The 71,135-nt window shown below is 45.1% G+C and overlaps 6 protein-coding genes and 1 pseudogene across 10 annotated transcripts; 3 read left to right on the top strand and 4 right to left on the bottom strand.

Annotated features, from left to right (window-relative positions):
• Positions 1–2,855: 2,855 nt before the first annotated feature.
• Positions 2,856–4,681, bottom strand: LOC123442574 (COBRA-like protein 5). The gene is made up of 2 exons (XM_045118657.1): positions 4,402–4,681; positions 2,856–4,300 (listed from the first exon to the last, which is right to left on the bottom strand). The coding sequence occupies exons 1-2, from the start codon at positions 4,460–4,462 to the stop codon at positions 3,012–3,014; spliced, it is 1,350 nt and encodes a 449-aa protein (XP_044974592.1). The 5' UTR covers positions 4,463–4,681; the 3' UTR covers positions 2,856–3,011.
• A 7,900-nt stretch (positions 4,682–12,581) lies between these two features.
• LOC123439271 (flavonoid O-methyltransferase-like protein Os11g0303600) lies at positions 12,582–14,168 on the top strand. Its single transcript, XM_045116006.1, has 2 exons — positions 12,582–13,410; positions 13,626–14,168. Exons 1-2 carry the CDS (start codon positions 12,613–12,615, stop codon positions 13,920–13,922), a joined length of 1,095 nt encoding a protein of 364 aa, XP_044971941.1. The 5' UTR covers positions 12,582–12,612; the 3' UTR covers positions 13,923–14,168.
• A 15,667-nt stretch (positions 14,169–29,835) lies between these two features.
• Positions 29,836–50,713, top strand: LOC123442571 (LEAF RUST 10 DISEASE-RESISTANCE LOCUS RECEPTOR-LIKE PROTEIN KINASE-like 1.2). 5 transcript variants are annotated; one of them, XM_045118652.1, is made up of 4 exons: positions 29,836–30,588; positions 49,094–49,126; positions 49,250–49,516; positions 49,649–50,713. In XM_045118652.1, the coding sequence occupies exons 1-4, from the start codon at positions 29,877–29,879 to the stop codon at positions 50,605–50,607; spliced, it is 1,971 nt and encodes a 656-aa protein (XP_044974587.1). In that variant the 5' UTR covers positions 29,836–29,876; the 3' UTR covers positions 50,608–50,713. The 5 variants fall into 5 exon arrangements, with proteins under 5 accessions (XP_044974587.1, XP_044974586.1, XP_044974589.1 ...); XM_045118651.1 differs by lacking the exon at positions 29,836–30,588 and adding an exon at positions 34,625–35,493; XM_045118654.1 differs by lacking the exon at positions 29,836–30,588 and adding an exon at positions 42,644–43,418.
• LOC123442573 lies at positions 37,676–40,068 on the top strand. Its single transcript, XM_045118656.1, has one exon. It carries the CDS (start codon positions 38,932–38,934, stop codon positions 39,835–39,837), a length of 906 nt encoding a protein of 301 aa, XP_044974591.1. The 5' UTR covers positions 37,676–38,931; the 3' UTR covers positions 39,838–40,068.
• Positions 50,714–56,718: 6,005 nt separating the features above from the next.
• On the bottom strand, positions 56,719–57,440 carry LOC123439270 (annotated as a pseudogene).
• Positions 57,441–59,473: 2,033 nt separating this feature from the next.
• On the bottom strand, positions 59,474–60,239 carry LOC123442570 (16.9 kDa class I heat shock protein 1-like). The gene has a single exon (XM_045118649.1). The coding sequence runs from the start codon at positions 60,139–60,141 to the stop codon at positions 59,689–59,691; it is 453 nt and encodes a 150-aa protein (XP_044974584.1). The 5' UTR covers positions 60,142–60,239; the 3' UTR covers positions 59,474–59,688.
• A 2,625-nt stretch (positions 60,240–62,864) lies between these two features.
• LOC123442568 (16.9 kDa class I heat shock protein 1-like) lies at positions 62,865–63,600 on the bottom strand. The gene has a single exon (XM_045118647.1). It carries the CDS (start codon positions 63,513–63,515, stop codon positions 63,060–63,062), a length of 456 nt encoding a protein of 151 aa, XP_044974582.1. The 5' UTR covers positions 63,516–63,600; the 3' UTR covers positions 62,865–63,059.
• Between the last annotated feature and the right edge of the window lie 7,535 nt (positions 63,601–71,135).

The following is a 71,135-nucleotide window of genomic DNA, read 5'->3' as shown; positions in this document are numbered from 1 at the left end:
TATGTATAGAAAATGTACAAAAATGTTCACATCATTGAAACATTTGGTTCGTACGATTCAAAAAAATATATCTGACATTTAAGAATATGTTCAAACAGTAAAAACATAGATAAGCCATTTTTTTCCAAACATTTGCACACCTGGAAAGCCTGGGCAAACTGATCCGAACAATTTGGATGTACAATAAACATCGAGAGCGAACTTGAGGTGGGATCTTCGGCCTGCCGACATGGGTCATTGTGCAAATGCATGGGAGATGTACGACTGATGTAGTGTTGTACTGATCACATCTGAAAGCACAATGATATTGTCACCGTCGATCGTCGCACCTGCTATGGGTGGATACACCCAATGTACACTGCTTTAGTTTCGATCTAAGAGAAACTCCAGCCGGCCGACCTAAAGTCCGTTTTTTGTCTGTTTGGATCGGTCCGATGAACACCAATGTCCATTTCGGTGTTTGGATCGACGGATGCGCTCAACGCTGGTCTGATCCATTTTTATCGATGCGTGATTTTTTAAAACATTTTTAAAAATAATAAACAAACATTAAAAGTCGGCCTTGGCGAGAGTCCATGTGTTCCCATTACAATCATTAAACATAAAAAACCTAAACTAGGAGGCAGCCCTAGGCGTCGTCATTGTCGACGTTGGTGCCGGTGAGGTCAACCAGCATTTGGGCAGGGCCCGCCCAGGTGTCGGTGAGGTCAACCAGCATCGGTCCGATGAACACAAATGTCTGCGCCTCCGTCGTCAGTCCATCCGGCGTGGGTTGTGCTGGTGAGGGTGGCAGCACACCATGGGCGCGCTCCTCCTCCTCTATCTTCCGTCATTCCTCCTCCACCTCCTTCCGCAGCGCCATCTGTCGACAGTCGTCGGCGCGCTCCTCCGCCACGTTCCGCGACCTCCAGTGCTGGAGGTAGGCTTCCTCCTGCTGCAGTGTCGCGTCCAACCAGATGGACGGCGCGCAGACCCACTCGCGGAGGCAGCCGGTCCACTGGCAGACCTCCCGCTGCGGCTCCGTGGACTCGGTCTTCGGCGGAGGTGGCACGACGCAATCGCCGGCGGAGGACAGCGCGATGGCCTCCGCGAGTTGCGCCTCGTATGCCGCGTCCTCCTCCTCGACCTTGCGCCACTCTTCCTCCTCGCTCTCGCGGAGTGCAGCTGTCAGCGCCGCCTGGTAGGCGGCCTCCGCTTCCTGGTCCTCGTCGCTAACGATGGGCGGGGGCGGCAGAGGCCCTCCTGGCTGCATGTCGCGCACGCCGCTCCGACGCTACTCCTCGTGCTCGTCCGCGAACCAGACCTTCTAGTTGGGAGAGTCGGCCGCGTACACAGGGTTGAGCCGCTGCTCGGCGTCATCTCATGCCGGCGGCGACTCACCTCCTCCGCATGCATCCGCGCTGACCGCGGCACGGCCGGCACCGGGATCCTCTCCGGATGAAGATGCCAGTGGTGCGGGAGGGTGACATCGGAGTACAAAAGCGGGACGCGGTGCTCCCAGTGCCACCGTGTGCTTGGTGCCCCGGGACGCTGACACGCTCGCTTGCCGGTGGGAAGACACCGGCGGGGAGATCGCGTGAGGGTAGACGAGGGCCTTGCCCTAGTTTTGGAAGGAGACGACCATGGCTGTTGTCTAGGGTTTGGTCGCCGACGAGGTGGCGAGATGGGGATGGGGTTCTGGAAGCGGGGCCGAACCCCAGCGGACGCTCGGATAAAAAAAGGTGACAAGTGTCGCTGTCGCGTTTGCCCGTGGAGGATGGTCGTCATAAATTAAGTTGACTGGTGGTGGTTGGAGCGAATACCAAGAGGGCGCGCGCATCCGCGCCGACGCATTTCAGTCCTAAATTTGGGTCAGAAATGGATCGACGCTGGCGCGAAGCAGACGCGTTTTGGCAATGGGTCGGGGCATTGGGCTATCACTTTTGTCAGCACAGATCCAAACGAACGGTGACTGACGAAATGGATCACCCGTTGGAGTTGCTCTAAGATATGAAAAAAGTACAGAGAAACTTACATCTAATTAAGGATTGGGGAACGCTACGCGTCCGTCGGATGATTTCTAAAAATTATCCGTCACCTAGCTAGCCGTCGGATGCCGATCTAACGCCCTGCATCCCCGCCGCATGGTCAGTAGTTATTTTCTAAAACGACGCTCGAGTTGCGGAAACTTTCGCTTTGTTGCAAGAAATAAACTTTGGATCTGTTAATTCCTGAAACAACGGTCGAGTTTCAGAAACAATTTGCTTGTTGTAGATTTTTTTTTCTTCGTCTTCCTGTAACATAGGTATTTTTACGGAAGAATTTTTTGCAACAACGGTTGAGTTTCAGGAATTTTTGCAACAAGCCTCCCTGCCTCCTCCTCGGAGCGAGCCTCGCGCGAGCCACGCCCTGAGCTGCATCCGCAGCCGCAGGAGCTCCGGCTCGTCGCTGGTTCCCTCCGGCCGTCGCCCCGCGCGTGTCGCCGGCAGGGCGCACTCCGGCGCCAGCTGCAGCCCCAGCCTGCAGGGAACCGCCGCACCGCCTGCCCCTTCGTCGCGCCGCCGCCGTCCGGCCTGGATCCGGCGAGGTCCGGCCGGATCCGCCGCCCCCATGCTCATCGGCTGCCCCGCCGCCTCTTTGGCGGCGGCACCCTGCTGCCTGGAGCACGCCGCCGCCCTGGCTCCCGATCCATCGGGATCGAGGGAGAGCCCCTCCTGCTTGCCAGCAGCGCGCTGCAGGAACAACGTCCTGAAACAATGGAATTGTTTCAGGAAAACGGCTTGTGATCCGTCGGCCACGGGAACCATTTTCAGCCGTTAGACGCGCCCACGTGGCAAACAAAGGAGGTGGTGGATGCGAGAGCAGGAGCAGCCGGCTGGAAGGTAACGTTTCCCTTAAGGATTACCATGAAATCACTTGAACATACCATCTTGGTGTACAAGGTAAAATACTCGCAAGACCAAAATGCCCCTACCTACAACAGTGCGTTGTCTTTTACAAAATGGGAAAATTGTGGCACCAGGATATATAGATCACGCCGCCAGGAGCAGGAGCAGCAACACCAGGCACGTTGAGGCAGCAGCGGTGATGATGGAAGAACGCGGCGGCGCGGAGTTGGGCAGGTACGGGTACGAGTCCGGCGGCGGCATCTTGCACTCATCGCCGTTGAAGTAGATCTTGCGCGGGAAAGCCCATCCCTGACCGAAGGTGAAGGTGGCGTCGTCCTTGCGCATGAGCACCTCCGACTGCACGTTGCCGAACGGGCCGGCCTCCATGAGCAGGTCGTTGTAGAGCTTGAGGCCGTAGAACATGCCGGTGTCGTTGATGTTGCCGTATGGCAGGAGCGGCTTGTACTGGAAGCTGAAGACCTCCGTGACGTTGTTGAGGTTCGGGTGCTGAGCGACGAGCGTCCACTGCGTGTAGTTCATGCGGTAGTTGAAGTTGGTGACGGCGATCTTGGCGCGCCAGTAGTCCTTGTAGTTGAGCTTGACGTGCCAGTGCACGCGGATGGGGCACATGTGGTTGGTGCACTGCAGCAGCTGCGCCCCGTCCTTCTTGGGCGTGTTCACCCCGGGGGTCAGCGCGCGCTTGGAGTCGCCGGCGATGCACCCGTCGCTGTGGCTCTTGCCGCCGCGCCCGCCCGTGCTCTTGTGCGCGCCGCAGCCGCACGCGCACCGGGCGCACGGCACGATCGTGCTGTTGTAGAAGGAGGAGAAGGAGACGCAGCACGTCGGGTACCTCGACGCCAGCTGCTGCGAGTAGGTGCAGGTCACCGTCCAGGTCATCAGCGCCTGCGTCTTGCGGCGGTGGTCGGCGCTCCAGTACACGGTGGAGGGGACGACGGTGGCGGGGCCGCAGGTGTAGCCGAGCCCGGGCCCCATGAGCGTGAAGTTTTTGGGCAGCTTCACCGTCTTGTTGGTGGTGCCGGCGAGCCCCACGGAGACCTGGAACGCCGAGAGCGCGCCGGCCGGGTCCTGGCCGTAGGCGGAGACGACGCCGCCGCGGCAGCAGTTGGCGATCTGCTGGTTGTAGGGCACGCCGGGGAGGAGGTCGACGACGGAGGGCGTGTGCTTGCAGCAGTGCGGGATGCCGCCCTTGAACTTGGAGCAGTCGCCCTGCTCCGTGGCCTGCGCGCCCACGATGGACCAGATCACCTCCTTCTTGGCCCACGACCACCCCAGCGTCCACCCCGGCGCCATGATCTGACGGTACTGCTGGTAGTTGTTCATCGCCACCATCGCCACGTACCCGTCCGGCGTCCATGACTGGATGTCCCACTTGATCGTAATGTTGCCCGTCGGGTCCAGCGGATCATACGCAGCTGCGCATGCCAAGAAACAACGACCGGATGATGAGCAACAAGCATGCATGATCACTAAGTTGATCGATTAAACAAGCATCGGAGGAATATAATTAACCTACCTGCGACGGAGCAGGTGATCGCGAGGAACAGAGCCAGGAGCATAGAGTTGGGGAGCTCCATCGATGGAGCTGATTAAAGGGCGAAAATTAGAATACCAGCTGGAAGAAGAAGTGAGGCAATTTATCAACGAGCAGGAGCGAGATGGCATGTCGTCGGTGGCTTGGGTAACTTAACAAAAACTCCATTGAATTAATCCGCGGGTGATGGCTCAGCCCCATCTCTCTGCTAACGATCGATCGATCGATGGATGTATACATCATACTTGTGCAGGCCGGCCTGTGCTAGCGTGCTGTGAGATCAGAATTAATTACTTTCCCGGTGGTGCTGCGTCACGTCGGCTGGCCTGGTTGGTAGCTCGACGCTCAACTGAAGCAACCGCGGTAGGCGAGATGGAAAGCGACCATGGATATATATCTCGGCCCAACAATGATGCAGCGGTATAATTAATCTCCAGGTCCAGGGAGATATGTTCATCAGTTTACTTATGTTGATTGATGCCCAGTTACTATATGAGCTATTGATGTAGCCAGTTTACCTTTTGGCAAGCTAGACAACTCTGGAAATAATAATTCTGTGCTCATCTCTGTTCTTCCCCTACTCGATTTACAAAAAATCTCTGTTCTCCCCTCCTCTGCAACCAGGTGGCAGACTTGGCAAGCCACAAAACTATGCAGTCAGTTCAGCTATCACAAACACTCTAGGCAGATACTATCGTCTCTCTGTTTTTCCCCCTCTCTAAATGCTGACAGAAAATACAACAGCTGCTACGGTGAATGATGCCCAACCCAAATACAAGCCTCTCACAGCCATCGATATGTATGTTTGCAGATTCTTCAGGTTGCAGAAACTGAAAAATGGAATTCACCAATAGTCTCTCCGTCTCACTGCAGCTAATTCATTGTCCTCTCAACTCAAAAGAGCTGACAGCCAATGACAAAATTACACTACTGGTTGGGGGCTATTAGTTGTCTTCATTTTTTTATTGGTCTAGCATTAACCGCCGGCATTTCCTCTTTGGCACCTTAAGCGCCTATCACTGTGCATTTTGCAAAACTGATGCACATTTTAAAGTTTGTGAACTTTTTTAAAATCTGTGTATATTTTTGAATTCACAAACTTTTTTTAAAACCTGTCGAGAGTGGGAAGGCACCCGCTGACTTTATATTAGAAACTTAGCCAAGTAAAAAGTTCACCTTACACACAGAAGATTACATGGTGGGAGGGAGAGCGCTGAAAAATTAGAATTGTTTACAAACCGTATAAAGGGTTTAGGGTATGATCATTTTCAAACCGTATAAAGGTAGTATGATCATTTCATCAAACCGTATAGACTTTTGCATATGTGAAAGTCCAAAAATAATGCAAGTGCCATGATTTGAAATCAAGACCTCTTAATCTAACAAGAACCACACTAACCAACTAGGACATACTAATTGTTTTGTCAACTTACTTCTTTTTCTTATTTGATGGTACCTCAGTTCGCGGCTTGGCCGGCCCATTATCGAACTGGTCCTTTTATCACTATTTTTTTTTTTTTGTAATCATTCTTTTCTTGTGATGATGATGCGAGCGTGTGAATTTCTTTCCACACCCTAGCATCACCATGCAAGCATCCATGTTAAATTGCCTTGATTTATGTCAGTTTATGCATTTTCTAGGGTTTTTTCTGGTAAAACAAATCCTACAACACTAGCCGAACCTGGCGCAATGTACGTTTGGTGTCCGAATTTTTTCAAATTTTGCATGGAGGTCTGCCATGAGCATGCCCACATGCTGGAAAAAATTGATGTCATTTCATGCACGTAAAGAAGCATATCATGTTCAAAGATGACGATTTTTTTTGAATATTTTGTGAACATTTTTCTAAATTGATTTTTTTTCAAATTCATTGAAATTTTCCTGAATAGGGGTAAGTTTTTTTTTGCATGTTTATGCACATTTTTAGGAAATCTGCGAAGTTTCTTTTTTTAATGAAAAATCATGTATGACCAGCTAAGAGATTTTAAAGCTTTAACGCTTCATTATGTCACTTGTGGCGGCATGCTCTAGTGGTTACTGAAAACATGAAACGTAGTGCATGATGTGGGCCGGCTCATTTTCTGCCGGATCGTAATATTTTAATTCTTGTCAGGCATTTTCTGCGGTGCCCTGTCGTGGTCCGGCCCATTTGGAGCTGTAGCGAGCGCCGCTTCTCCTAATTAGCCCGGAAGGCGCTGACTAGGAACTCCCCTCGCTTATAGCCAGACGTGGGGCGGCTTTGACTTAAGCGAGCGATGTACTAGGCTGGCCATAGCACTATGTTTTTGTTTTTTATTCATTTTTTTTTCATTTTTTTTTACTTTTTTATACTTGCAAATATTTTATATTTATAAATGTAAACAAAAATATAGATAAAGCATTTAATAAATGTTAATAAAAAAACTTGCAATCAATAAAAAAAAACAAAGAAAATTGGAGAAAGAAAAAGAAAAACCCTGATGAAATCCAGCAAAGAAAAAAAGGAAATGGCAAAGAAATCTCCGTGACCGAGGATTACTGGTAGTTAAATTATCGAGAGAGAAAGGCGGGATAATAGGGTTTTGGCCAACCCAGATCTATTTATAGGGCCAGATGTCATAGGTTTCACAGGTTTGTTGGGTTGCAGGAGCGCATAGTATTGGAGGTGGGACCAACAGGGATCATGCTCCCCGCGCCCCTTACAATAAAAATTATGCAAGGCCACCAGGGGCCCCGGTCCTCTTAAACCTACACACCCTGCTAATCTCCCAGCCTATCTATAATTATCCCGGCTTTTCGGCTCTCTTGATTTGATTCATACTCCTTCCGTCCAAAAATAAATGTATCAAACTTAATAACATTTCATATTAAAATTAATATGAAGTTAAGACAGTTATTTTAATATGGAGGAGTACTCTCACTACAAAGAAATGAATGAAAGTCTCATTGCACACGTCATATAAAAACATTGTATACAAAAAAGAAGGTGTGCATGACGCGGCACGCGCTCGTCGTTGTTTATTATGCGACCAATGCATGTGGTAGGTAGTAAAACAGCTGATAGGTGAGATGTTGTTGCAGTAATTCTGTCCTTCGTTGCTATTTTTGGGTCGTCAAGGCTGTTCAGCGCGACGTGTGATGCTTATTTGTCGTGTGATAACTAGCTACTTCCTCTGTTTCGATGTTTCGATTTATAAGACATGCACGTGGCTCATTGATTTGACTAATTACATATGTATTACATGTCATAAAAAATATATCATTAATATATTAAATGGACGAGGTTTTTAAACATATATTTTTCATTACATATGATGCATATTTAACTAGTTCAATCATTAACTTAAAATTACGCGCATGTCCTCTAAACCGAGACAAAGGGAGTACTACCTAGGTAGGCCGAGTCCCCTAAAAAACTATGTAGGTTTATTGGCCTTTACTCAAGGCTCAATAGACGGACAAACCAATCTGTGGTTGGATGGTTAGAGAGACCATTCCCATACCATCGGGGTTAAATTTTTGATGCTTGCACTATTTTTGGATTTTTTTAGGATTTTCGACGATGCGCATTCAGTGAAAGGAGATGTTTCTGTCGATGGTGAGACGCCTACGATGAATTCGTAAAGCTCAAAATAATATGTTGGTTCAGTCTTTTAAGGTATTCATACAGGTAAGATGTGTATGTGTGTGTTCATAGGGGTGAGTGTATGCGCATATATATGAACGCTTGCATATATAATGTGTTAAAAAAGGCTCAACAAACCAAAGGTAGTGCTGCTTAGATTCATAACAAAAGAATATGGTGTTGCGATATTTGAGAGCTAAAGCCATTTGTAACCATCCCTAAAAGGCCATAAAGGCAGTGAAATGCGGTTTTACTCCCGTAGGCGCACATAGTCGGTTCCCAATACGTCGTAAGGGAGTAAAAGTTATACTCCCGCATCAAACTTCTTCCTAAATATACTTTATTAAAATGGACCGGAGTAAAATTTCTGCTCTCTCTCTCTCTCTCTCGCCTTTCCCTGCTGCTCCTGCATGTTGCTGGCACCCGCCGCCGCTCCCCTGCCACTCACCGCCACCGTCGGCCCCGTTCCCCCGCACTCCGTCGTCGTTACCGTTCCCCTGCATGTCGCCGCTGCTGCTCCACTGTTGTCGTTCTTCACTGCCGCTACGCTGATGCTACACCGATGCCGCTACGCTGATGCTACCCCGCTGCCGCTGCTGCTGATCTGCTATCGTTTCCGATGTGGTCACCATCTCGCGGACACACATAGCAGGTGTTTGTCGAAGTGCATAAACCAAAATGTAGGTTTACTCCACTAAACTTAGGGGATAGGCTAGGTCCGGCCTAATCCTATCCTATATCCCCTATTTTGTAAATTTGAAGTAGTTGATCTATTTTAAAGCACATCCAAATTAATAGTCCACATCATCAAACATATACAATTCATTTACATTTCACTTTCTAGCACATGCAAAACCTCCACATCATCGAAGTATTCCACTAATTCTAGAAGGATGCGAGGCATTGTGGATGTAGACACCTTCTGTTTACTTTTGGGTGTGCTATTGTTCATACATGGTGAAAATGTGCATCGATAATTGGATATATTGCTACAAATTTCTGCAGCAACCCACAAGTATTATCTTCTCCTTCGTTCCTAAACATAAGCCTTTTTTCCTTTTTTAAATGTTTCAATACAGACAATATATAGATGTATTTTAAAATGTAGGTTCAACTCATTTGTCTTCGTATATAGTTCCTATTGAAATCTCTAAAAAAATATTATATTTAGAAACACAGAGAGAGTAATTAACTAATTAAGTGATCCTCATTAACATATTTCCCTCAACATGTAACCCAAGCCAACCAAGCGAGTTGGATCTCGAGTTTTCGACCCATAGACAGAGTACGCCAGGTGTACTTAGACTAGCCATAGTGAAGAGTAACGTACACATTATCCTAGTATATTAATTACTACCTTTTTTGCTAATGAATTTTGTATTACTCAAATGGTACGGCCACAATCCGTATTACAAAGATCAATAATCTCTGACAAGCTAGAGTTAAGCCAAACGACAGTTCTCTTGTGAGTCCTAGCAAACTTAGCCAAATAATCGCTAACAGAATTTTGGCAACGAAGAACATGAGTAAATTTTGTATCACGCAGCTTACTAACATGCTTGATTTCCTCTACCAGCGAAGAGAAGACCGAGCGATCAGTGGCTCCATCATTTATCATTCTCACAGCTTGCCATGAATTCAACTCCACGTGAATAGGTAGCTCCATTCTTGGAATTGAAAGTGACAATCCCAGATAGATCGGCCTCTAGGGCACTTGTGCAAGAAAACATCACCCTACAAGATGAGAAGATGATCTTACGCTCACAATCACGGAGGATCATACCAGCTCCCGCGCCACCAACAGAAGACCAAGCACCATCTGTGTTAAGTTTTGTCCAACCCTCCACCGGTGTCGACCATGGAACATTATTATCTGAGTTCTTTCTCACAACAATCTCGGTAACATGTTCATATGTTATCGATTGCTTCCCTTTAATCCATTCCTCCTCCGAGAGCTTCAGAGTTAAGAGAGAGTCAAGATAGCCCATCATGAATCTCTTAGACACTTCTAGTGGCTGTAGAGCATGGAGCAACCATTCAGTACCAGTGTTTTTCATATCCTCCAGCTTCGGCAACCACCAAACATTAGACATGCACCTCCACATTTTCACCGTCAGAGGGCATCTACACAAGGCATGGAAAGCATCCTCCCCCTCACGATCACAAATCGGACAACGCCCTGAGAGTTCAAGTGTCCGTTTGTGTTTATTCTTTCAAGTAGGGAGAGAGTTAATTGCCACCCGCCAGACAAAGCTCTTGACCGTGGGAGGTACTAGATTCTGCCAAATAATTTTCCAGCATGAACGACTGCCGTCTCGAGCAGTACTAGAGGATTCTTCAGAAGGCCGACACGATTCCTCAAAGGCCAAAGTGTAAGCTGATTTGACAGTGAAAACACCATTAGTTGTTGGACCCCAGGCAAGCACGTCCTCGCCTAATCTTGGTGAAGCTCTTATATTCAGAATTTTATTAACATCACAGGGAAGAAAAGCTTCTTGAAGTAGTTTCACATTCCATGAGCCGTTATCTCTGAGTAGTTGGGAGACCCGTCGATATCTACATGAACCTTGCAGCAAAGTTGGCCTATATGAGAAGGGCCTGGGGATCCATGCATCACGACATATATGGATGTTGCTCTCATTGCCTACTCTCCATATCAAGCCTTTTTTAAGCAGATCAAGTCCATGACTGATGGCAATCCAGGATGAGGAGGTATTACCCGAGAAACCCGTTTCTTCCAATCTGCCATTAGGATAATATTTACTCTTCAGCAGCCTTGCACATAGACTTTCAGGTTTTGTTAAGAGTTGCCAGGCTTGTCGAGCAAGAAGGGCCTGGTTAAATAATCGGTAATCATGGAAGCCTGTACCACCTTTGCTCTTTGGCTGATGAAGTTTTTGCCAAGATTTCCACTGGACCTTCCTATTCCCTTTCGAAGCTCCCCGATAATAATTTCTGACCAACTTTTTAAGATCATTAATTACTACCTTCATAGTGGATAGTAACATAAGTGTGATGTCATGTAAACCTTCATTTATTAGGTTATAGACTTGTATTGTATTGGGATATGTGATGTTACGATAACTAGCTAAGTTACTCAATTTGCCTATGTACTCATTAACTCAATACCATATAGACAATTTTGTTGAATGGGAGCTTATGTTACTCTTCAAGTTACTCCCACTATGGTCAGTCTTAGGGAGCACATGGCATTACAGTTGATAACTAATGAGCTTTCTGTGTAACTGATTACCTGGCAGTATGGCAGAAAGGAGTCTTGGTGCTATCATGTATTCAGGATGGCCATAGTGGTGGTATCTTAGGCTGGTCATAGTGGGAGTAACATAGATGCCACATAAGCAAAAATAACGATGTGGCAAGTAGTTAATGAGGAGAGAGGCAAATAGAGTAACATAATATGTTATCATAACATAACGTTTTCAATACAAAATGACTCTATTAAGTAATAAATGAAAGCATCTATGTTACTACATCTATGACATTTATTACTATGAAGATAGTAACTTAGACTAATATATGTCACTAGTATAAGTTACTCTCCATTGTGACTAGCCTTAGTCGGTATCATGCACTCGAAAATAACAAACAATGACAGAGAATTAACGAAGAGAAATAGGGTTCGAATAACGTAGGTAGATATCGATCATATCATATTAAATGATATGCTTCTACATGATTATAAGTAATATCATATATGATATTACTTTATGATACTATATATCATAAAAATAATATCATTACGATCATTCCGATTATGAGTAGGCTGATGTGTCCATAGTCCACCGATAAACAGACTCTCTCTGCTCCTTAGCAGTCTGGATAACAAGGCATGTGGAGGTAAAGTTCACCGTTTTGACCTTTTTTAAAAAGTTAAGCCGGATTTGACCCTTGCTGAGAATTTTTTTCGGATCTAGCCCTTTTGCTACCGCCAGATCCCTTAGCGATAGGGTATAACAACCTACCGTCGAGACCCCTGGCGGTAGGAAAATGGCCTACCGCCAGAGAGGCTGGCGGTAGCGCATGTGACCCTATCGCCAAGGGGTGCGACGGTAGGCACTCACGCGCACTGTGTCCGCAACTTATAAATATTTTTACGTTAGACGTGCAACCCTATCGTCTGGGGCCTCGGTGGTTGGTTGTTATACCGTACCGCCAAGGTATCTCGCGGTAGCAAAAGGGTCAGATCCGATTTTTTTTCCAACCAGGGCAGATGAGGCTTAACTTTTTGAAAAAGTCAAAACAGTGAATTTTACCGTATGTGGACGCGCATAGCTCCAAGCTGAGCTTTTGAGCAGTGTGTGTGGGTAAGAAATGAATGATAAACAGACTTGCTCTGCTCGTGAGCAGTCTGCGTAACAAGGCATGTGGACGCTCAGCTTTTCAGCAGTGTGTGGGTAAGAAATGTCGACGAGCACAGTCCACCTCGAGTTCCACGAGTGAATAATTAAATCAGTGTTCATTTTGGTAGCAGTAGCAGAAATGCATGCTATATAAACCGTCCTAGCTAGGTAAGTAAGTAATCAACACACATACAACACCAACCTCATAGCAAGAGAAAGAGAAAGCAATGGCAGCCGAGTCTTCACAAACCATGACAACCCCCACGGACGCCGAGCTGGTCCAGGCGCAGGCTGACCTTTGGCACCACTGCCTCAGCTACCTCACACCAATGGCGCTAAGGTGCGCCGTTCAGCTCGGCATCCCTACCGCCATCCACCGCCTCGGCGGCGCCGCATCGTTACCCGACCTGGTCACCGCGCTGTCCCTCCCGACATCCAAGGTGCCGTTCGTCGGCCGCCTCCTGCGGCTGCTAGCCGCGACGGGTATCCTGGCGTCCAACGAGGCTGGGATGTACAGCCTCGTCCCACTGTCCTACCTCCTCGTGGATGGTGTACGCATTGACGGCGATGCCAGTCAGACGGCTTTTGTGCTCACCGTGACCTCGCGCCATTTCATGGAGGCGGCCATCGGGCTGGCCGACTGGTTCAAGAATGATATCCCTCCGCCCGTGCCATCACCATTCGAGGATGTGCATGGAGCGGCACTCTTCGAGGAGAGTATGGCGGCCCTCGACCCCGAGTGTGACAAGCTGTTCAATGAATCTTTGGCTGCTCATGATCATATGGGAATCGGCACGATATTGCGGGAATGCCATGGCATATTCAATGGCTTGCAGTCGCTCACCGACTGTTGTGGCGGTGATGGAACGACAGCTAGGGCCATCGTTAAGGCTTACCCGCATATAAAGTGCAATGTGTTGGACCTTTCGAGGGTGATCGATAAAGCTCCGAGGGATGGTTTCGTTAACTATATCGCCGGCGACATGTTCCATTCCATCCCACCTGCTCAAGTTGTAATGCTCAAGGTATGAAATGTTTTTTCTCCACAATGCTATAATTTTTTAGCGCTCATGATTCTATATATACCACAGTAAAAATTAAGAGTTTGATCACTAGTATGCACATTCTTTTGAGGTACCCTTTATAATTAAATGAAAACTACCAACAGTCAGGTATAAATTTGATGTCTTTTGATTATACGCATACATTGCTTAACCACATAGATATTTTTCCGTGTCCGCTTGTTCTACACTTCTGGAGTGACGAGGATTGCATCAATATCCTAGCCCAATGCAAGAAGGCCATTCCTACCCGAGAAGCGGGAGGAAAAGTAATTATCATAGACATTGTGGTCGACTCTTCTTCAGGAAAGATGTTTGAAACCCAACTGTTGATGGATATGGCAATGATGGTATATACTAGGGGAAGACAGCGGGATGAGCAGGATTGGAATGCCATCTTTGTGAAAGCAGGGTTTAGCGACTACAAAATTGTCAAGAAACTGGGAGCTCGAGGTGTCATTGAGGTCTATCCATAAGGTTGTGCTTCAAATAATGTGATGGCAACCCTTCCGTATGTATAAATTAGTGGTGTGCTATAAGAACTAAATAAGGCGTCGGTGCCTTACTTTTATGTATGTCCGTGTGTGTGTGCGTGCGTATGTGTGTGGATTAGTTTCGAGAAGTGTTGAGGCACTCGGTGTGTGAGTGTCCATGTTTGTGTGCTCCAACAAGCTGAGACATTAAGCTTATTTTGCATTATGGTATATGCATATAATCTTGTATTTGAATGGTCTAATACATAGGTCTAGAATGTGGAGTAGGATGTGAAACATCTACAGATTCTTTCTGTCAAACATGGATGCATTGACGCTAACTGAATTAGTAATCATATCAAGCGTTATGCGTAATGGAGGCTCATATCAAGCGTTCTCTGTTTCTTTATTTGCCATAGCTGTTGGCAGTGGACACCTTAGGGGTGCTTTCGTATAGGGGGGTGATCTGCGCCGGCGTGCCGGCCCAGATTTTCGGCCGGCCGCGCGCGGGTCGCAGGATCCACCAACCCCGCGCCGTCCGCACCGTTGGATCCGCATGCAACATTTTTCTTCCTATGCAGCAAAATTTCGATGCCATGCAGCAAATTTTTCAACGGTTGCAACAGAAAACAAAAAGTGTAGCAAAAAAAATATCTACGTGATCGTAGCAAAAAAACGAAGCTGATGGTACGTGTTAGCAAAAGTCAAACGCCGGTTGTAACAAAAATGTCACTTATTAACATACGCAAGGAGAATTTCATAACAAACTAACACCGACAACTGTGTGGACATTTCTAAATAGTTACTCAGCATGAATATTCAAATCCATATATACATAGATAGACATAAGGAATGTATTCAGCCACTCCACATGCTTCTCAAACAAGGCAAAAGAACTATACTTAAGGTGACCATCCATAAATTGAATGATTTTGTGATTTAATTCCTTTTGTTCATATATAATGGAAATAGAAACACTATAAAGGCATGTCAGCGTGCTGTCTTGACATATAGTTTTTGTACCAACTCACTTTTTCATCAGTAAGACGTATCCATGACTGATTCATGGAAAAAAAATCCTTATGACTAAGTCTCGTGATGTTCAAATACTTTATGTTTGTATGGTAAGTCAGGTCTAAGGTAATATTTTGCAACTAGCCCGTGCGAATGCACGGCTTCACCACTACTACTAGTAGTGTGGAGTATAAACCCGACACTACTCCTATTGACCCACCAACACATGTGTACGTAAACATAGCATGCGGAGACCCAAACCCAAACCCACACTCACTCGATTCCCCTTCTCCCCTCCCCCCATGATGCCCTTCCTCACCCACCGCCAGCGCTGGCCTCACACCAAAATCCGGCGACTTCCTCTCCCACCGCACCCCTCGCCCTCCTTCATCCTCCTTCTCCGATGCTGGAAGGAGAGGGGGATCTAGCAGGACGTCGTCCATGGCGATAGACACATCTGCCATGCAACCACTTGCACTTCCTCACCGGGACAAGGCCTCGTGAGGACATGAGGTAGTAGTAGCGCGGGGTCCAGAACCATGCTACAGATAACTAGTAGTAATGCGGGTGGTACCCGCACTACTACTAACAGACGTAGTAGTAGCGCAGGGTGTCAACCACGCTACTAGTACCAGTTAGTTGTCCCTAGTACTAGCGCGGGCACCCGCGCTACTAGTAGTCCTTTACTCCTTTCTACTACTAGGATTTTTCCTAATAGTGAGGATCCATCCAAGCAAACCATAGCCAATGCAAGCGAAGGTCCCTTGCAAATTTGTTCATATCAAGGATTCGAAGACCTCCAAGAGAGGTTGGGCGACATACCGTTTTCCAATTTACCTTGCTTTTCCCCCCTGAAACGTGATCGGTTCCGACCCACAGAAAAGCCCTCTAAATCTTGGTTATACTCGCATTGATTCCTTGTGGAATGACAAGCACGGTGATGGAGTAGATCATGAGTGAAGGTAAGACCGACTTGACAAGGCAGGACCAGCCCGCTGAGTTAATGTTGTTTCCTTGCCAAGGAGGGAGCTTGGCCACCATCTTATCCACCAAAAATTGGCAGTCGACCATCTTCAGTTTGTGAGTGGATAGCGGCTGGCCAAGATACAAAAGAGGAAATCCCCCACGGGTGGTAGGAAAACTATGGAGGATATCATCAAGGTCAATGTTACTGCAACGGGTCGGAGCCACGATGCTTTTTATAGGTTTCGCTACAAGATCTGTAACCTCTCCAAAACTTTTCAAAATACCCGCCAGCTGCTCTATATCCTCTTTGATGGGGGTGACAAAGATGGTTGTGTCGTCGACATATAAGGAGGTGCGTAAGGTAGTGGCAAGGCCATGCAATCGATGCAGTAATCCTTGATCCGTTGCTTTGGCGAGTAGTTACTCGACAAGATCGATGGCAATGACAAAGAGCAAAAGAGGATAGTGTATCACCCCGACACAGCCCCTTACCGAGCTTATTGGGGTCTCCCAGAATGCCATTCAAAAGCACCCACGAAGATGATGATGCCCAAAGGACTGCCACCCAATTCCTGAATCTGGGAGGGAAACCTATGCATTGTAGCTTGTCCAGCAAATAGTCCAAGCGAATTGAATCAAATGCTTTCTTAATGTCAAGTTTGAAAAGCAAGGATGGCATGTTTGTCATGTGTAGTCGTTGAGTGAACCCTCGTACAAACATGAAGTTACCGTGAATACTTTTAGTCTGGATAAACGCGCTTTGCGCCCTAGAAACCAGACCGTTCATGAAAGGGGCTAGCTGAATACCCATGATCTTGACAATAATTTTGGCGAAGGAGTGAATAAGGTTGATTGGATGAAAATCTGCAATGTCCTCCGCCCCTTCCTTCTTAGGGAGTAAAACTATATTTGCTGAGTTTATCCAATACGGATTGGCGGTCTGCAGGTTGGAGAAGAAGTTAATAGCGTTCATCAAGTCCACCTTGATGACCTCCCAGCATGATTTGAAGAATACGTCAGTGAACGCATCTGGCCTCGGAACCTTGTCCCCGGACAATTTCGTTATGACCGCCAACACATCTATTTTTGTAAAATTTTCTTCCAAACTGGAAAGATCACAGTCGTCAAAATAAAGGGCATCCCAGTTAAAATCACGTGTCCGTTATGGGTCCTTGTGCGGTGGATGATTACTAATGAATGATTAATTACACCCGTTTTAGGGAAAAGAAGACAAACCACCGTAAAACTTGATCCCTAGCCGTGAATGGAAGTCCCCTTGCACAGGTCATATAAAAATACACTCGTGCATCACGCTGCACGCGCTCATCATTGTTTATGCGACCAATGCATGTGCTAGCTAGTAGAACAACTGATTGCAGTAATTCTGTCCTCTGTTGCTATTTCCGGGTCGTCGAGGATGTTCAGTTTATGACGCGCGACGTGTGATAACTAGCTGCTACCTGTGTAGGTTGATTGGCCTCCATTCAAGGCTCAACAGACGGAAGGTAGTGCTGCTTGGATTCATAACAAAAATATATTTCAGAGCTAATCATATCCTATATCCTCTACTTTGTAAGTTTAAGTAGTTGATCTATTTTAAAGCACATGCAAATTGATCGTCCATATCATCAAGCATATACTCCCTTCGTTTCTAAATAGAAGACCTTTTAAAGATTCTAATACAGACTACATACGATGATATGAAGTAAAATAAATGAAATCTCTTAATGGGCTTTTATTAAGTAACTTAGGGATTACAATTCATATACATTTCACTTTCTAGCTAGCACATGAAAAACCTCCACATCATAGAATTATTCCACTAATGCTAGAAGACAGCAAGGCATTGTAGCATGTACTTATGGGTGTGCTATTGTTCGTATATATGCATGGTGAAAATGTGCATCGATGATTCTATATATTGCTACAAATTTCAGCAGCAACGCTAGGGATATTATCTAGTTCGACAAAGTAAGTGATCCTCATCAACATATTTCGCTAAACATGTAGCCCAAGCCAACCTGGCGAGTTGGATCTCCACTCAGGCTGTCCGTAATGGGAATATCATAGGTAGTATCATGCATGCTAACTAAGCAATTTTGATGAGGTGGCATGGAATTAAATGAAGAAAGAGAGGATTGAGTATCATATTAATTATGATACCGTATCATATTAAATGATGTGCTGCTATGTGCCATGCATGGCAATAAATGAATTACCGTATGATACTATCATATGATATTATGCATTACAGATGTGGTATCATACACTAGTATCATATGCATGATACTAGTATATGATAATATCCATTACAACCAGCCTCATGGACAGAGTACGCCGGGTGTACTCAAAGAGCACATCGCATTACAGTTAGTAATCAATGAGCTGTCTGTGTATATAGACATACTTTAGAGTGTAGATTCACTCATTTTGTTTTGTATGTAGACTCCTAATGAAATATCTTAAAAGACTTATATTTAGGAACGGACGGAGTATGGCAGCATAGCGGAAAGGAATCAGAGCAAACAGACCCGCTCTTCTCCTGAGCGTGTCGACGCTCATAGCCCTGTCCAGCAACAAACAGTTCCACGCTCAGATTTTGAGCAGTGTCGGTAAGAAAATGTCGACCTCGAGTTCCACGAGTGAATGATTAAACCTTTGTTAATTTCTGTAGCAGCAGCAAAAATGCACCCTATATAAACCGCCCTAGCTAGGTAAGTAATCAACACACACACGGAACACCAGCCTCATAGCAAGAGAAAGAGAAAGCAATGGCAGCGGAGTCTTCACAAACCATGACAATCCCCACGGACGCCGAGCTAGTCCAGGCGCAGGCAGACCTTTGGCGCCACAGCCTCAGCTACCTCACACCAATGGCGCTAAGGTGCGCCATCCAGCTAGGCATCCCTACCGCCATCCACCGCCTCGGCGGTGCCGCGTCGTTGGCCGACCTGGCCACCATGCTGTCCCTCCCGCCATCCAAGCAGTCGTTCCTCGGCCGCCTCCTGCGGCTGCTGGCAGCGACGGGTGTCCTGGCGTGCAACGAGGCTGTTCACAAAACTATGATAATGAAAAGTGTTTGAATTGAATAAATAATGCAAAACTATTTTCTATTTTCAAAAGTAATTATTTTGACTATCCAAACTATTAACTATTTTGTTATTTTCAATTAAAAACTATGTTTATTAAAAATTCTTTTTGCATATTTGAGAATTTGACAAAACTATGATAATGAAAAGTGTTTGAAATTGAATAAATAATGCAAAACTATTTTCTATTTTCAAAAGTAATTATTTTGACTATCCAAACTATTAACTATTTTGTTATTTTCAATTAAAAACTATGTTTATTAAAAATTCTTTTTGCATATTTGAGAATTTGACAAAACTATGATAATGAAAAGTGTTTGAAATTGAATAAATAATGCAAAACTATTTTCTATTTTCAAAAGTAATTATTTTGACTATCCAAACTATTAACTATTTTGTTATTTTTAATTAAAAACTATGTTTATTAAAAATTCTTTTTGCATATTTGAGAATTTGACAAAACTATGATAATGAAAAGTGTTTGAAATTGAATAAATAATGCAAAACTATTTTCTATTTTCAAAAGTAATTATTTTGACTATCCAAACTATTAACTATTTTGTTATTTTCAATTAAAAACTATGTTTATTAAAAATTCTTTTTGCATATTTGAGAATTTGACAAAACTATGATAATGAAAAGTGTTTGAAATTGAATAAATAATGCAAAACTATTTTCTATTTTCAAAAGTAATTATTTTGACTATCCAAACTATTAACTATTTTGTTATTTTTAATTAAAAACTATGTTTATTAAAAATTCTTTTTGCATATTTGAGAATTTGACAAAACTATGATAATGAAAAGTGTTTGAAATTGAATAAATAATGCAAAACTATTTTCTATTTTCAAAAGTAATTATTTTGACTATCCAAACTATTAACTATTTTGTTATTTTCAATTAAAAACTATGTTTATTAAAAATTCTTTTTGCATATTTGAGAATTTGACAAAACTATGATAATGAAAAGTGTTTGAAATTGAATAAATAATGCAAAACTATTTTCTATTTTCAAAAGTAATTATTTTGACTATCCAAACTATTAACTATTTTGTTATTTTTAATTAAAAACTATGTTTATTAAAAATTCTTTTTGCATATTTGAGAATTTGACAAAACTATGATAATGAAAAGTGTTTGAAATTGAATAAATAATGCAAAACTATTTTCTATTTTCAAAAGTAATTATTTTGACTATCCAAACTATTAACTATTTTGTTATTTTCAATTAAAAACTATGTTTATTAAAAATTCTTTTTGCATATTTGAGAATTTGACAAAACTATGATAATGAAAAGTGTTTGGAATTGAATGAATAATGCAAAACTATTTTATATTTTGAAAAGTAATTACTTTGACTAACCAAACTATTAACTATTTTGTTATTTTCAATTAAAAACTATGTTTATTAAAAATTCTTTTTGCATGTTTGATAATTTGACAAAACTATGATAATGAAAAGTGTTTGAAATTGAATAAATAATGCAAAACTATTTTCTATTTTCAAAAGTAATTATTTTGACTATCCAAACTATTAACTATTTTGTTATTTTTAATTAAAAACTATGTTTATTAAAAATTCTTTTTGCATATTTGAGAATTTGACAAAACTATGATAATGAAAAGTGTTTGAAATTGAATAAATAATGCAAAACTATTTTCTATTTTCAAAAGTAATTATTTTGACTATCCAAATTTTTAACTATTTTGTCATTTTTAATTATAAACTATGTTTATTAAAAATTCTTTTTGCATATTTGAGAATTTGACAAAACTATGATAATGAAAAGTGCTTGAAATTGAATAAATAATGCAAAACTATTTTCTATTTTCAAAAGTAATTATTTTGACTATCCAAACTATTAACTTATTTTTTTTTGAGCTAGTTGACCCTGAAATTGAAAAGCACTACAAATGAACTCTGAAAATGTTGAAAGTTGGCATGCTTTCATCATTTCACCCACATAACATGTGTTGAAAAGTTGAGAGGTCTACGACAAAAACTGGATGCACATCGTGTACAAAACGGACAATCTCTCTCGAAGTATCAGCGTTTCGAACGAGAACTCATCTCTTACAAAGGGATTTCATTTTTTTGAACTTATTTGAAATCCATACTTTTTGTGTGTTTAAAATGCACCATTCAAAGGCACATCTCAAATTTTCAGCAATTTCTGACTTCATATTGTGAAAGTTACTTATGACAGAGTGAAAAGTAGTCTAACATGACTTTTATGTTGTTTCCCTCAGAAAGCAAGTTGCCTACATCGCTAGAAAGTTGCCTATAAGTGATCCTGAGTTGCCTCAAATACTATGGAAGTTGGCCATCAAGGGAACTAAGTTGCCTACAATATCGGAAAGTTTTTGTGGGATCTAAGTTGTCTATCATGATTCCAAATTTGGAAACCATGTGGGGATGAATGGTATGTCAGATTTGTGCTTTCCTTTTAGTTGGAAATATGCCCTAGAGGCAATAGTAAAGTGGTAATTTTTCTATTTCCTTGTTCATGATAATTGTTTATTATTTATTCTATAATTGTATTGATTGGAAACTAAAATACATGTGTGGGTACATAGACAACAAAGTGTCCTTTGTATGCCTCTACTGAACTAGCTCGTTGATAAAAGATGGCTAAGGTTTCGTAGCCATAGACATGAGTTGTCATTTGATAACAGGATCACATTATTAGGAGAATGATGTGATGGACAAGACCCAAACCTTAATCATAGCATTTGATAATATTCAGTGTACTGCTAAATCTTTCTGCATGTCTATGTTTCTGTTCCTATGACCATGAGATCATGCAACCCACTGACACCGGAGAAATTCCTTGTGTGTATCAAACGTCACAACGTAATTGGGTGATTATAAAGGTGTTATGCAGGTATCTCCAAGGGTGTCTACTGAGTTGGCATGGATCAAGACTGCGATTTGTCATTTCGTGTGACGGTGAGGTATCTTGGGACCCACTCGGCAATACATCATCACACTAAGCTTGCAAGCAATGTGTCTAAGTAGTTAGTCACGGAATCTTATATTATAAACGAGTAAAGAGACTTTCCAGTAACAAGATTGAACTTGGTGTGGAGATACCGACGATCGAATCTCGGACAAGTAACATACCGATGGACAAAGGGAACTCCATACGGGACTAACTAAATCCTTGACATCGTGGTTCAACCGATAAAGATATTCATAGAATATGTGGGACCCAATATGGACATCCAGGTCCTGCTATTGGTTATTGACCGTAGAGGTGTCTCGGTCATGTATGCATATTTCTCGAACCCGCGGGGTCTGCGCACTTAATGTTTGATGGCGATATAGATATATTAAACACACACTTAGTTGTGTTGGTGACCGAAATTTGTTCGGACTCCCACACGTCATGAGGAGCTCCGGAATGGTCCACACGTAAAGATTTATATATAGGAAAGTAGTATTTGGGTTCCGGAAAAGTTTTGGATTTTTCCGGCAAATCAAAATTCAAATTATAAAAACGGAGAAAGTTCACGCACTACATGGTGTGTGTTTAATATGAGAAAAATGAATAAAAAGGCAATGTTCAAATTCTGTGTTGCTATAAGTTCAAGTCCTCGGTCGAAGAAAATTAAAAAACTATACTCCCTCCGTTCCAAAATATAAGACCTTTTAGGTATTTCATTAGAAGACTACATACAGAACAAAATAAGTGAATCTATACTCTAAAATATGTCTATATACATTCGTATGTAGTTTATAGTACAATCTCTAAAAGGTCTTATATTTAGGAACGGAGGGAGTATCATGAGTGAAGTTTGTACAAAAGGAATATCATTTGTGTAACGCCTGCCTTTTTGAAACGCGTGCCTTTTTGTAACGCCTGCCTTTTCTTGTAGTCTCCTGGAATTTTTTTTGAAACGCCTGCCTTTTTCAATGATGGTGGAACCAGATCCAACACTTTTGGGATATCTCCCCGTGCTGCGCTCAAAAGATAACACTGCAAAATAAATTAATGTGTACTCTAAATTTGAACTGGGGAATTCTTGTCCCCTACAAAAAGACAAATCTGCACCCAAATTCTAAAATGCGCAACCCCAATAACCGATCAATGTACGCAGATGAAACTATTTTTTATCGAATAGTGTTGCTACTTGCCAAGTGCGAATTTTTTGTTCAAAGATTGGAATATACTAGATAGTAGCGGACAAGAGCATGGAGTAGCCGGTACAAGAACCAGACTAAAGCATCATGTTTGCTGTCACATCACGGGCAGTTGATGGCTTACCCGTCAATGGGGTTAGAAATTCAAAAGCAATGCCTTACCAGTCCAGAGGTGATCGGGACGATGATAGCTTTGCCCTGATTTTCCAGTCAAATGTTCCGACCATAGTACTCCACTCGCTCGCCGTCCGCATATATCATTCTTCGACCACGGCAATCCTCTCATACGTCTCCCCCACACCTAGCCACGGCCAAATCTTTCTGTTCCGATGGCTATCGCTAGCTGCTGGTTCTTGGTAATGTTCGTCTGGGTATTATGGTGGCTGCCACTGATGCTCGCAGTCGCCGGGCCTGAGGAGGAGCAGCAACGAGAAGGCTGCTCTAGCTCGGGTACGAGGTGCGGCAACCTCACCTTCTTGGACCCATTTTGGCTCACCAACTGGCAAACGGGGAAATCTTGTGGACCCTTGGACTTCGAGGTCGCTTGCTTCTTCAACAAAACCACTCCAGTTCTCAAGACCTCTGGATTAGTTGGCTTTGCAATTCTCAACATCTCCTACGAGAATCACAGCCTGCGTGTCGTCGATCTATACAAAGAGAAAGACCTCAACGTCTCCTCCAAGAGCTGCAACTTCCCGAGATGGAACACCTCGGGCGAACTGGCACCCCCGTTTAAGGTCGATCCTGCCAATAATCAGAACCTCATCTTATACGACTGCACGAAGACGACGCCGCAGCGAGACACGGCGCTGGTGGAGATGAGATGCGGGAACGCGAGTAACGCGTTTGTTCGCGCCGGAGGGCGTTCCAATGAGACGGGCGACTACGCCTTGGATGGCTGCAATGCCACCGTCGTGCCGGTGATGAGCTTGTCGTCGTCGGGCAAGGCGAACGCGAGCGACTACGAGCGGCTCATTAGCGGTGGCTTCCTCTTGACATGGGATCTGCCGCCACCTCTTCGTGCAAGTAAGTTCACCCACCAAATCATCTTTTTAATCAAGTTTGTAGCTAAGCTAGGACGTTCAGTGCCTATTTCGTAGATGTACGTATATATGAGACGTGCCAGAAACTTCGGTTGTGGCAAGCATGTAAACGAGTGCCCTCAGTAGATACGTAGCTGTGCGCATCATAAGAAGTTCGTTAACAAGTTGAACTAGGGTGTGGTACAAAACAACAAGTGGCTTCTAGGGCGAAAATAGATTCTGCTTTGAACTCTGAACTTCTCAGCTCTGCCTAGCCTGAGCTCTGAACTCCTTTCGACCGAGTCTGTACTCTGTACTACGGCAAAAATTGGCATGGCGCCATAGGCTTGTTCACTGCTCCACTGACGGTCTAGTAGCAAATGCACTTTCCGAAACTCAGCCGAATGGCCCTATATTTTTTTCCTGCCGGCAATTTTTTTACCCAAAGATGGACGTGAGTCTGGCCATTGAGTGATTGGCCACCGTTTCAAGGATTATAATGACATGTACAATGGTGCTATCCTAGGAGTGCCACATAGGATAAATGATGAGGTGAAGGAGAGAGAATTCAAAAAAAAGATTGGCCATCTTATCAACCATTGTACATGCCCTAATAAAATTATTTTCCTGCGCGTGAAATTGTTCATGTCATACCTTAGGACCGTTTTTCAACTTCAATACATGCGATCTATTGAGCAAAGCATAGCTGGGAACTCGTGAGCTTTGTTCATCTCCAAAATCCTTGCGACGTCTTAATCATTGAAAGCTCTCAAATACTTCAATTTATCCCTTCGGATCGCCAAGCCGTGCGGCGACTTGCCCATAACCTCCTAAAATCCTATTTTTATAAAAAGAATCTACAAATTGTTTACATACTAGTAGTACTGTATTTGGATTGGCAACTACTCCATTGATTTCAGCTAACCGATATTAGATTGAACTAGTACGTAAACATTTCATAAAGTTCATACATGTGAATAGCATTGCTCCATATCTGACGTGGCGTGACATGTTAGTTTTTAAGAAACGCAGCATGCCCTTGTCTTAAAGAGTAAACAACTTATCGGAAATCACTTTAATGAAAGAATACTTTAGAAATCATTGTTAAAAGTTTAATGGATTGGGGGACCTAACAGCTACTCCTTGCAAAATTCATTTAACTAAAAAAGTTTAATAGATTCTAAAAATGATGCAGCTTCAGCGATGTCCTTGTTTTCCTTTTTTTTATTTATCTATATGCAATAAATATATACAGGAGTGCTGATTTTGTCTACAGTTTTCCTAAACAAGTGGGCAGCTTTTTTAGTTAAATGAATTTTGCAAAAAATTGCATAGGATCAGTGTGTTTGCCAAGTATTATGACAGTGTTATGTTGTTTACTCTTTTAGGTCCCCCAAGGGTGACTGTTATGACAGTGTTAGAATCTAGCTGGATAGGTCCCCCAAATCAAAATATAGCTACATAGGCAACAGGGGCATGAAGTAGCCGGAACCGAAAGGACCAGCCTAAAGCTTACCGGTCACACCACGGAGGTCATGGTCATGGTTAACTGTGTTGCCCGGAAATATTAGAAGTCATAGCTTTCATAGCTTACCAGTCCAAGCGTCACTGGGTGGGAATTTTTGGACGGTGATCTTGGCCTGATTTTCCAGTCAAATGTTCCCACCAATAGTACTCCGCTTGCTCACTCGCTGCCTTCTATATATGGTTCGTGATTCCACCATGGTTTTCTTGCTTACATATGTAGGTTCACATCGCCAATCACAAACCACATATCCAGTCGGCCCTTTGTTGCCCACTGCAATCCATCCAAGTCTTCTGCTGCCATGTCTCCAAGTAGTCGGTTCTTTTGGGTGCTATGGCTAGCACTGAAGCTCGACGTCGCGGCGCCTGAGGAGCCACGGGAAGGCTGCTCGGGCTCGCCCAAGACATGCGGCAACCTGAGCATCTCCTACCCATTCTGGCTCACCGACTGGGAGACAGGAAGATCATGCGCTTCCCCGGACTACGAGGTCACTTGCTACAACAACACTCCTTATCTTCGGACCTCCACGCCCTTCGGCTTAGGCTTTCCAATCATCAACATCTCTTACGAGGAAGACAGTTTGCGTGTTGTTGATCACGGCATGCTCAAGTTTTTGCTCGGCTCCAACAGCTGCCATGTGCCGATCTGGAACACCTCCGTCAAACTGCCCCCTGTGCTTAGGATCGACCCCGTGAACCTGAACCTCGTCGTGTACAATTGCACGGAGGTGGCCGCATCGGCGGTTGCGGCACGTCGGGACAGAGGACTAGTGCAGACGAGCCTGAGGTGTGGGAACGGGAGCAACATGTTTGTTCACGCGGGAGTGAGTTATGACGCGACCGGGAATTACTCCGGTTATGCTCTGAAGGGCTGCGACGCTGTCTTCGTGCCGGTGATGACCACGTCGGGTGTGGCGAATGCGACCGACTATGAGCAGCTCATCGCCGATGGCTTCCACCTGACATGGGATCCGCCGCCACCTCTTCCTCCACCTGCACGTAAGTTCACCCGCCAAATCATCTTTTAAGCATGTTTATTGTAGCCTATTGTCTTTCAAAGTATGCTTTCACCCATCGTCGGATGGTTCCCATGGACGTCATGATCTGCACCGTTGGACGAGTGTGAGTGTTGGGTGTAAGACGTCGCATATATAACAGCATTAGAATCTACCAGTAGCCGGCTAGCCTACACGAGAGGATGGAGTAGCCGATGTTACAAGCCCGCCGACTACAAGGATGTTACTCTCACGGGATGATGGTCCCTAACTTTTTGGCGCCGGGGTGACCCAAAGCCTAGCTTTGATCTTGATGTTGTTGAGCAAGATTTTTAATATGTTCTATGGACGGGGAGGTTTTCTTGCAGGTTAGAAGTTTAAGTCCTATGATTTGTTCCGTTGTTAAATTCTACGGTACTAACATTCGAAAAAAATGTACCAATAATGCAGAATGAAATTGCGAACTCCAGGTTTTACCAAACTTATCTCATGAAAATAAAGAAAAACTGCACGTAACTTAAAAATGCTTCCATGTGCAATCAGGGTATAGACAATCAGGGTATAGACGATCTTCGGACCTCCACGCCCTTCGGCTTAGGCTTTCCAATCATCAACATCTCTTACGAGGAAGACAGTTTGCGTGTTGTTGATCACGGCATGCTCAAGTTTTTGCTCGGCTCCAACAGCTGCCATGTGCCGATCTGGAACACCTCCGTCAAACTGCCCCCTGTGCTTAGGATCGACCCCGTGAACCTGAACCTCGTCGTGTACAATTGCACGGAGGTGGCCGCATCGGCGGTTGCGGCACGTCGGGACAGAGGACTAGTGCAGACAAGCCTGAGGTGTGGGAACGGGAGCAACATGTTTGTTCACGCGGGAGTGAGTTATGACGCGACCGGGAATTACTCCGGTTATGCTCTGAAGGGCTGCGACGCTGTCTTCGTGCCGGTGATGACCACGTCGGGTGTGGCGAATGCGACCGACTATGAGCAGCTCATCGCCGATGGCTTCCACCTGACATGGGATCCGCCGCCACCTCTTCCTCCACCTGCACGTAAGTTCACCCGCCAAATCATCTTTTAAGCATGTTTATTGTAGCCTATTGTCTTTCAAAGTATGCTTTCACCCATCGTCGGATGGTTCCCATGGACGTCATGATCTGCACCGTTGGACGAGTGTGAGTGTTGGGTGTAAGACGTCGCATATATAACAGCATTAGAATCTACCAGTAGCCGGCTAGCCTACACGAGAGGATGGAGTAGCCGATGTTACAAGCCCGCCGACTACAAGGATGTTACTCTCACGGGATGATGGTCCCTAACTTTTTGGCGCCGGGGTGACCCAAAGCCTAGCTTTGATCTTGATGTTGTTGAGCAAGATTTTTAATATGTTCTATGGACGGGGAGGTTTTCTTGCAGGTTAGAAGTTTAAGTCCTATGATTTGTTCCGTTGTTAAATTCTACGGTACTAACATTCGAAAAAAATATCTACGGTACCAATAATGCAGAATGAAATTGCGAACTCCAGGTTTTACCAAACTTATCTCATGAAAATAAAGAAAAACTGCACGTAACTTAAAAATGCTTCCATGTGCAATCAGGGTATAGACAATCAGGGTATAGACGATCTTCGGACCTCCACGCCCTTCGGCTTAGGCTTTCCAATCATCAACATCTCTTACGAGGAAGACAGTTTGCGTGTTGTTGATCACGGCATGCTCAAGTTTTTGCTCGGCTCCAACAGCTGCCATGTGCCGATCTGGAACACCTCCGTCAAACTGCCCCCTGTGCTTAGGATCGACCCCGTGAACCTGAACCTCGTCGTGTACAATTGCACGGAGGTGGCCGCATCGGCGGTTGCGGCACGTCGGGACAGAGGACTAGTGCAGACAAGCCTGAGGTGTGGGAACGGGAGCAACATGTTTGTTCACGCGGGAGTGAGTTATGACGCGACCGGGAATTACTCCGGTTATGCTCTGAAGGGCTGCGACGCTGTCTTCGTGCCGGTGATGACCACGTCGGGTGTGGCGAATGCGACCGACTATGAGCAGCTCATCGCCGATGGCTTCCACCTGACATGGGATCCGCCGCCACCTCTTCCTCCACCTGCACGTAAGTTCACCCGCCAAATCATCTTTTAAGCATGTTTATTGTAGCCTATTGTCTTTCAAAGTATGCTTTCACCCATCGTCGGATGGTTCCCATGGACGTCATGATCTGCACCATTGGACGAGTGTGAGTGTTGGGTGTAAGACGTCGCATATATAACAACATTAGAATCTACCAGTAGCCGGCTAGCCTACACGAGAGGATGGAGTAGCCGATGTTACAAGCCCGCCGACTACAAGAATGTTACTCTCACGGGATGATGGTCCCTAACTTTTTGGCGCCGGGGTGACCCAAAGCCTAGCTTTGATCTTGATGTTGTTGAGCAAGATTTTTAATATGTTCTATGGACGGGGAGGTTTTCTTGCAGGTTAGAAGTTTAAGTCCTATGATTTGTTCCGTTGTTAAATTCTACGGTACTAACATTCGAAAAAAATATCTACGGTACCAATAATGCAGAATGAAATTGCGAACTTCAGGTTTTACCAAACTTATCTCATGAAAATAAAGAAAAACTGCACGTAACTTAAAAATGCTTCCATGTGCAATCAGGGTATAGACGATCTTGCTTTTGTATTTGTCGGATGTTGTTACCTATAAAGTTTGAATGTTGGACAAATATTAGAATTCAGAATTACTATGGGTCCGATGTCTTTCAACGTATGCTTTCACCCATCGTCGGATGTTTCCGAGAGATGTCATGATCTGCACCGTTGGACGAGTGTGAGTGTCGGCCGTAAGACGCCGCATGTATAACGACATTAGAGTCTACTAGTAGCCGGCTAGCCTACACGAGAGGATGGACTAGCCGATAGAGTCTAATTAAGCATCTTGGTTCCTGTCACATCAGGGGTACAAAAAGGTGACGTTGATGACTAACCCGTCACTGGGGTTAGAAATTCAGAGGCCAGGGTTCACACGTCCAAGGGGTGGTTCAGGCCTTCAGGGAATTCGTGGACGCACACCCGATTTTCCAGTCAAATGTTGCGACCGTATGTATTCCACTCGCTCGCGCCGTCCACATATATATCATTCTTCCACTACGGTATCCTCTCATACGCACATCTCCACCTTTCCACGGCCAAATCTTCTGTTCCTATGGCTACTACAAGCTGCTGGTTCTTGGTGTTCGTCTGGGTAGTATGGTGGCTGCCACTGATGCTCGCCGGGCCTGAGGAGCAGCTAGGGGATGGCTGCTCTGACAAGAAGTGCGGCAACATCAACATCTCACAGCCATTCTGGATCCCTGACTGGAAGACGGGAAGATCGTGTGGTTCCTTTGATTTCGTGGTCAACTGCAATAAAACTGAAAATATCCCAATTCTACGGAGCTCTGGATCAACCGGCTTTGCAATCCTCAGCATCTCCTACGAGAATCGCAGTCTCCATGTGGTCGATGTATACAAAGAGGAAGACATCAACGACTCCAACCGCTGCCATTTTCCGGGATGGAACACCTCCGGCAAACTGGCACCCCCGTTTAAGGTGAGCAACTCCAACCTGAACCTCATCTTGTACAACTGCACCAAAACGTTGGCGCATCGAGACAGGGCGGCGCTGGTGGAGATGAGATGCGGGAACGCGAGCGACATGTTTGTTCGCGCCGGAGGGCGTTTCAATGAGACGGGGAACTACGGCGGCTACGCCTTGCATGGCTGCAATGCCACCGTCGTGCCGGTGATGAACTCGTCGTCGTCGGGCAAGGCGAGCGCGAGCCACTACAAGCAGCTCATCAACGGCGGCTTCCTCCTGACATGGGATTTGCCACCTCTCCCTGCACCTGTACCTCTGCCTACGCCTGTACTAACACGTAAGTTCACCTGCCGACTCATCTTTTAATTAAGTTTGTAGCTAAGCTAAGACGTTCAGTGCCTGTTGTGTGCTACGTCCAAAATCTTTGTCTGTGACAAACATCAGTAGGTCTGTGACAAATACTGTGGTGTGCATCTTTAGAAGTTCGTTAACAAGTTGAGCTGGGGTGTGGTACAGAACAGCAAGTGGCTTGCCTTCTAGGGCGAAAATCGATTCCGGTCTGAATTCTGAACTTCTCAGCTCTGCCTAATCTGAACTCTCAACTTCTTTCTGCCTAGTCAGAAAACTGAACTCCTCAAGTCTGCACTACGGTCGAAATTGGCATCCTGCGCTTGTTCTCTGGTCCACTGAAAGCCCAGTGACAAATAGGGCCTTTTTGAAATTTGGCCTAATGTGCATGTGTTGATTTTTCTGGGGCAATCTTGGACCCACTCACCGTGTTCTAGGCCGTGGTTAACGGTCCAGCTACTCGCGCAGCCCAATAATACATGGATACTTTTTATTTTCTCAAAAATATTGTCCGAATTTCAATTCAAAAAATATATATTGTCCAAATTCTTTTGAATTATATGGTACTCCCTTGTCCCAAAATAACTGTCTCAACTTTGTACTAGAGCTAGTAGAAAGTTATACTAAGCTTAAGACACTTATTTTGAGACGGAGGGAGTATATCCAAAACCATTTTAATATTTCATGAAAAACGATTGAATATTTGGGTACGAGTATATTTATATTATAAGTAAATATTTTTAGTTGCTCATGTATGTCGATAGAGATGTTTATGTATTTTACAAAAAATATTAATGTAATTTAAAACAAACTTCCATATGTTTGAAAAAGAAGTGTGCACGTACATTAGAAAATGATCATTTGTTTGCCCCAAAACTAAAGTAAAATAGATAACTAGAGTGTGGAAAATAAGGTGGTTATGCTTTACTAAGAAAATGGAAATAAATATAAAAATAAATAAAAACGAAAGAACTAAAATTAGGTAGCAAAATATCTAAAGGAATAGAAACAGAAAAGGGGAGAACGTAATAATAAAACAAACACACCAAAGAATAAAATATGGTAAAACAATCCAATGATTGGGTGCCTGAGTGCATCCGGTATTTTGGTGGGGCATCCCGTCACTCCCATTGGGAGGGAAATTAGCGTTTTTTCCATGTATTTCAGCCATATATGGGGGCAATGGTCCGACATGGATTTCTTGATTGTAGCAAAGAGAATCCATCATAAGGCGTAGTTCGTAAAAAAGATTGAGATCTAACTTTTTCCTACTGCCAAGTTTTTTGATGATGGGGTATAACAGCCTACCGCCAAGCGACCTGACGGTAGGTCAGGTTGGACACGTTCCGTGCCGGTCCGGTCTCGGTCCGAGCCGTCGTTTGGACCGGCTGGCAGCGGTCCGGTCCGGACCGGACCGCCTGAAGCTCGGTGCGGACCGCGGTCCTCATGGTCCTGGCGACGTCGAGTCACTGCCATGTGGGTTCAGGATGTGGGAGAGGTTGTCGGGGCAGCAGCACGGTGGCTGAAGTCGAAGAAGACATATCTGAGAAGCGGCGGCGCGGCGACGCGAGGTAGAGGTAGGGGAGAGCGAGGGAGTGGCACGACTGCAGGTGAGAGGGCGAGCAGCCACGCGAGGGGGTGGCGGCGCGATGGAGAGCGGGTACGCTTGGCAGAAACTTCACTTGTAGCAAGCATGCAAATTGCAAACCAAAAAACTTTCCTTGAATTTCAGGATGGGCCCCTGTGCAATCCAATCAAGCAAGCCCACACCATCATCTACGTAAAATTTCATAGCAAAGCACCATGTAAACTGGTGCTCTCATAGCATCTTCAGGCGCGACACGCAAAAAAAACACTTTACATCGCAGGAATAGCATTTTTTTCGAGCGTTGGCTGCAGCGGCCGCTAAAAAAAATACGCGTGCACCGCTCCAGCATAAGGGTTAAAATTTAAAACGCGCGATGCACTTCTAAAAAAACAAGATGATGGGTATAGATAGTATAGATGGATCATAGATAGAAACTTAATTCATCGGTAGTTTATAGATAGAAACTACTCCTCATCGTCTTTCTCCGATGCGCTGGTGTCCGACTGCTCCATCGTGATGAAGGCGTGAGCCCACCGTTCATTGTCGGAGGACCAAGTCGACGCTCCCTTCAGCTCCACGTTGAAGAGTGCGCTTGCTTCCGCATACGCCTGTCGTCACGATAGGCGGCTCGCTCCGTCCTCCTCTCCGCCCTCCTTTGCATGAAGAATGCGCGTTCGTCAAGGAAGTCCTGCGGGAACTATTGGCACCACACCGTCATGACATGTTCGTCCATTTCGACGATGCCGAGGCGGCGCTCCCGCCTCTAGTTCTGGCGACGGTCCTCTTCGGCGACACATCATCTAAGCAACAAGTGGCTTATATTGCGAAGATCAATTCTGGACTGATCTCTGAACTTCTCAGCTCTGCCTAGTCTGAGCTTTAAACTTCTTTCTCTGATCAGAACTTACCATGGCCAAAATTGCCATCATGGCCTTGTTCACTCGTCCACCAACAACCCAGTAGCAAATGGACTCTAAACCAGAACAGTAATGTTAAAGAAAAGGAAAGAAAAAAGTATGAAAAAAAAACAAGAACGATCACAAAAATAAAACAGAATAGGCGCAAGGTAAAAAAAATGAAAACATACAAAACTAATAAAATGAGATAAAAGCATCTCTTCCCTCCCACTCAAAGCATTGCCCACGCCGCCAAGCTTTATGTTTCAGGCATTCTTAAAACGTATCCACTATTCCACATAACTATTGAATATCTTGGCATATTGTTTACTAGCACGAAAGCACTTGAAAAAATGATTAAAATTTGTTTAGTTAACATCATACATATTTAGGGTTATCTATTAAGATGAATCAATCGATACAAAGCAAGGAGATGGTTTAACCTCCTTCCCAGTGAAACGATGAAAATGAAGAAGTCGACTCATGGAATCTACTCTTTAAATCCAAGCATGTTCCGTAGGAAGAATTTAAAGATTAAAATCCTACAAAATCTGTTGTAATTCACTTGAATAAGAAAACCTATTAATTCTACGGGGTTTGCTATTTTCTAATTTGATTGAGTAGTTTTATTTATTCGAATTCAAATGCTATGATTACAGAAAATATATTCTAATGCCTAGATTTTTTTTGCAACTCTTCTAATGCCTAGATGTAGAAATGTGCAACCGAAGGTATGATGGCTTCTTGTATTGGATACTCCCTCCATCACAGTTTATAAGGCATGCACGTGTAACTAGGTCGTTAATTTGACTTATATAAATTATATTGTTTAATATAAAAATTATATCATTAGAAAATAGAACATCTAAAGTTTTTAATGATATATTTTTTGTAATATATGCCTCTTATTAAGTTGGTCAAATTGACGACCTAGATACACGTGCCGGACTTATAAACTGAAACGAAGGGAGTATTTTTTTTGTGGGAGAAAACTTTTAATCTATTTATTTTTAATCATGATAGTACAACAACAAACATAAAAAATAATTAATGTTACATCTACATCAGTAGACCTGAATAATTAATGCTATTCAAGGAGCCGTTTTCGTCTTGTCCTTTTTAACATGACACAAACCCTAACAAGATAAAAACAAAACGTATAAAAATGAATCCCTCCCGCCGGCAAGTGCCAGGATACTGTATGGGATATTCTTACCTACCAGGTGTGAATGTCGCACAAATATCAGAACCTACTCAGTAAACAAGATCACAAAATAGCCCCAACTTCGATGATCAGGCTAAGCATTATTGTTCCAAGTCACATCACTAGTCCACGGAGTCGCTGTCATGTCTTACTCCGTCAAAGTCGTTACACACAAATTTCAGAAGCCATACCTTACTTACTAGTCCATGGCGTGATTACTGTGAAACTTCCTGGACGTTGATCGCTTGGCCCCCATTTCCCGTCAACGGTGCCGGCCACCGGTACTCGATCCGCTCGTTCGCCTTCCCCATGCCATGCATATATGCGGTTCTCTTTCCACCACGGCATCATTTCTTCCGTGTTGTCTCCCTCCCTTCCATAGCCCATGACCACTGAATCCCTAGCTACCACACCCACCGTGTCTTCTTCACCACAACCTCTTCAAATATCTGCAAATCCTTTTCTAAAACAATCTCTCCAAATCTTGTGCTCCGATGTCTCCCTGCTGCTGCTGGTTCTTGGTCTTGGCCGGTGTGTGGTGGTTGCCGCCGACGATGCTGGTGGACGTGGTGGCCGAGGAGCAGCAGCCGGGGGGAGGTTGCTCGGCCAAGAAGTGCGGCAACGTCAACATCTCCGATCCTTTCTGGCTCACCGACAAAGATACGGGAAGATCATGCGGTCATCCTCCCTACCAAGACTTCGACGTGGCTTGTGTCAACAACAGTATTCCAAAGCTACGGAGCTCTATCCCCTTCAACAACGGCTTCGAAATCCTCAACATCTCCTACGAGCAACGCAGCTTCTACGCGGTTGATCTGGGCAAGCTGGACGTGCTGAACGCCGGCAACAGCTGCGTTTTGCCGTTCTACAACACCTCAGTCAAGCTGAACCGGCCGTTTAGGATCGACTCCGTCAACCTGAACCTCATCCTCTACAACTGCACGGAGCAGGACGGAGCGGCGGCCGCGGCACGTCGGAACAGAGAGCTGGCGCAGACCAACGTGAGCTGCGGGAACCAGTGGGTGGTGTTTGCCCGCGCGGGAGTGCCCCACGACCCGTCCGGGACCTATGCCGGCTACGCTTTGAAGGGCTGCGCCGCCGTCGTGGTGCCGGTGCCGGGCTCGTCGGCGCGGGTGAACGCTAGCCACTACGAGCAGCTCTTCAAGGATGGCTTCCTCTTGACATGGAATCCCCCGCATCAACGACGTGAGTTCACTCGTCAAATCATCTTTTAATCAAGTTCGTGGGTAATTTAGGATGTGCAGTGCCGAATTAGCTTAGAACTCCCGTATCAAACCATCAATCATCATGCTATTAGTCACCAAAACGAGGATAAGGTTGAGTTGGTCGTGGCGGGCGTCCTGCTTGCTGCCTTGCCTGCCCAAGGCGGGGGGCGACTTGCCTATACCAGTCAAATTTGTGGCATGCTTCTTTTAGTTAGATATATATTTTCCGGATCACTTATACTATCATATCTTGGCAGTATGGTGGCATGCAAACCCTGTGCTAGTTACACCTGTCCAGTAAGTGTGTGCCCAGCGGTCGTCTCCTTTCTCCTTCCCAAGCCAGAGTATTCAGAGTTCGGATCGAGTGGCTTCTGCATAGTTAGTCTGAATTCTGAAGTCTATGGCCAGTATAATTCAGTGAGAGCCCAGTCAGAAGTAGACTGTGCAGACATATATAGTTGCGGGCTTATATTTGTTTTTCAAGACTATCGGCCTAACTCCACCGCCTCGGCACACGATCGATAGTCCGTACAAAGCGCTCTGGGCTCGGCCCGTGTAATGCTTCATATATACATATAGCCGCTACCATTGCGAAAAACTTGATCTTTAGTCTGGGATCACCGGATCAGTTAGAGTTGCTCTTAGTCTGAACTCTGAACTTGTCAAGTGTATGGCGAGAATTGGCTCCGTTCATTTGTTCAGGAGTATAATCCAGTGAGAGAGAGCCTAGTCGGAATAGACTTTCAGACATATGGACTTGTGGGGTAATGTTTATTTCGGAAATTTCGATCGAATTATACCGCATTGGACCACAATGGTGGGCAGGCAGTGGCGAATCTAGTACGCAAATGGAGGTAGTGCAATATGATGCAATAAGATGGCTGGAAGTTGCTATTTTCTGGGCTAGGCCTGACTTGTGCGCTTGATAGTAAATTTTATGGTAATCTTTCAGGACAAGCTTGAGCCTATTTAAGCCTGTTGAGTATAATCACCATTGTGGATAGGGGCGTAGACAAGTCCAAGGCACCCAGGGCTATAGACTGGGGTGTATTACTCGCGTTTTCATCGTTGCATTACTCACGTTGAGATCTTTAAACTTAGATCCCATATTGATAGGTTTCGACGAATTTTTACTTTCACGAAAAACCTGTGAGCATGTTTTTTCCCTTTCCGAGGGGCTACCTCCTGAAAACAAATTCATGCCTCTACGAGAAATAACTTTTGTGTCTCTCGCGGTAGGAAAAAATGTTTTTTTCTCTCGCGAGAACAAATTCGTGCCTCCACGAGAATTAAATATGTACCTCTCGTGAAAAAGAAAAGAAAATAATATATGTTTTTTCTCTTTTCAAGAGGCATGGCCGTGCTTCTCGTGAAAGCAACTCCGTGCCACTCGTGATAGAAAAATAATATGTTTTCTCCTTTTTTCAAAACCGTGCCTATCGCGGAAGCAAATACGTGCCTTCATGAGAAGTAAATTTGTGCATCTCGCAGAAGAAGAAAAACACACAAACTGCGACACTTGATGCGCTTCCAGTCCTATATCTATAGGTATGGCTTTATGCAATGGATAGTCCGCGTAACGCGCTCTGCGCTTGACCCATGTAGGGCCTCTTTGATTCCTAGGAATTTGAAAACACAGAAATAAAAAAAATAAAGGGTTGAAATGGCATGTTCATTTAAACCCTATAGGACTATCGAAGAGTGTTTGATACCACAGGCAAAAGAAAAAAAATTATAAAAAATGATTGGAATTATTGTTAGATTTTCTATGAAATGTAGTATAAAAGATTAAATAGAATTTTTTTCAATAGGATCCAATTCTATGAATCAAAGTACCAATGTAGAGATTTTTTTTAAGGATTTCAATCCTTCAAAAACCTTATAAAATTCCTTTGAATCTAAGGAGTCCGTAGAGTTCTTGTGTGAGGGCATGCCCCATCAGAGAAAAACCAGCACGCTTATAGCTACTTCTTCCTCTGTAGACAACTGGTTATTGAGTAGCCTTTGAATTTTAAATTCAATTTTTCATTTATTATTTCTAAATATGATCCCAAAATATATAACCTATTTTATAAATGTTAAAATACTCACAAATTTTAAAATATGTTCTTCAATTTACAAACTCTCGTGATGTTTTGTAAACAGATTTTGGATTACAGGATTGCTCATGTTTTGTAAAATCAAGGATTTTAAAAAATGTTTATAATATTTTAAACATCCATGAATTCAAGGATGTTCATGTCCTAAGAACACTATAAAATGAAAAGCCACAAACACAAATAAAAATGAAAACAAAAGATGATACAGAACCCGATCATAATCATTAGAAAAATCAGTGACCTGAAAATACCACCAAGAACCATAACACTCCTCCCATGCGATCAAGGGACAATCTGTTGGGACGAGTTGTGAATACAAACTTCTCGCTATGGTATAGTCCGTCTTCTAATGCCTTTGCATATCTTTTTGTTTTTTAGGCTGTGAAAAGGAGTTTATTTCAAAATTATAGGCTTACAATCATGAGACAAACTGCACCTAGATGTGCTATCCTGTTTTGCTCTCTATCAATTTTACAAGGAACAAACTTTCTAACAACCATGTGAGCTTTAGTTCCACCATCTAAATAAAATATATGAACTACAAGTTCAAACTTGAATTTTCCCTTCTAAAGAAAAACATTTACGTAATTTCTTAAAGAGAGTGGATTTTCAGCTTCCGCATGCCTAGGCACCCTCTATAAACAGTAAAATCAAAAGAAATAGATTTTTTTTTAAACTTTGCAGTATAAAAAATGATCAAAATTTTTAGATGTTTGCATGTTTCATGCCAAAAAACTTTTAGCACTGAAATCTAAGACTCGTTTATACACCTTTCTTTACATGATATTTTGGTATGAAAACTTGCAAAGACCTACAAAATTTGGTCATCTTTGATGTTACAAAGTTTCAGATTTTTTGATTTTATTTGATTTTACCGTTCGTAGAGGGTGCCTAAACATCCGGGAGGTATCACACCTTTTCTTTCTTAAAAGACGCAACCTAGTGGCAAGGATGATAGAGAACCTTCTTTTCTACTCTATCCGTCACACGGAAGGAGTACTCGTTCCGTCCGTAATTACTTGTTTTCATAAATGATAAAAAAAAACATGTATCTAGCACTAAAATACATCTAGCTACATCCATTCTGGTGACAAGTATTTGCGAACGAAGGGAGTGTGTTATACAGTAACCAGTAACCTGCCAAGTGTGGAACTTGTACCTAGATTAGAATCTAGCTAGATCAAAGACAAGAGCAGAAAGATGCCGGAGAACCGAAACGATCAGGCTAAGCATCTAGGTTTAGTCATGTGATCATGTCACGGGGCCATGGAGGTCGTGGTCATGGCTTACCTCGTCAAAGAGGAACCCTGAAATCTTAAATGCCATTGCGTCCCAGTTCAAGGGTTTCACTTGAGAAATATGTGGACGATGATCGTTTGCCTGCCACACACTCTGCCCTCCGTCCCCATATATCGTTCGTGCTCAGACCACCATATCCTCTCATACCTGTAGCCAATTCCCCTTTGATGTTTCATTGCAATCTGTTCAAGTCTTCTGCTCATATGGCGCCGAGCTGCTGGTTCTTCTGTGCCCTTTGGCTACCACTGATGCTCGCGGTCACCGCGGCCGATGAACAATCGGAAGCCTGCGCGGCCAAGAAGTGCGGCAACCTCACCATCTCCTACCCATTCTGGCTCGCCGACAAGGAGTGGTCGGCAAGATCATGTGGCTCCCTGGACTTCGAGGTCTCTTGCGTCAACGGCAGTTCAGTCCTACGGAGCTCCATGCCCTCCAGCGACGGCTTCGCGATCGTCGACATCTCCTACGAGGAGCAAAGCTTGCACGTCGTCGACGGCGCCAAGCTGTACGCCTCCACCCGCTGCGGAGTGCCGATCTGGAACACGTCTGCCAAGCTCAGCGTCCGGTTCAGGATCGACCCCGGCAACCTGAACCTCGTCTTGTACAACTGCACGGAGAAGGGCGCGGCGGCGGCGGCGGCGGCGGCCGTGGCTCGTCGGGACAGGTACCTTGTGGAGACGGGAGTGAGGTGCGGGAACGAGAGCAGGGCGTTTGCCCGCGTGGGAGTGCGGTATGACGCCACCGGGAACTACGCTGGCTACGCTTTGGAGGGCTGCGACGCCATCGTCGTGCCGGTGCTGGGCTCGTCGTCGTCGGGCGAGACGATCGCCGGCGACTACGAGCAGCTCATCAGGGATGGCTTCCTCTTGACGTGGGTGCGCCCCCCTACCTTTGCACGTAAGTTCGCCCGCAAATCGTCTACTTGAACGAAGTTTAAAATATTATGAACATTTGTGCAATCTAAACTGCGTATCTCCCTGAATAAAATTAGTTCCCGGAAAAGATCCGAATAAAATACGTTGAGCTCTAATTTTGAACTTGAAGTCTCCTTTTAAAGAAAAATATTTTGGCAATTTCTAAAAAAACGCAAACCCGATAACCGGCTATGACTCTTCTTTCCTATGTTATAGAGTAACCAGTAATCTGCAAGTGTGAAGGTTGTACCAAGATTAGAATCTTATTAGAGCATCTCCAACCCCCCCCCCCCCCCCCCCCCCCGCCCCCAAACAGGCCCCCCGCGACGGCTTCTTTATCGCTGGCGTCGAAGAAAGATTTCAGCCACGTCTTAGATCCTTGTTTTTCGTCGGTTTGGACCAAAATTACAACCGGCGAACCCAAGTGGAACCCAACGCACCGGGGGTCATGTGGAGGCACCGGTTGAAGCGAAAAGGTGCGTGGGCCCGCGCTGTCAGTGGCAACGGACGATTTTCCTGTCATTTTCCCCCTTTCCCTCCATTTTCCCATTACCAACCCCCCTTCTCCCGGCACTCATCCATTCTCCCCAGATCCGCCCGCCATGCCGCCGAAGAAGTATATATGCACCCCCTCGCCTAGCCACCGATTCCGTCCAGCCAAAGTAGAGGAAGCCGAGGGCAAGGCCCCTAGGCTTGATGAACGCCCAGTGGAAGGCCGACGTTGATCACCGGGTGGCGGTCACCATCTATCGGCGAAACAGGCTCGACATGAAGAGGGCCAGGGGCACGGCGGCGGAGTGGGAGGAGACGTCTCGTGCGGGGATGGTGAACCTTCCGCCTCATCAAGAGGCCTACCAGTGCCCACATGGCACGTGGGGGAGCTAGCAAAGCGCAGCGTCGCTGGCTAACTTCACGCCTCCACTATGGCGGTACGCGCCCTCGCCTGAGTACGTCGACGGCGACGGTTTTGTCGGCTTCAACGCCAACATCACCTTCGGCATGGCTTGGCGCGACCCCTCCCCCCTCTTCATCCCCGACCTGTGCACGCCCTCCCCCGCGTTCACCATCGGACTTAGCACCCAGTACAACTACTCGCCGTTGATGTACTCAGTCTCGCCTGCGCCCACTCTACGCAGTTGGCCCCTACCCTTCATGCATGGCTACGTGTGCCACAGTTCAGTTGTATCCACGCCGACATGAACGAGATCATCACGAACGGCTCAATCGTTGTCGCTTCGTGCCCCGGGTTCCGCATGCAAAACGAAACAATGGACACCGTCGTGGACATGGAGGACGACGAGCACGACGATGCCAAGGAGGAGGTGGAGGAGGAAGAACCGATGGAGGTGGAGCCATCGACCAAAGGGAGAAAGAAAAAGAAGCGGACATCCAACGCCGAAGCATGGAAGACTATCAGCATCGACCCAATCACCAGCGCGAATCAGAACGCCAACACCTACTGGAGCAGGATCAAGACGGGATTCGACGAGCGCAAGTTGGTCGACCCCGACTTCGCCATCATCTACATGGATCGTGGCGAGAAGGCCATGGCGAACCATTGGGCGACCATCCAGATGCAACAAGTGGCATGGGATTCAAGAGAAGATTATGGCTCGCCTGGAAAGCGACGTCAACTTCAAGCGCCGCGTATGTCCATCGCTTGCCGGCCCAGCTTTTCGTCATGTACTTCGTTGACACTTGTTCTTCAACTGTGTACATGGTTCAGATGTTCGACATGTTTTGCCAGGACAATAACGATCATGAGTTCAAGTTCATTCATGTGTTCACCAGGATTGAGTCGTGCGAGAAATGAACAGAGTATCGGCTGGCCAAGAGCGGTGTCTACAACCTGGACGTGCCTGCCTCGGCAGTGGCAAAAGGGCGTCTTGGTGGCACCAAAAGGGCCATGACGGCGAGGGACGCGACACCCGCTGTCGAATGGCTGCAATCGTCGATAGAACATTGCATCGCGGACGCCAAGAGCAACGCTGCCAAGAGGGAGGAGAAATCCGAGGCGAGGTCGTCGACAATGATGATAAAGCAGGACGTCAAGCTCAACCTTCTCAGAACCAACATCGCCCCAAAAAGAGAGGAACACCGACTTGGCATTCCTGATGGGAGCAGACAGGTCGACGATGGACGAGCAGGTGAAGGCGTGGTACCTGACGGAACACGGCCTCATCTTGAACCTATGGCGAGCACTGAAGTTGTGTCCACGACGCCGAGCACTGAACCTATGCCCACAACGCCGAGCACTGAAGTTGTGCCCATAACGCCGATGATGACGCTGACCTCTCCCAACCCTAAGGCAGAGGAGCCTGCCATTTGAGTTCCATGTCTATGGTTCCTACTCTTTTGATCGCCGGACTTTGGATATGTTTGAACGTCGATCTTGTGGCATGATAATCGATGACTTGTGACATGATGATCGCCAAGCTGGTCTGGTGGTTTTTTGATAGCGGAAAAGACAATTGTATATTTTTTGTGTTGGATACCGAAACCTAAGGACCCGGTTGAAAACTTGATTCCCCCGTAAAAAAAAAAAACGTCGATGCAAATGCCCGACGCACAAATGGCTGGAGATGCTGTTAGATAGTAGAGGGCAAAGATGCCGAAACTGAAATGATTAGGCCAAGCATCTTGGTTCCAGTCACATCACGGGGCCATGGAGGTCACGGTCATGGCTTACCCCGTCAAAGCGAACTCTGAAATTTTAAATACCAGTCAAAGAGCACGATGATCGTTTGCCCCAGTTCTCGAGTCAAATTTGAAGCACTCCCTCTACCGTCCGTCCCCATATACTACCGTAGTTCGTGCTCAGACCACCGTTGTCTCTCTCACACACATACATACCTGTAGGCTGTAGCCATCCCCCTTTTGCTGTTTCACCGCAATCTTTCCAAGTCTTGTGCTCGATCGCATGGCCCCGGGCCACTGGCTCGCCCTAGCTCTATGGCTACCACTGATGCTCACAGCCGCCACGGCCGAGGAACGACGGCCCTGCTCGCCCAACAAGTGCGGCAACCACACCATCTCTCACCCCTTCTGGCTCCCCGACCGGGCGACGGGGAGATCATGCGGCTCCCCGGACTTCGAGGTGACTTGCAAGGACAAGATCACTCCGGTCATCCTGACCTCTGCGGCCATCAGCTTGGGCTTCGCGATCCTCCGCGTCTCCTACGAGGACCGCAGCCTGCACGTCGTCGACCTGGGCAAGCGGTACCTGCTGCAGCAAGCCCCCAACAGCTGCCTTGTGCCCATCTGGAACACCTCCGCCAAGCTGAGCGCCCCCTTCACCATCAGCCCCGGCAGCCTGGGCCTCGTCCTGTACAGTTGCCCGGAGGCGGCCGGCGCGGCGGCCCTGGCGCTCGGCGGCGGGGAGCTGGTGCGGACCGGGATGAGGTGCGGGAACGAGAGCCAGGTGCTCGTCCGCGCTGGAGGGCGGTACAACGGGACGGGCGGCTATGGAAGGTACGAGGGGTGCGACTCTGCCGTCATGCCGGTGCTGGGCGCGAACGGCGAGGCGAATGCGAGTGACTACGTGCGGCTCATCGACGATGGGTTCTTCTTGACATGGGAGCTCCCGCCTCCACGTAAGTCCGCCCGTCAAATTTATCATGTCCTTTGCTTGGATTTCCCTTATCTGACCAAGGCAGTAGTGTCAATTCAATCATGGCACTCACTTGCTGAGGATAAGGCCGTAGACCTGAAGTCGTGTCCTGTCCAGTCGTCGTCGGCGATCAACGTCGGCCGCGGCCGGCCCGGCCGGCCAGCGAGGCACCTCCACCTTGCTGCTCGCCAAGGACGTATAGTGCGCCCACTTGACCATAGTGTGGGTAGCATGTGCTTTTATTTTTTAATCTCCATCTAACATTGGTTCGTTGGTTGTCATGCAATTGGCCTTGCGCTGGTCTATAGTGCCATCCCTTCCATCTTCCGTAGGCCCCCTACGAATTTTGGCATATCTGTTATCTGATTATCTCCTCATCTGAGGCTGATGTCTCAGCGGCTAGATGCATGCATGGTTGTGTTGGGGTTACGGCCGGTGGCACTGGGCAGCGAGTGGATTATTATGGTGCTGACCTCGACCAGTTTAGAGCATGGTTAATAGTATAGTCAACTGCTGGCTATAAGTCATCTTATAGTTTATCTTATAGCTAGCTTGTACAATAATTAACTATACAAGATTATATTTTTATCATTTATATGGTTCATCTTTCATTCTCACAAAGCACTTAGGAGCACGTGCTAGAGCTGACTCTTCACGAAGAACCCGTATTCCTTCTCTATCATCTTCTCTCTCATCCAATTTAATAAAAATATAGTATTTTAATCCTTACAACCTGCTGACTGTACCTTATTGTACTTGCTCTCATGAGTTAAGTGGTAGTGCCTGTCTATCTCTCTATCCCTTTTGAACCTGGCCATGGCAAGTGGATGTTAGCTAATGTGACGCGTGGTTTCCACTAAGAAAAACTCTGGCTGGCTTTTTACCTGTGCGATCTTTGCCGTATCCGTGAGTCCGCCCATGAAACTAATCAGATATACGTTGGACCCTGGTAAGTGCCATAAATGTGGCATGAACATATGGCAACTCCAAACATTTTTTTATGAGTGATGCGAGAATGGCAACTTTCTTTCCGGATGCAAGTTTTAGTTTTTTCTTGAAATTTTTTTTCGGATGGTAACTTTAACTGTAAAAAACGACAGAACCAGAGTGAATTGTAGTTCGTATCATATGTGTGACACTGAGAACCCGGATTCTTTATGCTCTTTTGGGTGAACAAAGCTGTCTCTCGTCGGCAATTAGCACTATGCTAGTAGTCTAGTACCACCGCAGTACGATTAGCACGAAGCTTGGGCGGTTTGATGTGGGCATGTAAACCAAACTACTCCAAGTGGGTACTACCAGTTTATGGTTGCACATATGAATATCACGATTTGTGATCGCTAACCGGGCCTACCAGTTTAGATTAGTAGATGATCATGGACACAAGTGGAAATGAAGGTAATACTGTACTACAACTTGACCACGGTACGGCCGACGACTCGATCAGCCTAGTTTGAATGAACTCTGCACCAGTGAAGCCTGCAGCACTAAACAACGACTAACGAACACGCGCTTGGCACCCCTGATGAACAACGTCTGGATATGTCTGAATATGGGATCAGAGTCAGACACAGTATATTAGTCCCTCCGATCCAAAATAAGTCTCGCGTTATCTTTGTTCAAAGCTTCGTTATTTCTACCAACGGATTGTGCCGTCTTTTTTTTCTTCTCTCTCCCACGTCATCTAATTTCCTGCGTTGGCTGTGTTGCAGACGGGTGGCTAGACGTTGTCGTATATTGCCCTCACGGCATATACAAATGGTCTAGACAAGTCCTGTCGATAATACCGTACCATGTCAAATGCAGACTGCAATATAGATACCATGTGCAATGGTCTGCCAATTTAGTCGTTTATATAAGCCCTAAAATTTGTTGAAACGACCCTGTAGGCTGATTATCGGCCGCGGCGAGGGGGTTAAATAGATTTGATTTCTAGAAGCGAAAACTGTCAGTCCTAGACATCGTCGGTAAGGAAAGATTATTACCGTATTCGACCGTCTTTAATTTTGCAGACGGACTGCTCTTTCTCGTTGTTCTCTTTCCTCCACGAAGACTAAAATTCGAACTGGCAAGTGGCATGAGTTACAGACGGCTGACTAATAACCGTTGTGCATGCCCTCATAGCTGCACATACATACACGCACTTACCAGCATAACGGTTTACTGGTCTACGTGTGTATTGTGTGTAGTGTACGACTAGTGTTATCAGTCAAATACCCAACTACTCTCTTCATTCTAAAATATAAGTTTTTCTATAAATTTTACCAACGATCTACATACAAAACAAAATAAGTGAATTTATATTTTTATATACATTAATATGTAGTTCATTAATCAACCTTTGAAAAGACTTATATTCAGTAACCGAGGAGGAAGTAGGTCCATATATCCATGGCCGACAAGAGCGTGCACTACCCGGCACGACGCTCCCGGAGTCGATCGCATCGCATCCTGGCCGGTCCGGTCGCATCACTGCTCGACCACGACCGGCGATGGTGGAGTTCTCGTGTGTGGACGCCTTGTAGTCAAACTTTCCGGCACACCACTCACGGTTTGCCAGAAAAAAAGGACACTCGTCACGCACCGACTCCCCCGACTCCTCATATGACATACCCCCTCGCTCGTACCATGAATATCGTACACCCTTCGTTGCCCACTGTCGTCCTCGGCCGGAGTCATCATCCTTCCATCCTCCCTTACCTATGGTCCTCCCATGGCTGGGGTCTTGCCTCCACCTCCTCCTCTTGGCCGCCACCGCCTCTGCGATGCTTGCCGCGGCGGCGGACGTCGGCGGCTGCACCCCCGGGAAATGCGGCGACCTGACCGTCTCCATCCCGTTCGGCCTCGTCTCGGGCTCCGAGGAGAACCAGTGCGCCCAGCTCGGGTTCCAGGTCCACTGTATCGATCACGTCCCCTACCTCGGGTACTACGAGCGCGACGTTGGGCTGCGGATCCTCGACATCTTCGTCCACAACGGCTCCCTGCTCGTCTCCGACGTCCACAAGCTCGGCGACTTCGACCTCTCCGGCGACGGAAGCCGTTGCCATGTCCCCACGGCCAACACGGCCACCAAAGTTGCGCATCCGTTCTCCATCAGCCCCCTCAACCAGAACCTCGTCTTCTACAACTGCACCAAGCCGCTGGCGCCGAGGACGGCGCGCCGAGCTGGGCTGGTGGACACGGCGTGCCGGAACAACACGTTTGTCCGCGCGGGAGGGTGGTATAACGAGTCCGGCGGGATCGGCGGCGGCTACGATTTGGAGGGCTGCAGCGCCATGGCCGTGACGGTGCTTGGCGCGACGACCGGGGAGGTGAATGCCAGCGACTACCAGCAGCTCATCAGCGGTGGATTCCTCCTCACATGGCAGCCGCCGCCGACTGCTGACGGTAGCGGTGAGTTCAGTCGTTGAATTGATCGTTTTCTATCCAGTTCCTGTGAAACAATCTGGCCTCAGCTTCCTTATCCATCCATGGCCCATGACCCATGTGCCATATTAATGGCGGGTCGCCGTCGCCGTCCCCAGCCTTGGCGGGAGTCACACGGCGCCGCCGCGGCATTGCCCGCTCGGGAACACGATTATATTAATAATAAATAGAGCGGTAGCACGTTGACTCTTGACTGGTCAAGCCGCCATGGCCACCGTCCTTTAACTAGCCCTGTTCAGTCAGCCGCTCCGCTCCCCATCCATCCCCGGCCCAATCCAACCCATGCCGCCGCCCCTCCTGCTCCTGCTCCTGCTCTCCGCCTCCTTTCTCCGGCTGCCGGCGCCGGGCGGCGCCGCCTGCTCGCCCAAGGCATGCGGCGACCTGAGCATCACCTACCCGTTCTGGCTGGAGGAGGGCGCCGGCCGGCCGCCGTGCGGTTCCCCGTCCTTCGAGCTCAAGTGCAACGGCACCCACGCGTTCCTCAGCCGCTCCATCCTCGGGCAGTACCAGGTGGCCCGGGTCTTCGCGGACAACTCCTCCTTCGTCGCCGTCAACCACAACCTCCTCCCCAACGCCGGCTGCCCGCCGCGGTGGTTCAACGTCTCGCTGGGCCTCGGCCTGGGGCCCTACACCATCAGCAAGAAGAACATGGAGGTGCTCGTCCTCTACAACTGCACCGACCAGCAGCGGGCGCCGCCGCCGGGGTTCAGCCGCACGCGTTGCGCCGACGGGTCCTTCTACCGGCTTGGCGGGGTGTATGGCGGCCACAGCGGGCCGGGGATCGTCCCGCCGGCCTGCAGCGGCCTCGCCGTCGTGCCGGTTCTCGGGTTTCCGGACGGCGAGGATTACGTCCCGAGCATGAGGCAGGGGTTCCTGCTCGAGTGGACGGTGCCGTCGGACGACTGCCCCAAGTGCGAGGCAAGCGGCGGGCAGTGCAGGTACGCCAACGACGGCACCGGCTTTTCCTGCAGTTGCTCCGGCGGCGTGTACCCCGACAAGTGCGGTGAGTTGAGGAAAACTAACCGTAGACAGTGCCAACCATGAATTTGCATAGTTAGTTCCTGCACTTCTTTGAATGTGCAGATCAAGTGCTCGATCGTATTCCCCTCAACATTTCTAGTGATGCTATTGCTGACTGATTCGGCATTTCAGCCGATCCAGTAATGCCGACGTAGGTACCGATTGCGATACTGATTCTAACATTGAATCGCTGTCAGGAACAGATTTACTGCGTTTTACGTCGCTGTTGCTAGGAGGAATGTAGAATGCTGATTGGACCCGGATATTGTGGTTTCAACTATTGGAGTGCTTGCTTGGTCTCTTGGAGCACCTGCAGATTACTGTTTTGTTTTTGGTAGTTAGAGATGAAGTCAGTCCATTGATTGAGAGACATTAGAGCCTATCAAGTTCTAGTCAAACTACAATTGTTTGAATTAGTCAAGAACCACGCCGTTCAACGAAGATGCTGAACCGACGGTAACGTGTTCCTGGTTTCGTTCCAAGTAAACTATTCCTGGAAGGAATTTGCCGACGAATGCGCTTACAAATACTTTTCTATGCCCTGGTTCGAGTTTCGAAATTCAAACCTGTGGAAGTCAATATGTTGCAACTGTTTGTTGTTGAATTAGTTAGGGGTGTAAAGTTGAATTTTGAACACTCTAGTTAGTTTGAGAGGGTATACTTACTTAGAGGTGCTGATGCACTTGGTAACTGAGTGTTGCACTGCTTAAGCAGTGATGAAGAAGTGTGGCGTGATCCGACAGGTATCTCCATTTAAATGTCGTGTTTCTTTCCGGGCGAAAGGACAAAAGAGACCAAATAGCATCGACAAATCTGTCTTATGAACTCAGTTAGTTTTCATGAATACTATGATGTAACAGTTACATTGCTGTTAGATTTTCACTTACTTTTTTAGAAGACTACAAAAGTATGGATCCGCTAATTCTTGCGTCTCTTTTTATGATCTAAATGTGGAGATTTGAGTAAGATTATGACTTATATGAAATGTACTACAAGATATATTGCCACTGTCAATTCTGAAATTTAGTTTTTGTTGGTTTTTCCTCATTAACCAGTCACAAAAGGGTGCTGGACTATACTGTAGAAGCTGACAGAGTTATCATGACAACATATACAAATTTAGTACAAATATGTTCTTCTCATTTGTCTAGTGACTACCATATTTTAATTATTTCACAAATGGTAAAATATTTACGGTGCCTTCTTATGCAGGGAACCGTAACCCAGCAAGACTGAAGACTATAGGTGAGTTGCCTGACCCATCTATTCCATCGGTTCTTATTTCGTCTGCTCTTGTTATGATGCAGAATTAGTCATGTCTTTTGGCTGCTTCATATTGCTAATGTGCTACATTGTTTTGGTGGACAGCTGGAGTAGTAGGCGGTATCGGTGCTATATTATTCATGTTTGTGGTGTGTTTCGTCTATTTTGCTTGGTACAAACGCAAGAAGAGGAAACAAGCTATAGCTTCAAAGGAGTTCATGCGAAGTGGATCTTCAACGACATCATACAGTAAAGACCTTGAGTTGGATAGTTCTCCTCATATCTTTACTTTTGAGGAGCTTGAAGTGGCTACTGATGGATTTAGTGCTTCAAGGGAGCTTGGTGATGGTGGTTTTGGAACTGTCTACAAAGGTAAAACACATGTTTGTCGAACCTGTTGCGTGTGAATCTTAACACATCAAATTGCAGACAAGTTACAACTTTGAACATTTGAACTGTATGCTTTGATAAATTATTACAACTTTGAACATTTTTGTCATTCAGGAAAGCTCAAGGATGGGAGAGTAGTTGCGGTGAAACGCCTGTACAAGAACAACTACAGACGAGTTGAGCAGTTCTTGAATGAGGTTGACATCCTGTCCAGGCTGCTCCACCAGAACCTTGTCATCCTATATGGCTGCACATCTCGGATGAGCCGTGACCTTCTCCTGGTGTATGAATTCATTGCAAATGGGACGGTCGCGGACCATCTTCATGGATGCCGTGCGGCGGAACGAGGCCTCACATGGCCTCTGAGGCTGAACATTGCCATAGAAACGGCTGAAGCACTGGCCTACCTCCATGCCGTCGAGATCATACACCGTGACGTGAAGACGACCAACATATTGCTCGACAACAGCTTCCATGTCAAAGTTGCAGACTTTGGGCTGTCGCGCCTGTTCCCGCTCGAGGTCACCCATGTCTCCACCGTTCCACAGGGCACGCCGGGCTACGTCGACCCGGTGTATCACCAGTGCTACAAGCTGACCGACAAGAGCGACGTCTACAGCTTCGGCGTCGTGCTGGTGGAGCTGATATCGTCAAAACCTGCTGTGGACATGAGCAGGAGCCACAGCGAGATCAACCTGGCCAACATGGCCCTCAACAGGATTCAGAACCATGAGGTTGTTCAGCTGGTTGATCCGGAGCTCGGCTACGACACCGACCCCGAAACGAAGAGGACGATCGACCGCGTCGCCGAGGTGGCCTTCCGGTGCTTGCAGATGGAGAGGGATCTGAGGCCGTCGATCAAGGAGGTGGTGGAGATCCTGACTTGCGTCAGGGACGGAGACTGTTTGTCTAAGAGCTTGAAGAAGAAGGGGTCTCAGAAAGAGGACGCGCACTTGCTCACGGTCACGGATGGCGTGCAGTTTTCGCCTGACACTGTCATCCATAGATTCCATAGCCAGTCAACTAACCATTCGGGAGCGTCGAATGCTAGCGGATTATCTAACGTTAAATGATGAGAACAATGTCGCCGAGGCCCTTTTTGGCAGTCTTTGACAATGGCAAAACAAAGTTGAGATTAGAAGAAGCCCTTTCAATCAAAAATATTGGATTGTTCTGATCTCTCGTTTTCTTGTTTGATGAATGGAAAAGTAGGGATTTGAGTTAGATGATCCTGAATATACGAAATACACAACACCGAACCTAGAAACAAAGTTCTCTCAGTGACAAAAAATCATGGTCGAAGCCAGTGGCCCCGTTCTGCCCTACAAGGTCTCAAAGTAAGGAAATATTCTCATGGGTGGGCAGTATTGGAGGACTTTTTTGTTGGTAGTGTTTCTTTGAGTACCAAGACATTATTTTCAGGGTGAAAATTTAAGGTTTGGCCTTTATTGATTGTGCCTGACAGTGGTCTTGTTGAAGTCATTGTTTTTGGGAACGCGATCTTTCTTCAAAGTGAAAACATATGATCTTTGATTGGGAAGCGACAACGTTTGTGCATTGTTTCCTTTGTGAAGGCACTGTTGTTGGAGAACTTCTTTCTAGTCCAGGTATTGTCTTTGGTGGTGGTTAGAGTGCTACTGCACGTGATTACTCACCGTGTGGCAGGGTCTTTTTATATTGTTTCTCCTTTATTATTTTTAGGTTGTGTGCATCTTGGATATTTTTATACATCTTGTTGGTATCTACATCGATTATTCATAGATTCCATAGAAAGTCAATTAATCAATCGGCATCGTCAAATGCTAGCGGATCATGAGATACTTTTTCTGGATTATGAAGAAATAAGAGCAACCCCAACCGGAGGACCCATTTCGTCCGTCCATGTTCATTTGGATCCACGCAGACAAAAATGATGGCCTAGCGCAGAGACCCATTTTCATTTTGTCTCCGCTTTGTGTCTGTGTGGATTCATTTCTGTCCCAAATTTGATTCACATTTGGGTCGCAGGCTCACACAAAGCGGATTTTTCTGTATTAGCGTCGTCCGCCTATGTCCACCCTCACCCACTTGTCACCCACCCACCTCACCTTATTTATTTAATCCGCTGGCCTGCCGCACCCACCTCTTTTTTATTATTTTACTGTCACTGTAGTTTTGTCCACTTGCTTCTCGTTGGATGCACCGACTGACCCATTTAAAAAAAGGACACGGACAAGCGGACAGCCGACCCAAACGAATAAAAAGCGGACAAAAGTGTTATTCGTTTGGGTCGGCGCGTTGGAGTTACTCTAAGGTCTGACTGCATTGAAACAGCGGCGGCCCACCTACCATGGCTATTTAAGCCGACCGACCATGCATGTCAGTTCCTATACCATTGCACAACCAGCTCCCCTCTTGTCTCTCAAATTCTGCCAACCTGTATCATCGTTTAACGTGTCGGAGTGGTTCCTAGCGCACTCATACGGATCCAAGGGGGAGCTCCGGATCGTGGTATCGCCGCCATAGGCTCCTTGGCGTCCACAACTCCATCAGACACCAGGTCGGGACTATTCTCCTCATACACCAAGGATTACGAGCAGCAAGCACCCCTCCTCGACATGGGTGCTACGACGGACGACGAGTTCGCACGAAAGATCTAGATGGTCTTGGCGCGGACAATCATCGGCCCGCGGTCTCGAGTCGCCATCCCCCGATCCCCAACATGGTGTTCAAATCGAATGTCACGTGAAAGGCGGAGACAACATCCGCGCCAGGCAGTCGCGCCATCTAGATCATGGGCTGCCACAAGGAGCAGTTGTCGGCGTCCTCGACGCGTTGGCACTCAGGTAGCAAGTGGCGGCTAGTCGCCATGGATAAGGAAGAGCCCTTCTCCCCAAGCCTCCCTCATGCCTCCACTACTATCTCCGTGGCCGCGGCACGTCTTCGTCCTCTCCAATAAATGCCTCGACGAGGCGGAGTGCCAAGAGCAAGTAAGTAAGTGGGAGCTAAATAATATTTCTAATATTAACAAGAAACATCATTATGAAAATTGTCAAAAAGTTTGGTTTCATCAAGAATGCGCGAAGATGCTTGTTTTAACAAGAAAATATGTGGAAGCTAAATAACATTTCTATGAATGACATATTATTGGATGGACATGATTTTAATTTCTTGACATGAATTAGAACTTCATTGAAAATAGTTCTTCGACGAAGAACTTGGGTTAGGCAACATACATATTGGGCATAACGATTTATAAAGATAGGTTGAGGTGATTAACAATTCCGAGTCAATATATTGACAAGATAATGAAATGTAGAGTATGAAAACGCCAACAGGTGTTCTTCTCGAGATCACATAGAAAATGTTTGAGAAAGACTCAGTGTCCTAAGAAGGTTGATGAGCAAGAACACATGAGTGAGATTCCATACACAGTTGTGTATGGATTTATCATGTAAGTTGTGGCATGTATACAACCATATATGTTGATGAGTGGACTACAGTGAAAAATATCCTTAAATACTTGAAAAGGATTGATGACATGTTTGTCATAAATGGACATGATGAAGAGCAAAGTTGTAAACTATTGTACTGAAGCAGGCTTGTTTTATGTATCCACCATCATCTGGGAAGATACAAATGTGATATTGATCACAAGAATACCTGAATATGAAAATGAGAAAAGAAAACAAAAAGGGTAGCGAGAATAACTTGGTAGTATATACCATAAGTCTCACCTCGGTCTTTGTTAGGTATGTCGAAGCAAAGAAGGTTCACTCAGATAAAGATTTTCGTGTATATGTGGGAATTAACATGGCTGTCTAGATTCCGCTATTAATTATTGATTGAAATGGTTTTCAGGTCGTGTCTACATATTCTCTCGGTGATCTTTGTCCTGGATGATGAAGTGCTACCGAATCACTATTTTGATACGCGTCGATACCACGTCTCTTTTAGAAAGGAGGATTTCCTCCAGTCTTTGCATTAATACGATGCATGCAGCCACTTTATTAAAATAAGCAATCAAATAGTTCGTGATTCCGAGAAAGCTCTAAAGGAGCAGCAAAAATAATTAAAAATAAATCAGAAGATGCCATAACGGGCTTACATAAACTGTCATCCAAACCGGTTGTAGATATCCCGAACTACAATCTTCCACCAGATAGACCCAGTAACCATAGGCTCCCCGATTTCCGCGGAAATGAGTAGCGTCGATACCACATAGTAGTGGTCTACTTCAACTCTTGATCGGTGGAGATATCCCCGCGGCAGGGAGGTAAAACTAGTTGCGGGAATCAGCAAATCATCACCAACATCTTCTTCCTATGCGCTACACTTTTGTTGGTTAGATTGGATCTACCCTATCGTCTTCATAGTGTTCTTTGGTGAAAAAAAATTATATATACGATACTCTTTTTGTCGTGTAGTACATTCACCTACATCATGTGGTGACGTCAAGAAGCCGGTGGCACCTTGTACGACCACATATATGATGCATGCATATAGAATTTCAAAAACTTTAATATGTATATAACTTTTTCTTTCATATTGTTTAATATGTATTTTTTGTTGGACTCTGTTTGGAGTTCAATTTACAATTTCATGGCGAGTGAAATGTCTGAAACTACGAATATAAAAAAATCGAGGCCCACGAAGTTTTGCCTCGAATCTCAAATTATGTGGTTTGTATATGAAGACATGGCTTATTGAAAGTACAAGGAAAAAACTCTGAGAAATTAAATATGTATCTCCAATGTTTTAACTGCAACTAGAAGGAAATGACGTAATGAACTTGTTTCTGGCAACAACAATTGAGCTTCTATATTCTCTCATCTGAAGATCCTACTCATTCACAAGCGAAATAAAAGTTTCATGAAAAATCAAGATTTGCTTAGACTGGATAATACATTTCTAACCCACGGGATCAAGTCTTAAGTTTGGACATCGTTAGATGATATGTCACGTTTGAGTTAATATGTGTGATGATGAGGGTTTGTGTACTGAACAAATATATTTTTCAAGGAAAACAGGTAAAAGAAAGACTGTATTTCGGTTTTTACCCCTTGTTTTGATAATTTTGACATTAATTACTTCATTTAGCGTTTTACCTCATTTAGCAAAAAAATTGCCACAGTTTACGCCATTTAAAATTTTGAGAGTTTTTTGACCGGTGGGTCACAATTGTTAGGTCCAGCTGCGCCATGCCGATGGTTTTCCTAGCTATTTTTCTCACCGCTGAACCGACTCCATAACTTCTTCTGGCCTGCCCGGCCCGATGGAGATTGCCTCGCATTGAACACACAAATACGCGAGTCGGTCCTCGCGCCACACTCGCCTCCAGTCGCTTATCACTTACGATGCTCATTCTCCATTCGATTGCATCACCCGTGCAGGCTTCCGACCACACACTCCTAGGGTTAGGGATTGTCAGGCAGCAGCGATGTCGACGATAACAACAACTCAACTGGTATTGAGAGGCCGATCGTTCTATTTCATACCTTCAATATGGTGTGAGCTATGCATGTCGTGATTACTGGAGGCCAGTTTGGTGCGGGCCGAGTCGGGAGTTGTGTGTTGGATGTGAACGACGTGATCATATCGGGTCGGATCGATCGGGAGAAGATGTGAGGATTAACTAGCAAGGAGAATAACCATCTATGTGGAATTGCAACTCGACCTTTCCGGCTCAGCAGCAAGAAGAAATACATGCTGACACGTTGGGATATTATATGTAGACCAAAAGACCAGGAGGATTTGGGCATTGAAAATTTGTAAGTGAAGAACAGATACCTGCTGAGCAAATGGCTTTACAGGTTATCCACAGGGAACGAGGGGTTGTGGATTCAAATATTGAAGAATAAATATTTACATTCCAAAACTTTAGCCCAGGTTACAACTAGATCAAATGACTCACCTTTCTGGAAAGGGCCAATGAAGATAAAGGTGACTTTTTCCAAAGGATGAAATTGTAGTTGGTGCTGGTGCATCAACAAGATTTTGGAAAGATACTTGGCTTGGGGACATTCCTTTAGCACTTCAATACCCTATGCTTTATAATATTGCACAACGTAAAGAGGACTATGTGTCCACGATACTATAATCGGTACCTCTTAATATGCAGTTCAGGCGAGCTTTAGTGGGAGCACGCTGGAATGCATGGTTACATCTGATCAGAAGACTTATGCAGGTGCAACTAACTGACCAGACAGATAGTGTTCGATGGACGTTAGCTGCGAATGGTATATTCTCAGTAAAGTCCATGTACAAGGATCTGATAAATACTGAACCGCTCTCCGGATCATTACATATTTGGAATATCAAAGTGCCGCTCAGGATTAAAAAAATTATGTGATTTATACACGAAGTTGTGGTATTAAACAAAGATAACTTGATAAAACGAAGATGGAAAGGCATACCCAACTGTTATTATTGTGATCATAATGAAACAATAAGACACCTCTTTTCAGATTGCCTCTCGCAAAACTATTATGTCGCACAATTCATATAGCTTTTAATGTTACACCACCTACATATATAACATCGTTATTTACAACGTGGCTCAGTGGAGTGGACGTTAAAATATCGAAACTTATCAGAATTGGGATTTGTGCTCTATTTCGGGCTATATGAAATACGAATACCAGGAATGACATGATTTTTAATGACAAGAACTTCAACAACTTTTTACAGGTTATCTACAGAATGACGTCTTGAATCCGTACGTGATTGTTACTCAGTAATGTGAACTCCAGGAAGCTTATGAATATTGGGTACAACCGATGAAGGATGGTCGCACGGGTTATCTTTAACCGGTTTGGATGATGTGCTAATAATAGGCTAGATGTATAGGCATCATAGTCTATACTTTTACCTACACCGGATATGGCAGTTTTTTCCATATCATCTTTGTTTTGATTTTAAGCCTCAGAGCTTTATGAATTTATTTTGATTTTAAGCCTAAGACTATGTTTTAAACTTATTTTAATAAGATGGCTGTGTGCATCAATTGATTCTCGGGCTTGTTTTCTCTTTTTCAAAAAAAATTTGCAACTCGACCTGACAATTCAAACCCGTTGACCAGAACACTCACAAAATTTTATACATGATAAATGACAAAACTTTTGTTTGTGCAGATTCTGTCCACCCAAACCACAAGCAAAAAAAAGTCCAAATTTTGTGTGTGCACATTCTGCACTGCACTCAAATTCAGAACGGTTTATTTCTCATTTATTCATTGCCAAATCTGTTGGCGATTACACAAGTACACAAACGACTGAGGAAAGAAACGCGATACAAAGATGTCTCAACCAGACTCGACAAGAACAAAGACACAACTGTATTTAGGTTGCAGAGCTCACACACACATCGACCAGGCTAGCTCCGACCCAAATACTCAGCCGGAGATCTCGATGGCCTTCACCTCAGGCTTCTTCACCTCGGCCTTGGGTACGGTGACGGTGAGCACACCGTTCTCCAGCCCAGCCTTCACCTCCTCCACCTTGGCGTCCTCCGGCAGGCGGAAGCGCCTCACAAACCTGCCGCTGCTGCGCTCCACACGGTGCCACTTATCATTCTTGTCCTCCTTCTCCTTACTGCGCTCGCCGCTGACGACGCCTCCACCTTAACCTCTTCCTTCTTCACGCCGGGAAGGTCGGCCTTGAAGACGTGCGCCTCGGGGGTCTCCTTCCAGTCCATGCGAGCATTGGCGAACGTGGCAGTCTCGCTGTTGCCTGAGATCGCCGGGATGATGGAGCGGAAGGTGTCGAAGGGGTCCGCCCAGAGGTCAGCGAAGGGGTCGAAAACGTTGCTCCGCCTCACGATCGACATTACCGGTGTTGATTGCTTCGGCTTGTGCGTTCGGAAAATTCTGTATCGGATCGTCGGATGTTATCTGCTTTTGTTTGACACTGGCTTGAGTTGGTGTGGATGGGATGGGAGAACAGGTACTTATAGCGTCGCTGGGTGATGCTCTTGAAGCGTCTCAAGGTTTCTCCAGTCCAGTGGACGAGCGTTTGTTGCTACTTTATCGCTTTCCAGCTCGGCTGTGAGCTTCCTTTCCCTTTTATTTTCAGCCGATGAAGTGCCCACCGTGTTCTAGAGTACTCTCCTGCTTTGGTGTTGATGGGTCTTCCAAATAATAAAGCCCTGACTATTTTTGGGAGTAATCCGCAATTCCTATTTAAGTTACAACCAAACTATTTTTTATGTTTTTCTTTACTAAAACCCCTGATGTTTCTGGTAATCAACCCATCATTCATATTTAGAACAGCCGATTTTTTTTTTGCATTTTTAATAGAAAACCCCTTGATTTCTCGGTTAATCAATCCACGGTTTATTTAAAACAAAATTATTCGTATATCTCTTAAACCGTTACTTTGATTTTAACATATTATATATACTAAGTTTTACTAGAAAAATGTATAGGCTAACCTACTAACTCAGTGCATCCATTGTTAGTTTCTGTCTGCTGATGTCTATTTTGCAGGGGCTTTTACCTAATTGTCTGAAGCCCGAAAAAATTCAGAAAAAATATATAAAAAAATCTGCGAAACATAAGCTTCCGGATCACCAAAGGAAGGCCAGGGGCTTGGCCGCGTCAGGAGGTCGTCTGGGTGGGTCCCAGCTCCTTCGGTGCCCTCCTTTGGCCTATATTTAGGGTCCCGAGAGAAAACCCTCACAGACTTTCTGGAATCGTGAATTTCTTCATCGTTCCGCCGCCGCAACGCTTCCAAGATCGGGAGCGTTAGGAGACCTCTTTCCGGCACCCTACCGGAGGGAGAATTGACCTCCGGGAGCTTCTCCACCACCATAGACGCTTCCCGGATGTGTCGTGAGTAGTCCTTTTTGGACCATGAGTCCATGACCAGTAGCTATGTGATGTCTTTTCTCCAATCTTGTGTTTCAATGGTTAGTCCTTTTGAGCTGCCCTACATGATCAAGACATCTATGTAATTTTCTTACTTTTGCTATGCTCGGTTTGTTGGGATCCAATGGATTTATGAGATTATGTTCTGATTGTTATGAGTTATATATTTATCCTTTTATATTATGTTCCTTAGTGATTAATGCATGTTCTCCATTGCTTTTTATTGCTTTGGCCAAGTAGTAGATTGTAACTCCAAGAGGGAGCGTTATGTATGATTGTGGGTTCAGGCCCTCGATGTCTAGCTTGCGTGACAGAAACATGAGACTAGGGGATGTGCTTGTTACCACCAGGGAGAGAACAACGGTGCTTGTGACCACGGTTGCAAGGATTGTTTACCTTAAGCATAGTTTATTAATGCAGTTATCCGTTGATTTGAGTTTACATTTTGGGTGGGGCTCGCAACTTATTACCGAAGAGATGTTGGAGATAGATATCTCAAGGTGGATGATTAGTAAGTAGATGTTGATTCTGTCCACCCAAACCACATGAAAAAAAAGTTCAAATTTTATGTGTGCAGATTCTGCACTGCACTCAAATTCAAAATGGTTTAAATGGTTTATATCTCATGACTGGATATATAGCTATAGTACTCCCTCCGTTAACCTTGTCTTTATCTAGCATCATTTGAAGGACAATTTTTTTCGAACGAAGGAGTATCTCTTTATGATAAATAAGTTCAAGTACTATCTTTTCAATTTGAAAGAATTTGAATTCAAAATTTAACTATTAATTTCATTCAAAATTCGTTCGAAATTTTGATGATAACCGTGTAAATACGTTTACCGGCCCCCCTAGGTAAAAGTACCCCATTCGGTAACCAAAACCTTGGTGGTGCCCTAGTTCCCGCTAGCCAAGCATCCATACTCCAAAAATCTTTCCTTGAGACCAATGAATCTTTGCGGCTACTTGATAAAAGAAAAGAGTGATTTATTATCGGAAATGACCGAATGACATTTTTCTCTAATTCTCTTCACGCTGTCCATCTAAATTACAATGAGAAAAAGGGTCAAATTTTGTGTATGCAAAATCTGCACTGCACCCAAAATCAGCACACTTTATTTCTCATTTATTATTCACCTGTTGGCGATTACATAAGTACCGAAACGACTGGGGAAAGAAACACAATACAGAGATTTCTCTCTAGACTCGGCAAGAACAACGACACAACTGTAGCATAGTTTCAGGTTGCAGAACTCGCACACATCAACCAAACTCGCTCCAACCAGAGTATACGTCGAGGCGCATGCATTCAGCCGGAGATCTCGATGGCCTTCACCTCAGGCTTCTTGACCTCGGCCTTGGGCACGGTGACAGTGAGCACACCGTTCTCCAGGCCGGCCTTCACCTCCTCCACCTTGGCGTCCTCCGGCAAGCGGAAGCGCCGCACGAACTTGCCGCTGCTACGCTCCACACGGTGCCACTTGTCGTTCTTGTCCTCCTCCTCCTTAGTGCGCTCGCCGCTGACAACGAGCACGTTGCCGTCCTCCACCTCCACCTTGACCTCCTCCTTCTTCACGCCGGGAAGGTCGGCCTTGAAGACGTGCGCCTCCGGGGTCTCCTTCCAGTCGACGCGAGCATTGGCGAAGGCGGCCGTCTCGCTGTTGCTAGAGAACGCCGGGACGATGGAGCGGAAGGTGTCGAACGGGTCAGCCCAGAGGTCGGCGAAGGGGTCGAACGCGTTGCTACGCCTCACGATCGACATCGTCGGTGCTGCTTTGGTTTGTAGCTCGGGGAAAATTCTGATCGTAGGTAGGTTGTTGTCTGCTTTTGCTTGGCGCTCGGTTGAGTTTGGATGGAATGGAGGACGACCAGACCGACGCTGGCTACTTATAGCATCGCCGGGTGATGCTCCTGAAGCATCTCGAGGTCTCTCCAGTCCAGTGGACGAGCGTTTGTTGCTACTTTATCGCGCGCTTTCCAGCTCGGCTGTGATCTTCCTTTCCCTTCTATTTTCAGCCCATGAAGTGCCTACCGTGTTCTAGAGTACCCTCCTGCTTTTTCTAGAAGAAGACACGGAGAAGTCGAGATGCTCTCAGGAGCACCGAGCATACAACTCGCACCGGAGCTCGGTAGAAGTTTGATTGAGGAAGTGCAGACTAGAAGCATCTAAACAAATGTGCATGTAGAGGCTAGCAGCCTGTATTAACAACTTTCTCCTCGCACAAGTATCGTTGAATATTTTCTTTGCTCAAAAGAATCAGTAAAGTGTAGTAAAAAATGTACACATGTCAATATTGTTATTAGATAGACATTCAAAAATCCAGTATAAATTTTAGATTTACATTTTAGTTTATTTTTATTAACGGCACATTATTAAGTTATTTAAAGTGTTGTGCGTCGAGAACACATAAATGAAAAATAGTTTATAAGGAAACGCCGGCTTGAAGGTGTGGAAATATGAAAATTATATCATCAAACTAGTTTTATATATATTTAAGTTTGAATTTCAGACACTAAAATATTTTAGAAACACGCCCAAACAATTTCTTTATAATAGAAATATAGGCTTTGTTTAATGCATGCTTTGTATAGAAATTCATTTTGGTACTCTGACTTTTATAAAATAGGATGCATAATTTTAATTTTAATGATAGTATTGTGATTACACATAATAACCTGACGTCTAAAACACGTACAAATTATTAGTGGGTACATTGGGTAGTTCTTCAGGAGCCGGCAGCTCTGAGATACAGATAAAACTTAGATATAGTTCTAAATCTAAAGACTATTTTGGAAAAAAAAAGTGATGGAATGGCCTCCACGAAGCCTATGCTCTCGCTTTATGCCCGTAGCCAGCTCACCCGTGGTAATTCAATGGAATAGTACAATAACTGTAGTCTTTACTGTTATAAATGTCATTAAAGAATAAACGATGAGGTTGATCCGAGCCGTTGGATGGTTTTGATCGTCATCTTCTCATCGTAACCGTTGGCTGTCTGAATATAATCAGTGTTGCTTTGGTTCTGGTACCGACAATGCCACCGCCATAACAACCGCCTTGTTTTCAAGGTGAAAAACTTTATGTCCGGGGAAGGTTTTGTTCAAGAACATTGGCCGATCGGGATCTTGTTGCGTTGGATAACTATTCTGTCCAGCATTGCAACATGAATTGTCTTGACGTATCCTTCTGGAGTCACTAGTGAAACATATGCTAGAGGAATGAATTTGTGTCCCACGTGTTGTTTCAGTTGGCTGATGTGAAACACTGGGCAGATGTTAGTATACTAAGGTAACTGAAGTCTGTTATATACTTCCTCAATCTTCTCCAGAACTTTTTAGGGTAAATGGAATTTTGATCTCAGTTTCTGGGATCCTCGAAGACCAAATGCATTTTGCATGTATGGTAGTTTCTTGAGATATACCATATCTCTTTCTGAAAATGCTCTCTCTGTTTTTTTTCATATTTGTGAATGTTTAATCCTGTTTTGAGCATGTTCCAAGTTTGCTTTCAGAAGTTTCATCATATGTTCCCTTTCTGATACAGTTAGACGAGCTTCAGGAGACAGTGGTTGGTTCAGTGAGAACTCTCCAATCTGGGGGGAGGGGGGGTGTATCCATAGAGTGCTTGAAAGGGAGTGCATTTCAGTGAGGAATGGTAGGAAGTATTATACCATAGTTTTGCTTGTGGTAACCATTTCATCCATTTCTTAGGTTCTTGAAACACCATTCCTCTTAAATATGCTTCAAGGCATTGATTTACCCGTTCTGTTTGGCCATTAGTTTGGGGGTGAGAAGGTGTGCTAAACCTGAGCTTGACTCCAAAAGTTTTGAACAGTTCCTGATAGTGAGCATTGGTGAAAATGTTGTCTCTGTCTGAAATTATGCAGATTGGTAGGCCATGTAATTTGACTACAATATCCATCACAACTTCAAACACTGTTTGCACTGTATATGGATGAGCCAAGGGAATAAAATGAGCATATTTGGTGAATCTGTCCACTACCACTAGGATAAATTCTTTGCCTTGTGAATTGGGTAAAGCAGTAATGAAATCCATAGTGATGTGAGCCCAAGCCATATCAGGAACAAGGATAGGTTGTAACAATCCTGGAGGAAAGATATGGTCTATTTGGTTTAGTTGACAGACTGGACATTCACCTACAAAAGATTCTATGTCCTTCTTCATACTAGGCCAATAGAACACTTTTTTTAATTCTGTGATATGTGGCTTTAACACCAGATTGACCTCCAATAGCTGAAGAATGAAAGGTGTGTAACCACTGTTGTCTGAAACTTGTTTGAGCACCCACATATATCCTGTTTTTGTATTTGATGATGCCATTTTGAACACAGAACTTAGGATCTTGGCCAACATTAGCAGCTACTTTTGTAAGAAGTTTGTCACTGTCTGAATCTCCTCTGTAACTGTTTTTCACATCTTCAGTCCATCGTGGAACTACTGCAGTGATGGTGGTGCATTGGATGTTCTGCAAATTGTCCCTTCTTGATAGTGCATCAGGTACTACATTTATTCATTGCGATTACACAAGTACACAAACGACCGAGGAAAGAAACGCGATACAGAGATGCCTCAACCAGACTCGACAAGAACAAATCACAACTGTATTTAGGCTGCAGAACTCGCACACACATCAACCAGAATGGCTCCGACTCGAATACTCAGCCGGAGATCTCGATGGCCTTCACCTCGGGCTTCTTGACCTCTGTCTTGGGCACGGTGACGGTGAGCACACCGTTCTCCAGCCCGGCCTTCACCTCCTCCACCTTGGCGTCCTCCGGCAGGCGGAAGCGCCTCACAAACTTGCCGCTGCTACGCTCCACGCGGTGCCACTTATCGTTCTTGTCCTCCTTCTCCTTAGTGCGTTCGCCGCTGACGACGAGCACGTTGCCGTCCTCCACCTCCACCTTGACCTCCTCCTTCTTCACACCAGGAAGATCAGCCTTGAAGACGTGTGCCTCAGGCGTCTCCTTCCAGTCCATCCGGGCGTTCGCGAACGCTGCTGTCTCGCTGTTGCTGCCTGAGATCGCCGGGACGATGGAGCGGAAGGTGTCGAAGGGGTCGGCCCAGAGGTCGGCGAAGGGGTCGAACACGTTGCTCCGCCGCACGATCGACATCCTCGGTGCTGCTTTGGATTTTGTAACTGAGGGAAAATTCAGTATCGGATCGTAGGTAGGATGCTGTCTGCTTTTGCTTGGCGCTCGCTTGAGTTTGGATGGAGAACGACGGGACGGACGCTGGCTACTTATAGCATCGCCGGGTGATGCTCCTGAAGCGTCTCGAGGTCTCTTCAGTCCAGTGGACGAGCGTTTGTTGGTACTTTATCGCGCGCTTTCCAGCTCGGCTGTGATCTTCCTTTCCCTTCTATTTTCAGCCCATGAAGTGCCTACCGTGTTCTAGAGTACTCTCCTGCGTTGTTTTGGTGGGTCTTTCAGATAATACATACATAATCCCTTTATATTAAAATAAATGTCTTAAGCTTAGTATAAATCTTTATCTAATAATAAAGAGGCTATCGCTTCTGTCAAAAAACCCACCGAGGTGATTTTATAAAAAAGCCCTTACTATTTATGACATTAAACTCGTAGTATATATTAAATATTTTTTAAAATACTCATATATTTTAAACCGTAACTCTAAATTTAACATATTATACATGGAATTTGATTAGAAAAATATGTAGAATTTAAATATGATATTATTTTATCTGTTAAACGTTTAATAAAAATACTATCTAGGTGCAATCTTAATAAATAAGTCATTATTCGTTTTTCTTTCATACCGGTACTCATCCGGGTTGGGGATGAACACGTCAACAAAATCAGGATTAGAGATGAAACTAAAGGTCACTTGACTGATTCTTTGTACGTATTAAATCTACATGCAAGCCGTGTTAAAATAGAAGACCTGTGAAATTTTGAACTGCATTTTTGTAGGATAAGACCATCTTTATTTGTATCGTAACTATAAATTCTCAAATTATAGACATTTTTTATAAATTAAGAGCGTGTGTCGTGTGGTATTTCTTTCTCCCGTTGCAATGCATGGGCCCTTTTGCTATTAATAATAAAGCGGCTATTGCTTCCGTCGGAAAACCCACCACGGTAAGTTTATAAAAAAAACTGTAATTTTTGTTATTCAACCCGCGCTCCATCATTTATTTGCAACGCAAAAAGAAAAAAACGATTCGCTGCAAAAATTATACCCGTACGCATCGCCTCCTCCCGTCGACCCTGGGCCCACCCTGGCCTGTGCCCAGGCCGCCGCCACACCACTCGCCGCCGCGACCGACCTCAACCGTCACCGCTGCCGATCTCAACCCACCCGCCTCCGCGGTTGTACCTCTCCCCGCTCACTGTCCCCGTTGCGGCGCTCGAGCGCATCGCGACCCTGGTCCACCCTGGCATGTGCCCAGGCCGCTGCCACATCACTCGCCGCCACGGCCGACCTCAACCACCACTGTTGTCGATCCCAACCCACCCGCCTCCGCGGTCGTACCTTTGCCCGCTTGCTGCCCCCGTTTCGGCGCTCGAGCACAGCTTCTGGATCAAATCAACGCGACAGCTACATCGACTTAGGATGATGCATCTGCTCGATGCAGAATGGCGGCGGCGCACGGATAAGGTGCGGCGGAGCGAAGTACTTGCAGGTGGAGGCGGGCCTCCATGCCTCACACGGGGAACTCCAAGGTTATGGCGCAGCAACGGCGACTCCTTATTATGGCCAGATAGAGGCGCCTAACCCTTGCTCCCCTCATCGTATCCCCTCCTCCGGCAGGAACTCATCATCTGGTGAGATCCCCTCCCCATGCCTCCAACCGTGTGCCAAGCACCGGCAAATTTTTTTGTTTTGTGGGAATTTATTTGGTGATAAATGAATGTATTGAATGTAAGATTGCATTGTTGTAGAGAGTGAGAATGGAATACCACCTTTAGTTTGTCATCTGATCCCACATTCTCTACCCCATGAGTGAAATAAGATAACATTCCATTGATCAATTCACGTAGCCTCTTTGTTTTGTTTTGCTTGTCCTGCTCAATTTTTCATCATGGTGGAATTAACAATGGACGGGTTGATTTCTCAACAAAATAGGATAGGACTGACTATGTTAGTTAGTTAGCTTATTATTTTAATAAATCAAAATGATTATAAAAAGATTAAAAGTGTGTGGTATTTTTTCTCCGGTTGCAACGCACGGACCCTTTTGCTAGTTTTTACTAAAGCTAGTAAGTATAAAATACTTTTATTATCGCTTTCCAGCTCGGCTGTGAGCTTCCTTTGCCTTGTATTTTCAGGCCATGAAGTGCCCACCGTGTTCTAGAGTACTCTCCTGCTTTGGTGTTGGTGGGCCGTCTCCTTTTATAGAAGAAGACACGGAGAAGTCGAGAAGCACCGAGCATACAACTCGCACCGGAGCTGGGACCGACCGAGTAGAGCCACTAGAACGGGCCTTTGGCCGGGACCCTTTAGTCCCGGCCTGCCTTTGGGCCGGGACTAAAGGCCCGGCCACGTCGCCCCAAATCGCAATGCCTTCCTCGAGGCTTTAGTCCCGGCCCGTAAGGGTCATTAGTCCCGGTTTGTGTCCCAAACCGGGACTAAAGGGCTACGCGTGTGCAGCCCGCATGTGCGTCACCTTTAGTTCCGGTTTGTGTCTCAAACCGGGACTAAAGTCCTCTGCCTATATATAACACAACCCCCCTCTCCCCTCTTCCTTGCATTTTTCTTGAATGGAAGAGTGTGGGTGTGTGCTAGCTCTCCATTTTTTTATGCACTAGAGGTGTTTGTTGAAATGTGTGTTAGAGCGATGCCGATTCAGTTCACCGAACACAACTACGATATGAGATGACTGAACCACGCTTAAACCTCTTCCTCTTTATTTCTACTTATTCTAAAAGGTTAACAACTATATTTCCTCGTTTAGACCGTGCAGTACTAATTTTTTAGGATCGTGATTGTATTTGATATACTGTCGTATAACGCAGATGAGCCATCCATGGATGTACGGTGATCGACGCACAGGCGCTTACAGAGAAGGCGTGCATTCTTTTCGAGATGCAGCCGATGCGAACAAGCATGGTGGTGGCTATATGTTTTGTCCATGTGTTGAATGTCGGAATGAGAAGGATTACACTTCCTCAAGAGTCATTCAGAGCCACCTGCTTCGGTCCGGTTTTATGTCGGGCTATAATGTTTGGACCAAGCACGGAGAAAGAGGGGTTATGATGGAAGACGACGATGAAGAAGAAGAGAACGATGATGACAACTACCGATCTATGTTCCCTAAGTATGCTGATACCGCAATGGAAGACAATGAAGAACTAGATCAGGATGAAGAACGGGAACCAGATGAGCCCGCTGATGATCTTGGCCGGGTCATTTGTGATGCACGGCGAGGTTGCAGTTCGAGCAGATGTTACAGGACCACAACAAATTGTTGTACCCAACTTGTGAAGATTGACAGAAGAAGCTGGATAGCACACTGGAATTGCTGAAGTGGAAGGCAGAGACCGGTGTGACTGACTCGTCATTCGAAAAGTTGCTGGTACTGATGAAGAAGATGCTTCCAAGAAAGAATGAATTGCCCGCCAGCACGTACGAAGCAAAGAAGCTTGTCTGCCCTCTAGGATTAGACGTGCAGAAGATACATGCATGCCCTAATGACTGCATCCTCTACCGCGGTGAGAAGTACGAGAATATGGATAAATGCCCGGTATGCACTGCATTGCGGTATAAGATCAGAAAAGATGACCCTGGTGATATTGAGGGCGAGCCACCCAGGAAGAGGGTTCCTGCCAAGGTGATGCGGTATGCTCCTATAATACCACAGTTGAAACGTCTGTTCAGAAATAAAGATCATGCGAAGTTGTTGCGATGGCACATGGAAGATCGTATGAAAGACGATAAGTTGAGGCACACCGCTGATGGTCGGCAGTGAAGAAAAATCGAGAGAGAGTTCCCGAGATTTGCAGCTGACGCAAGGAACTTATGGTTAGGTCTGAGTACAGATGGCATGAATCCTTTTGGGGAGCAGAGTTGCAGTCACAGCACCTGGCCCGTTACTCTATGTATCTACAACCTTCCTCCTTGGTTGTGCATGAAGCGGAAGTTCATTATGATGCCAGTGCTTATCCAAGGTCCAAAGCAACCCGACAACGATATTGATGTGTACCTAAGGCCATTAGTTGATGAACTTTTACAGCTGTGGGCCGAACCAGGTGTACGTGTGTGGGACGAGCACAAACAAGAGGAATTTGACCTTCGAGCGTTGCTTTCCGTAACCATCAATGATTGGCCTGCTCTTAGTAACATTTCAGGACAGTCAAACAAGGGATACAATACATGCACGCACTGTTTGGATCAGACAGAAAGTATATATCTGGACAAATGTAGGAAGAATGTGTACCAGTACAATCGTCGTTTTCTTCCGCCCAAGCATCCCTTAAAGAAAAAAAAGGCAAGCATTTCAATGGCAAGGCAGAACCCCGGGGGAAGCCTGTCATCCGTACTGGTGCTGAAGTATTTGATATGTTCAAAGATTTAAAAGTAATCTCTGGAAAGGGTCCTGGCAGCCAACCTGTTCCTAACGGCCCTGATAAGCGCGTACCCATGTGGAAGAAGAAATCTATATTTTGGGAGCTACCCTATTGGGAAGTCCATGAGGTCCGCTCGGCAATCGACGTGATGCACCTGACGAAGAATCTCTGCATGAATATTCTAGGCTTCCTGGGCTTGTATGGGAAGTCAAAAGATACACCGGAAGCACGGGAGGACCAGGAATGTCATAAAGGAAGAGATGGCATGCATCCAGGGCAGTTTCAAGGGCGTGCCAGCTACGCTCTTACTAAGGAAGAGAAGGAAATCTTCTTTGAAGTCCTTTTCAGTATCAAGGTCCCGACTGGCTTCTCGTCGAATATAAAGGGAATCGTAAATATGAAAGACAAAAAATTCCAAAACCTAAAGTCTCATGACTGCCACGTGCTTATGACGCAATTGCTACCGGTTGCATTGAGGGGAATTCTACCAGAAAATGTTCGCCTGGCAATTGTGAAGGTATGTGCATTCCTCAATGCAATTTCTCACAAGGTAATCGATCGATAAAGTCTATCAGGGTACAGATTGATGTGGTCCAATGTATGGTCAGCTTTGAGTTGTTGTTCCCGCCATTCTTCTTCAATATAATGACATACCTCCTAGTTCACCTAGTCGAAGAGATTAGAATTCTCGGTCCTGTGTTTCTACACAATATGTTCCCCTTCGATAGGTTCATGGGAGTCTTAAAGAAATATGCTCCCCTTCGATAGGCCAGAAGGAAGCATCTCCAAGCACTATGGAACAAAGGAGGTTATTGAGTTTTGTGTGGACTTTCTTCCTGAACTTAAGCCGATTGGCGTTCCTGAATCTCGGTATGAGGGTAGGCTGACAGGAAAAGGCACACTAGGAAGGAAAGCAAAACTATGTATGGATGGGCATTCTTTCTCTCAAGCACACTACACAGTTCTACACAATTCCATTATGGTGGCTCCGTATATCGTGAGACACAAGAATATTCTACGCTCCGAAAACCCGGGGAAGGCTGACTCTTGGATTAAAGGGGAACACGAGAAGACTTTCGGCAGTTGGTTGCACACACATATCATGAATGACGACACCGTTGGAGATCAGCTGTACTGTTTGGCCAGGCCACCATCTTCGACTATATGTACATTCCAAGGGTATGAGATAAATGGGAATAAATGATGAAGATTCTCCATGGCTACGACCCAGAAGAAAACAGAAATAATAGATAGGAATATTGGTGTCATAATGTATTAAACCTTTTGTGATGTGCCTTTGAATGGTGCATTTTGAACACACAAAAAGTATGGACTTCAGATAAGTTCAACAAAATGAAATCCCTTTGTTAGAGATGAGTTCTCGTTCGAAATCCCTTATTTATTCAATTTCAAACACTTTTCATTATCATAGTTTTGTCAAATTCTCAAATATGCAAAAAGAATTTTAATAAACATAGTTTTTAATTGAAAATAACAAAATAGTTAATAGTTTGGATAGTCAAAATAATTACTTTTGAAAATAGAAAATAGTTTTGAATTATTTATTCAATTTCAAACACTTTTCATTATCATAGTTTTGTCAAATTCTCAAATATGCAAAAAGAATTTTAATAAACATAGTTTTTAATTGAAAATAACAAAATAGTTAATAGTTTGGATAATGAAAATAATTACTTTTGAAAATAGAAAATAGTTTTGAATTATTTATTCAATTTCAAACACTTTCCATTATCATAGTTTTGTCAAATTCTCAAATATGCAAAAAGAATTTTAATAAACATAGTTTTTAATTGAAAATAACAAAATAGTTAATAGTTTGGATAGTCAAAATAATTAATTTTGAAAATAGAAAATAGTTTTGGATTATTTATTCAATTTCAAATACTTTTCATTATCATAGTTTTGTCAAATTCTCAAATATGCAAAAAGAATTTTAATAAACATAGTTTTTAATTAAAAATAACAAAATAGTTAATAGTTTGGATAGTCAAAATAATTACTTTTGAAAATAGAAAATAGTTTTGAATTATTTATTCAATTTCAAACACTTTTCATTATCATAGTTTTGTCAAATTCTCAAATATGCAAAAAAAAACATAGTTTTTAATTGAAAATAACAAAATAGATAATAGTTTGGATAGTCAAAATAATTAATTTTGAAAATAGAAAAAAATTGAAACTATATGAGAATTTATAGAGAAAATTCAACCTAAATTCAAAGTGACCTCACTTTGAATTCAGGTTGAATTTTCTCCATAATTTCGAATAGAGTTTCAATTTTTAAATTTACAGTGAGTTTAGGCCCGTAAGCCTGCTTTAGAGAGGAGCTCGATATGGATGCTGCGACGGGGCTTATAAACAAGTGTTAGTCCCCTCGCTGGGCGAGGTGGGACTAAACTTATCGTGCAACCGAGGAGGGGCTTTAGTCCCGGTTGGAGCCCCGCACCGGGACTAAAGGCCCCTGCTTCCCGCCTTTTGGTGTGCCGAAAAAGGGCCTTTAGTCCCGGGTCGTGGCTCCACCCGGGACTAAAGGGGGTCTTTAGTCCCGGATCGAGCCCGAACCGGGACTAAAGATCCACCTATATAAGCGGGAGTTAGAAAATTTCCAACCCAAATCGCATTTCCTTCTCTCCTTCTTCCTCGTTCTCCTGCCCGGCGCGACATAGCGACGAACTCGACGACGCCGTCAGGCTGCCCGCCGTCCTACTCGCCGCCGCCTGCTGTCCTCCTCGCCGTCGCCGTCGTCCTCCTCGCCGCCGCCGTCCTCCTCGCCGTCGTCGACGCCTCCGGCCGGTAAGCCCCCCCTCCTCCCAACACTCCGGCCGGTAGAAGGAAAGAAGAAAAAGGAGAAGAAAAGAAGAAAAAGGAGAAGAAAAGAAGAAAAAGGAGAAGAAAAGAAGAAAAAGGGAAGAAAGGAAGAAAAAGGAGAAGAAAGGAAGAAAAAGGGAAGAAAAAAAGAAAAAGAAAAGGATTTTTTGTCATTTAATTCCTATTGTTATTAGGTTTGTGCTAGATTATTAGGGTTAGTAATATTTAGAATTAGGTTAGGGTTACAAGAATAAGAAATATGAACAAAAATAAGAAAATAAGATTAGGAAAAAGGAAAATAAGAAGAGCAGGAGAAGAAAAGAAGAAAAAGGAGAATAAGAAGAGGAAGAGAGGAGAAGAAGAGGAAAAAAAGAA

Source organism: Hordeum vulgare, chromosome 3H, assembly GCF_904849725.1.
Source record: "Hordeum vulgare subsp. vulgare chromosome 3H, MorexV3_pseudomolecules_assembly, whole genome shotgun sequence".
Classification (NCBI taxonomy): Eukaryota; Viridiplantae; Streptophyta; class Magnoliopsida; order Poales; family Poaceae; genus Hordeum; species Hordeum vulgare.
Note: the sequence above shows the minus strand (reverse complement) of the source record. Positions and strands in the feature narration are given on the sequence as shown.

Bases quoted from the DNA above. Each gene is read 5' to 3' on its own strand.
- LOC123442574 (XM_045118657.1), bottom strand. From the start codon at position 4,462: ATGGAGCTCCCCAACTCTATGCTCCTGGCTCTGTTCCTCGCGATCACC. The intron at 4,301-4,401 runs GTAGGTTAATTA...TGGCATGCGCAG, and splicing joins GATCACCTGCTCCGTCGCAG to CTGCGTATGATCCGCTGGAC.
- LOC123439271 (XM_045116006.1), top strand. From the start codon at position 12,613: ATGGCAGCCGAGTCTTCACAAACCATGACAACCCCCACGGACGCCGAG. The intron at 13,411-13,625 runs GTATGAAATGTT...TTTCCGTGTCCG, and splicing joins CTCAAGTTGTAATGCTCAAG to CTTGTTCTACACTTCTGGAG.
- LOC123442573 (XM_045118656.1), top strand. From the start codon at position 38,932: ATGCCATTGCGTCCCAGTTCAAGGGTTTCACTTGAGAAATATGTGGAC.
- LOC123442571 (XM_045118650.1), top strand. From the start codon at position 47,144: ATGCCGCCGCCCCTCCTGCTCCTGCTCCTGCTCTCCGCCTCCTTTCTC. The intron at 49,127-49,249 runs GTGAGTTGCCTG...TTTGGTGGACAG, and splicing joins AGCAAGACTGAAGACTATAG to CTGGAGTAGTAGGCGGTATC. The intron at 49,517-49,648 runs GTAAAACACATG...TTTGTCATTCAG, and splicing joins TTTTGGAACTGTCTACAAAG to GAAAGCTCAAGGATGGGAGA.
- LOC123442570 (XM_045118649.1), bottom strand. From the start codon at position 60,141: ATGTCGATCGTGAGGCGTAGCAACGCGTTCGACCCCTTCGCCGACCTC.
- LOC123442568 (XM_045118647.1), bottom strand. From the start codon at position 63,515: ATGTCGATCGTGCGGCGGAGCAACGTGTTCGACCCCTTCGCCGACCTC.